The sequence below is a fragment of the Cannabis sativa genome, chromosome 7, assembly GCF_029168945.1.
Source record: "Cannabis sativa cultivar Pink pepper isolate KNU-18-1 chromosome 7, ASM2916894v1, whole genome shotgun sequence".
NCBI classification, from domain to species: Eukaryota; Viridiplantae; Streptophyta; class Magnoliopsida; order Rosales; family Cannabaceae; genus Cannabis; species Cannabis sativa.
In genome coordinates this window covers 40,118,089-40,190,177 of record NC_083607.1, presented here as the reverse complement: position 1 = coordinate 40,190,177, position 72,089 = coordinate 40,118,089, and the positions used below count along the sequence as shown (strand labels likewise).

Sequence of the window (72,089 nt, the reverse complement as noted above, 5' to 3'; positions counted from 1 at the left end):
CGAAAAATTCAATATATTAAATTGTGTCTGTAAACATGAAACACTAATCAAGTTTCTACCAAAATTAGGAATATATAAAACATTCTCTAAAAGTAAAAACTTCTTAGAATTAAACTTGATTCGGGCTGTTCCTCTTGCTTTAACTGATACCAACTCGCCATTTCCAACTTTAAGCTTTAACTCATCTGGGTGAAGATTCTCCCAAGTTTCAAGCAGCTGCAATGAAGAACATACATGGTTAGTAGATCCAGAATCAACAATCCAGGAGGATTTGTCGTTCTCTAAAACACATGATTCAAATACAAAAGCATCACCTTCGTTTGAATTGTCTAGAAGCCTGGGACATTGTTCTTCTTTATGTCCCTTTCCATTACAATTCGCACATAGAACATGATGTCTGATAATTGTACTTGAAGAAGCAGCTTTGTTAGAGCCCTCATGCTTAATCTTCTTCCTCTGATTAAAGCTTGGAATGCTAGGAGGTCTCATTGCAATTAGATCCCGCTCATGGGCCCTCAACTCAGACTCGAGTTTGTCCATGTCGGAGGAGTTAGGATTGTTCAATAAATAATATAGAACAAAACTGTTATACTCCTGAGGAAGACTATAAAGTATGAGTTTTACCCATTGTTCCTTTGATAAATCAATTCCTAGTAGATTTGCCTTTTGGAATTTCAGATTCATCAACAATAGGTGCGAGTTAATGCAACTACCAGGATGCATTTTCACACTATTGAGTTCTTTTGCAAAGATACTAACTAGGAGTGGATCGGGATGAGGGTTATTCATATTGGCACTACAACATATCAATAAACAGATGTAAGGTTTTGGTTCTATAAATTCATACACAGGTTCAGAAAACAAATAATCACTTATGTTATAAAAATACTAAATCTAACATAGTTTATTTTCCAAGGTTTCCAACGAACTGATACAGTGTCCCGTTTAGGCGAGAGTCAAAGCATCATCCATTGAATAGAGTTGTCAATTCATCTAAAATGTCAAACATTCTAGCAACCTTTTATTCGATCAAGATTGGAATTCAGCGTTGTCCCGTTTAGGCGAGAGTCAAGGCAATTCTATCTTATGAGCTTCTACCATTGTTTCGCATTCTTATAAGTCTTACATAGTCGCCACCATTAGGGTGGTCATGAACCATATAAATAAACCTATAAGAATACTTATCTTTCGAGATTAAATGGCGCTAACTTGCTAATGAACGTTCCTCCATTAGGGAGGATTACTCACTAAAACAATAGCTATGTAAAACCAACAATGGAGATCGAATTTCTCTTGATTAAAGCTCATTATTTAAACATGTATTTTGTTTAATCATTTATATTCCATATCTCAATAATGAAATATTACAAATTAAAGTTAAAACTTTAATTAAATTTCAAAAATGGAATAATTTTGAAAAATATCTTATTTAAGTTGTTTAGAAAATCTAAATACCCAACTTAAAAATATTCCTCAAACAATGACTTAATTAAATATTACCAATTAAGTAATAACCACTTAATTTTGAAGATATTCCATTTTAAGTTCCCATATTTAGAAAATATCAACTTAAAAAATATCTAAAGAATCTTAATAACCAATTTCCAAAATTCCTCAACTTAATTTATAATAGAAATTCAAAAATATTCAAATCTAAGTTGATTTGATAGATTTAACTAAATCTCAACTTAAATAGGAATATTTAATGAAATTATAAAATTATGATTCAGAAAGAATTTATAGGGTTATAATTCCATATTTAATTAAAAACAAGAAAAATACATATAGCTTTCCAGAATATAACTATTCAAACCATGTTTTTCTTAAATTAATTTCAAGGAAGAATGAAATTAATTATGTTGCTAATCAATTTTTTATTAGGTCAAACTAATATAATTAACCTAGCATAGTTATCCAAATCAGGCAAATGGGCCTTCACAATTGGGGTTGTTCATGTGAGGGGGGGTTGGGTCCAGTATGTCGCACCCACTTCTAAGGCTCCCAACTCTCACACAAGGCCCAAAAGAGAGGAATTTAACCTTAAAATGAATAACTGTTATTAATTGAATAGGCTCACAACTAAATAAGCCTAAATAAAATCTATCAGTTATGATATTTTATTTAGCAACAACCACCTATATGTATCTATAATAGAAATTAAACATATAGGCTCACACAGGCATACACACTTGGATGGATCCTATCATGTTGCTAGGTCATACACAGATGAAAGAAGTTTGTAAAAATTACCTGTTACAAATTATTTACTTGATCTATCGTCACTTGAACCTTTGGTTAAAACTAGATCATCAGATCTATCATCTAGTTAACCAAGGCAATTTAGATCAAGCAATAATAGGTTTTAGAAAACTTACAAACAATCTAAAACACATACTCCTGTAACAAGGTTAGATTTGGATAGTTGGATGTAGGATTTATGTAATTTTAAACATTTGTTTCGAAAATAAAATTAAAATTAAACCTACCATTTTGAAAAATTAGGTTTTGGGTAACCTAAATGTCATTTCAAAATAAATTGCTTTCCTTTCAAATTTCATGTTATTTAATAAATTAAATAATAAAATAGAAAATGGTAAATACATACCCTTTTCTTGTTTTACAATTTAATTTAATTCAAAAATAACAAAATTTAAAAGTTAACAAAAATACCTTATTTCCTCTTTTAAAATTATCATGATTATTATGATCTTATTTTAATTAAGGTCAAGTTACTAAAAAAAATTAATATCTGACCTTAAAAAAAAAAAAATAATCAAATTTTAAAGGAAATAAGAAAAAGGTAAGCAAAACTTGATTTTTTCCTATTTTCAAAATCAAATTACACTAATATCTAAAATTAATTTTTAAAAATAAAACTAATTTATTTCTGATAATTAGATTTGAAATTTAAAAAACAAAAATCAACATACAAAACTACACAAAAAATCGGAATTTAACTCCATGAAATAGCATGAAAAATCGAAAAAATTGAAAAATTGGATGAACTGTACGGATGGCATGCAGTGCATGGCTATCCGCGCGCGGATCCAGGGTGCTTGACCGAGAGATCACGCCGCAGGGAGGCTGCAAGCAGCCATTCCGCGCGCGTGATGAGTTGCTCGTCACCCTGATTTTTCCAATTTTCAAAAATTCATAACTAATTCAAGTTAAATCGAAATCGAGTTCTGTAAAAAGGTAAATTGCTTAGAATTTTCCAAAATATCCAACAAAAATAATTACAGAATAAGAACAGTAACCATTTTTCCCAGAATTCACAAACAACAATCAAACATCAATATGACATTCAAAGCAACATGATACCATCCAAAAAACAAGCAAATCGTTTTAAGTCCAAATTTCTTGCAAGCAAATCAATTACCATGGCTCTGGTGCCAGTTGTTGGAAGTTATTTTACCAGGAACTTAGATCTACTCACAAGTATGTTGATTTAACAACCTAAATATGAACTTCTAAAACGATATGAAATTAAACACATAAGAGTATCAGAAATCTTACAGTGATTGCAGCAGAATATATGTCTCCTCCCACTCAGATCTCTAACCCTTGATTCCTTTCTGTAGCAGAGTATAATGAGGATCTGAGCCCGATAGTCCTTCTTTGTTGTTTCTGAATTCTACACAGCCTTCCTCACTCTGATTGAGGTATTACTTGATGTGTGTGGGCACTACTCTAGCACTTATACATTTCGAAACAGTGAAGGAATAGAGAGAGAGAGGGTGGCGGCTCAGAGAGAATTTTCTGAGAGAAAATTCTTTCAGAATAATGCTGTGAAAAGCTTTTTCGGTTGTGTGCAACTCTGAAGCCTTTGCCTTCTATTTATAGAAGACCACCAAGGGCTATGATTGACATTTGGAATTGAAAAAAATCAAAGGGAAAAGGAAGCTAAGTGGCTGGCCTAGGCATTGTGGAAACAAGGCTTGCCACTTTTCCAACTTTCCTTTTCCTACACTGATAGTTTCCTGTTTTGTGAAAAACTGCCAATTCCATTGTTCAACCACATTAATGACAAATCTAATTATTTAATAATTAAAAAAAATAATTATCAAATAATATATTATCATTTATTTTATTAATAATGAAACTAATTAAAGTTTCCTAATTAATAAATATGCCCTTCAAAATCTCTATTTACTGTTTTGCCCTTAATAAGTGATAAATTCTCAAATAGACAAGTCCATCTTGAGAATTTTTAATTGATTAATTAAAATCAATTAAATGAGTCTTACAAGTAATATCATCTCAACTAGTGAGGGGACCATGGGTCTATATATCCGAGCTTCCAATAAGCAGATCTAGAATTTACCACTTAAATTCACTGACTTATTAATTCTTCGTTGAATCCACACTTAGAACTCAGAATTGCACTCTCAGTATATAGAATGCTCTATATGTTCCACCATATAGACACATTATTAGTTATCCATTGTTATAATCCTAATGTTATCAATGATCCTCTATATGGATGATCTACACTGTAAAGGGACTTAAATTACCGTAACACCCTACAATGTATTTTATCCTTAAAACACTTAACCCTGTATAAATGATATTTCAACTAGGTGAAATGAGTACTCAATCATTTATCTCGTTTGGTTAAGCTCGAAGGAAATCACCCTTTGCTTACTATTCGCCAGATAGAAGCTATAGATTCCATATTTATGTTAGCGCTCCCACTCAATCGCACTACCGTGTTCCCAAAATGTATGTATTGCCCAGACTAAAGATTTAGGCTTAACTAACAAATCAAAGAACACAAATAACACTCTTGAAATTAAGCCTAACCATATCAGGATTTAGATCATGTGATCTAGGATCAACTTATGATATTGAATTGATCAGATGCTTACGGTAAGTTTCAAAATCTAATTAAAAGTTCAATATCGGTCCATTCCAATGCATACTCCATGCATCCAACCTGAGCTTTACTTTAACCTATGTTCTGGAAAGTGTTGGGTTTTATGCCCTAAATAAAACTCATTTCAATATAATCAGATTTGTTTATTAATATAGATCAGAAATAACATTTAATGTTGCATGGTTCACATGATTTATTTCATGATTATATGTACATAATGTATAAATTCATCTGAAACCCTTTTCACATACTTGATCCTGTTTATTGTGCCGTCAACACATTGGAAAGTAAACATGACTATGTGAATAAAGTTTCCTAGATTTATCAGACACAGGGTTTTACTGATATGATAATCTACAACAAGAGTTTACTTGTATTTGGAGAAATACTATGTTCTTTCCAGAACATTGGTTAAAGTAAAGCTCAGGTTGGATGCATGGAGTATGCATCGGAAGGGACCGATATTGAACTTTGACTTAGATTTAATTAAACTTACCGTAAAATCTATTCAAGTCAATATCGCCTAGTTGATCCTATATCAAATGATCTTAATCCTGTTATGATTAGGCTTAATCTTGAAAGGCTATTCGTGTTCTTTGATTTGTTAGTTAAGCCTACTTTTAGGTCAGGGTGATACGTACATTTTGGGAACACGGTAGTTCAATTGAGTGGGAGCGCTATCATAAACATGGAATCTATAGCTTCTATCTGGCGAATAGTAAGCAAAGGATGATCTCCTTCGAGCTTGACCAAACGAACATAAATGGTGGAGTACTCATTTCACATTAGCTGAAATATCATTTATACGGGGTCAAGTGTTTTAAGGAATAAATACATTGTAGGGTGTAACGGTAATTTAATCCCTTTACAGTGTAGATCATTCATATAGAGGATCATTGATCACATTAGGATTATAACAATGGATAACTAATGATGTGTCTATATGGTGGAACATATAGAGCATTCTATATACTGAGAGTGCAATTCTAAGTTCTATGCGTGGATTCAACGAAGAATTAATAAGTTAGTGAATTTTAGTGTTAAATTCTTGATCTACTTATTGGAAGCTCGGTTATATAGACCCATGGTCCCCCCACTAGTTGAGATAATATTACTTGTAAGACTCATGTAATTGGTTTTGATTAATCAATTATAATTCTCAAATTAGACTATGTCTATTTGTGAATTTTTCACTAAGTAAGGGCGAAATTGTAAAGAAAGAGTTTATAGGGGCATATTTGTTAATTATGATACTTTGTATGGTTCAATTAATAAATATGATAAATGACAATATTATTTAATAATTATTTATAGTTATTAAATAGTTAGAATTGGCATTTAAATGGTTGAATTAGGAAATTGGCATTTTTGAGAAAATCAGATACAAAAGGTGTTAAAATTGCAAAATTGCAAAAAGCAAGGCCCAATCCACTAAGTTTAGGGCCAGCCACTTTTGTAGGAAATTTAAACTGATTTTTTCATTATTTTAATGCCATATAATTCAAATCTAACCCTAGTAGGAATGCTATAAATAGATAGTGAAGGCTTCAGGAAAATTACACTTTTCTTCTGACTTTTTCTATTCAGAAAAACTGAGCCTTCTCTCTCCCTATCTTTAGCTGACCACTCTCTCTCTTCTTCCTTAGAATTTCGAAATCCTTAGTGATTTGAGTAGTGCCCACACACATCAAGTGATACCTCAATCATAGTGAGGAAGATCGTGAAGAAAGATCATCAGCAAAGGAGCTTCAGCATCAAAGATTCAGAGAAAGAGATCCAGGTTCAGATATTGATAATGCTCTGCTACAGAAAGGAATCAAGGGCTAGATATCTGAACGGAAGGAGTCATTATATTCCGCTGCACCCAATGTAAGGTTTCTTAAACATTATATGTGTTTATTTCATCGTTTTAGAAAGTTCATATTTAGGGTGTTAAACAACATACTTGTGAGTAGATCTAAGATCCTGGTAAAATAATTTCCAACAGAAAGAACATAACATTTCTCCAAATGTAAGTAAACTTTGTTGTAGATTATCATATCAGTGAAACCCAGTGTTCTGATAAATCTAGGAATACTTTATTCACATAGTCATGTTTATTTTCCACTGTGTTGACAACACAATAAACATGATCAAGTATGTGAAAAGGGTTTGGATGAATTTATAAATCAAATAGATAAGCAATTGATTAAGTGAACCAAAACATACACAAGTGAATGAAAAGTTACTTCTGTTACTTTATTGATATTGAATAATCTGGATTACATTGAACAGAGTTTTATTTAGGGCATAAAACCCAACACAAACATGGTTCGGTTTTCCCTTCTCTACATACCCTTCTGGTTGGGTCATGTATATTTCTTCTTCCAATTCCCCGTGGAGAAAGGCAGTGGTTACATCCATCTGATCTATCTCCATGTCAAACTATGTTGCTAATCTTAGGACCACTCTAATCGTTTTATACTTCACCACCAGAGAGAAAATCTCATTGAAATGGATACCTTCTTTTTGTGTGAAGCCTTTAGCGACTAGCCTAGCCTTGTACCTTATAGGCTCATCTTTTGATCTTCTTTCCTTATGCTTGAACAACCACTTGCAAGACACAATACTTTTACCCTCTGGTCTTGGTACCACAATCCAGGTCTTATTCTTCTTGAGAGACCCCATCTCATCATCCATGGCTTTATTCCATTTCTTTGAGTTCTTTCCATTAGTTGCCTCGTTATAAGTCTATGGTTCCATATCATCCATTTCCAAATCTATTAGAAGAGGATAAGCGAATTCTTCACTCCAAATGTTGTAGTTGTATTTCTTATTAGGCTTCGGAGTCCTCTTAGTCCTATCCCTTGTCAACTGATTGTTTGTAAGGTCCTCTTCGGTGTCTTCATCCCTGATCTCTTGTTGAGCATCACTTCCTCCCCCTTGACCATTGTTCACGGGCTGCTGGTTTTTGTTTGGTTCCACCTAAACCATTCCTTGTGTGTCTCCATTTTGTTCCACCTATTTGAACATGTTTTAACTTCTAGGTTTGTACCTGCATGGTTAGTATCTTCCATTCCTGCACTAGACTTTTCATTAGGTAAACAAGGAAAAATATTTTCTTGGAATATAACATCTCTACTATTCATAGTTTTAAATCTCCCTTTTTCCTTTACCCAAAGTCTATAGCCTTTTACTCCTTCAGGGTACCCTAAGAAAACACACTTTAAAGCCCTAGGTTAAATGTTTCCTATACTCTGATGTGCATAAGCAGCACATCCAAAAACTTTTAAATGAGAAAGGTTTGGAGGTTTACCTGACAATTTCTCCTCGGGAGTTTTACCTTCAGTTGCTTTTGATGGGCTTCTATTGATTAGGTGAACTGTTGTCAAGGCAGCTTCTCCCCAAAATCCTTGAGATAATCCTGACTGAAGTAGCATACATCTCACTTTGTTTAGTATGGTGCGGTTCATTCTTTCAGCCACCCTGTTTTGCAGAGGTGTAATCCTCACTGTTCTATTTGAATTTTGTAACAGCATCATTTTTATTCTTAAGTAGATATATCCATACTTTTCTAGAATAGCCATCCACAATAGATAAAAAATAGGAACAACCACCATGTGTACTAATTTTCTCAGGACCCCATAGGTCAGAATGTACATACTGATCAAGTATTCTTTTAGAGTTGTGAGTACCTGTTGTGAACTTTAACCTGTGATGCTTTCCAAGTATGAAATGTTCACAAAAATCTAATTTACTGACTTTATCCTTACCCAACAGTTGTTGCTCACTCATGAGTTGTAAGCCTCGCTCACTTATATGCCCTAATCTTCTATGCCATAGAGTAGTTATTTCATCTTCTTTGTCGTTGTGAGTTGTAATGTTAGAGCTTGAAATAGGAGAGCCTTGTAGGTAGTAAGTCCACCATTTTTTATTCCTTTCATGATTGTTAGTGCTCCTCTACTAAGCTTCATATGACCTGCCTCTACCTTACTCACAACACCCAAATCATCAAGCACACTAATAGATATTAGGTTTCTAGAGAGATTAGGCACATACCTCACTTCTGTTAGGGTCCTTATTATCCCATCATACATTTTAAATCTGATTGATCCCGACCCTTTAATCTCACAGGTCTGATTGTTCCCTAGGACCACTTTTCCTCCTTTAGATTCCCTGTAATCAAACATATAACTTTTGTCATTAGTCATATGAAAAGTACAACCTGAATCTAAAATCCAATCATCTTTAGAAGATGATGTAGCAACATATACTTCACCACTATCAGTACTTTCATAACCATCACTATAATTGGCTTGGTTATTTTTAGAAAAATTAGGTATAGAGTTAGAATTTTCTCCCTGTCCTTTATATTTATTTGGTTTGCCTTTTTATTAGAAAATAGCAATCGCTCTTAAAATGCCCTGGCTTGCACAGTTGTAGCATCCCGTAGGATCAGGTGGTTCTTTTGTAGATTTAGAAGTATTTTCTGGTCATTCTATAGGTTCACTAAGAACCCTAAGTAATTTGTTATGAGCAAGAAGAGCTCTAATCTTCTTTCTCCAAATGACATAATCCCCCGATCCATCAAACTTGTCAACATCTACTCTAATATTACCCATGTTTAATTATTTGAACAAGATAATAAAAGCAAGAATGTAACAAGACAAAGTATAGGTTACAGTTTTCCTGTTTATAAATTTCTTAATAATTTTAGATTTGGCTTCTTCAATGTTTTGATGATCTTTCTTGTTTCTTAACTTTGTTTCCAGGTGTTGTTGAATCTTCTTGCTTCCCCGAGCTCTGATACCATTGTAAGAAATAAAGCATTCCAAAAATGCCCCTACACCTACCCCCAAAAGATCAAAAAACCAAGTTCAAAAAGGACCTTTACCAAGCTTGTGAGGATCAAGACTTGGTCCCTCAAAACACTGTCGTTCTGATGGCTTTAAAAACCCTCTTATTGTTGGCTGAAACCTTAGTAGCCACCACAATCACTTCTCCTTCTGTTCTAACCCTAGTAGCCGAGATACCCCCTTCAGCTTCTCTTCTTCTTCTCTTCTTCTTGCTTTGAAAACCTAGCAGTCGAAAACCTTGTTCCTCCTTCAACCTTCGAAATGCAGAAGCCCCTTAGTTCTTCTTCCTTCTTTCTTCTTGCTGCAAAATATAGCTGTCGAAACCTTCTTTCTCCAAGCTTTAAACCTGCAGAAAAAAACCAAAGAACAAAACTAGAGACAACCGAAAATAAAACCAGCAAAAGAAAAATCTATAGACACCACAACAATTGATTTCGGTGTTCCCTCTAAATCATAGGTACGTGTCCGTCAAGCGACCCTCAAAGTTGCTTGAGTCTCCACTATGAATTTCAAAAGTGAGTTACAAGATTATGGAGATTCCATGCCACAAATCACTAGGTAATTTCTAAGCTTTTCTCTTTTCTTTCACTCTTATTTTTGGTTTGATTACAATAGAACTCTCTAACTCTCTTTATTTTTCTCTCTTGTTTCTGAGGTGTTTTTCTTCATAGAAAAATGCTGCTGCCACTCGCTATGGTTGAGCCGAATATCCCCTTCAAATTGGCAGGTTGCTCCTTTATTTATAGTGTTTGTGGACTGTGATTTTGTTGTGTTTTTGAGCTGAGAAAATAGTTATAAAAACTGTTATTGATATTTCCTTATCTTGCTGAAAGTTGGTTAGAGTCTTGAGATATTGTTATTTACTTCTTTATTGTAAAGAGCTTAAAGATCTAAGCCTATGAAAACAGAATCGACTACTCCAAGAGTTATAATGGTCTGTTGAGGCTTGTAAAAGGTCTTATTTTATTTTTCCTTGTAACTTATTAATGAGGTTGTTAGTATGGAAATTTATCCAACACATATGTTCTGAACTTCTAATGCCATTAATTAATTATTTAATTCCTTAACAAAATCCACTTCCTTTTCACCTTTATGATTTTCAACAACGGTCAGCAAAGCAACTTCTCTTCTTCAAATTCACATCATTCAATTTGGTCCCAACCAAATTTTCTAGATAGATATATTAGACTAACCAAGCAAAGCATGAATGCCAAAACAAAATGTTGGCTTCATAATTATTCTTTTCAAAAAAATTGTATATGTATAGCCCGCTTAGTTTAATTTGGAAATTAGCAGTTAATCTTGATTAATTATGAAAATTATTTATAGCCATTTAAATAATTTATTATACTGTTATTTATGGAATTCAGAAATGCATTGCTATGTCATCCAACCTATGTTCTTTTGTAGATTTAGAAGTATTTTCTGGTCATTCTATAGGTTCACTAAGAACCCTAAGTAATTTGTTATGAGCAAGAAGAGCTCTAATCTTCTTCCTCCAAATGACATAATCCCCCGATCCATCAAACTTGTCAACATCTACTCTAATATTACCCATGTTTAATTATTTGAACAAGATAATAAAAGCAAGAATGTAACAAGACAAAGTATAGGTTACAGTTTTCCTGTTTATAAATTTCTTAATAATTTTAGATTTGGCTTCTTCAATGTTTTGATGATCTTTCTTGTTTCTTAACTTTGTTTCCAGGTGTTGTTGAATCTTCTTGCTTCCCCGAGCTCTGATACCATTGTAAGAAATAAAGCATTCCAAAAATGCCCCTACACCTACCCCCAAAAGATCAAAAAACCAAGTTCAAAAAGGACCTTTACCAAGCTTGTGAGGATCAAGACTTGGTCCCTCAAAACACTGTCGTTCTGATGGCTTTAAAAACCCTCTTATTGTTGGCTGAAACCTTAGTAGCCACCACAATCACTTCTCCTTCTGTTCTAACCCTAGTAGCCGAGATACCCCCCTTCAGCTTCTCTTCTTCTTCTCTTCTTCTTGCTTTGAAAACCTAGCAGTCGAAAACCTTGTTCCTCCTTCAACCTTCGAAATGCAGAAGCCCCTTAGTTCTTCTTCCTTCTTTCTTCTTGCTGCAAAATATAGCTGTCGAAACCTTCTTTCTCCAAGCTTTAAACCTGCAGAAAAAAACCAAAGAACAAAACTAGAGACAACCGAAAATAAAACCAGCAAAAGAAAAATCTATAGACACCACAACAATTGATTTCGGAGTTCCCTCTAAATCATAGGTACGTGTCCGTCAAGCGACCCTCAAAGTTGCTTGAGTCTTCACTATGAATTTCAAAAGTGAGTTACAAGATTATGGAGATTCCATGCCACAAATCACTAGGTAATTTCTAAGCTTTTCTCTTTTCTTTCACTCTTATTTTTGGTTTGATTACAATAGAACTCTCTAACTCTCTTTATTTTTCTCTCTTGTTTCTGAGGTGTTTTTCTTCATAGAAAAATGCTGCTGCCACTCGCTATGGTTGAGCCGAATATCCCCTTCAAATTGGCAGGTTGCTCCTTTATTTATAGTGTTTGTGGACTGTGATTTTGTTGTGTTTTTGAGCTGAGAAAATAGTTATAAAAACTGTTATTGATATTTCCTTATCTTGCTGAAAGTTGGTTAGAGTCTTGAGATATTGTTATTTACTTCTTTATTGTAAAGAGCTTAAAGATCTAAGCCTATGAAAACAGAATCGACTACTCCAAGAGTTATAATGGTCTGTTGAGGCTTGTAAAAGGTCTTATTTTATTTTTCCTTGTAACTTATTAATGAGGTTGTTAGTATGGAAATTTATCCAACACATATGTTCTGAACTTCTAATGCCATTAATTAATTATTTAATTCCTTAACAAAATCCACTTCCTTTTCACCTTTATGATTTTCAACAACGGTCAGCAAAGCAACTTCTCTTCTTCAAATTCACATCATTCAATTTGGTCCCAACCAAATTTTGTAGATAGATATATTAGACTAACCAAGCAAAGCATGAATGCCAAAACAAAATGTTGGCTTAATAATTATTCTTTTCAAAAAAATTGTATATGTAAAGCCCGCTTAGTTTAATTTGGAAATTAGCAGTTAATCTTGATTAATTATGAAAATTATTTATAGCCATTTAAATAATTTATTATACTGTTATTTATGGAATTCAGAAATGCATTGCTATGTCATTCAGTAGTTTTCATATTTTGCATTTTCGGTGCCCGGTATTTTGGAACCCGGCGTTTGGCTCAATAGAAATCACAACTTAGTATGTTAGTAGTTTGGGACGGTTTATTAGACATTGGGAATGTCGGGAATGGCCGGGAATTTAGAATTTCCCAAAAATACCCCTTTAGTGTGATTTATGTGGTTTTAGTGTGGAGGGGTAAAATGGTCTTTTTGCCTCATTAGTATTTTGTCTTCTAGTGAGTTTATTAATTAAAATTAAGTGTTTATTTTAATTATTTGTTGGCTGAATATATGGGGGGTAATGACTCTTATTTCCTTTTCATTCAAAAAATTCTAAGTTAAAGAAAAAAATAGAAATTTTCAAAAGCTCTCATTCTCTCTCTCTTTTCGGCCAAGACTTGGGCTGCTAGGGCTGTGTGTTTCTGCTCAAATCTTGTGATTTTCATCTCCTCTTTGTGTAATCCAAGTCAAGGTTTGATCACTTGTAACTTCCCTTTATGTTTTCTTGAGTTTTAAGAAAGTTTGGTGTAATGCATGCATGAATTTGTAATATTGTTGCTGCTGTGATTTTGTGGTTGTTTTCTGAGATGTAAGCATGTTGATTAGAGTTTAATTAAGCTTCTTGTAATGCTTGATTGTTAGATTATTTAAAGTTATGATTTTTCTATGCAAAAATATGATTTTCAAAGAGAAATGTTGTGAATCTGTTGCTGTGTTGTTATTAATGTTTTTAATTGTTTTCAGAGGTTTAGTTATGCTTGTTTAAGTAGATTCAAGCTAGTTTGAATGCATGCTAGCTAGGTTTGCTCAAGTTTGAGTTTAGAACTCAAAGCTTGAGCTCTCATGGTGGTTTTTGATTGGGTGCAATCTGGGTGGTTTTGTTGCTTTAGAAATGTTCTAGGGGTTGTATAGAACAGGTCTGGAAGGTTTCATGTGATTTGGGGTTGATTTGTGCAAGATATGAAAATTTGAGTTTCCTGCCTGCGAGGAACCGGAATTCCGGTTGTGCATCCGACTTCGGATGGGGTTCTGAATTTTCCCAGAACCGGAATTCCGGTTGGGCAACCGGTCTACCGGTTGGGAAAAATTCAGGGACCCTAGTTTTCCTCGTTTTTATGTTTTAGGGGGTATTGCCATGCTTTTTATCGATAGGGAAACTTTTAGTTCCTAGTTTAAGTCCCCGGGAAGTGATTTAGCGTGTCACTTATAGTGTTGTGATTTTTATGGTTTAGGAGCTTGTAATTCGCCGCGCAGTTAAAGTTCCAGTCAGGTTGACCGGGACACCTGAATTTGGAATCCAGGTAAGATTAGTATAACAGTATGCATATGTAGATTACATGTTTAGCGTGCATGTAGAAAGCCTGTTAGATTACATTAGTTATGTATGTTGGCTTCGAACCATCCAACCCTGTCACGTCTGAGACAGCCGGAGTATGACCAACGAATGAGTATGACCGGCTCGACCGATCAGCCGACACTTGGTTGGTGGTTCCGTACTATTGACGTATCCCGTCTGCAGACAGCCGGAGTATGACCAAGAATGAGTATGACCGGTTCGACCGATCAGGTGGATATAGTAACACGTCGGTACAGGCTGGAGTATGACCAGCAGCCGGAGTATGACCGGTTCGACCGATCAGGCTGTTACGTGTCAATAGTACTGTCCCTATGAACGTTCAGAACTTAGTACCGTCTTGGACACGGCAGTAGTGGCTCAGTACCGTGTTGGACACGGCAGTAGCGGGACTCAGTATCGTGTTGGACACGGCAATTAGGGTTATGATCAGGGGTATGGGCGTCTGATCATGACCGGAATTGTGTATGAATATTATTATGCTTTTCTTACTGAGTCTGTCGACTCACAGTTCTACGTTTATGTGTAGGTAAAGGCAAGGCTAAAGCTGATGGACCGTGAACGAGCTTGTGAAGATTGTACATGTCGGGGCGGTTAGGCCTGGAGAGTACGATCCTCGGGACAGCGAGGCTGATTTTGTAACTAGTCGCTAGGCGACATTATTTTGTATAAACAGTTAAACCTTTTTGTAAATAATTTTGTAATCGGGATCCCGAGTCTTTTGTAATATTATTTTATAAGTTTAATTAAAAAGCAAAAATTTTAATTAATCACGTTTTCCATAAACCTCGTTGATTAGCAACGAGCTGCACAGCATGTTTAAAAATCACGTAATACGCCTATGTTAGTTAGGGTGTTACATATAATAAATAACATAAGTTGAGTCCTGGCTGAGTACGTAAAAATAAAAGAAGTAATTAATGATAATCAGTTATACATATATATTATTGTAAAATTTCATTATGCACTTTTTTTTAAAAGAATGTGCAAATATATCCTTATTTATTTTAGTGTATATAAAATAACTTTTTAATCAAATATTTTTTGGAACACAACTTTTCTTATGGTGAATGCTAATCGAATCATTCCCACTTCTGCTTCTCTTTTCCAAACCCAGTATTGATCAAATAACAAGGAATCAAGTTGGTATTGGTATTAGAAAGAAGAGATGGATGATGAGTATTATAATAATAATCTTGGTAATTACGTTATATATTCACCTTACTACTTATATTTATTTATAGAAGCAATTAATTAAAATATTGTTTGTTTGTTACTTATATTACAGCTGTCATATTGATTTTAATGTTTATCTGACAATAAAATTACAATTACATTAGATAGACGAATCGCCCAAAGCAGGAACAAATCCCCCACTATAAAGAGCATAAAAGCAAGGTCGTGATGGTATGGCACAAGTTTGTACCTAGCTACCATTTTCTGAATGACTTGGTTTATGTTATGATGATAGTTTTCATTAAGAAATCTGTTGAAGTAAACTCCATATTAACCACACTGTAAAAACTACAATATTACACAGAGTATTACAAAGCAGTAAAATACTAGGTGGCCTTTGGCCTCTATTTACCTAGACAGGTTATTAAGTTAGTTTATAAAGTTTGTTAAAACTTTATAACTAACTATCCTGTATTCCACTACAACATATATAAAGCAGAAAATTACAACATCTATATACAACATCAAAAAACAGAATCACATCAACAAAAATACCAAGGGAAAAATAAAAAACTCATATCTAAATATTTTTCTCCAGATCAGTACTGAGAATCAGAACAAGAACAGGGTGAGTTTGTGGAAGAGGCTTACAATGGAGTAAGCTTTGGAACCCATGGTGTGGTTCGGAGATCCAGAACTCAGGAGAGATTGTTCAAGCACAAGGAAAAAGAACACAACATCAGTACAAATTTAGAGATAAAACAGAGAAGAAAATAGAGGAGTAAACACTGTATATATACATATATATTCGGATTACCTCTCAAAATGTTGTGAGTTCGAATCCAAGCTTTGTAATCTCTTGATCATTGAAGATCTATAGTGGAAGAGGCGAGCTCAAGAGGACGTACCCAGATTCTTTGGGGAACCTCTATAAATCTGGTGCTATCTATTCTCTTTACTTTTCTGCCTTATCTTTGTTGTTTGTGTTTATAAATTTTGGGTTATAATCGGTTTAGGAAGGGGTTATTTTTCTGGGGTTTAATTTCTATTTTCTGGGCTGTGTTCTTCGTGTTCTTCAGTGAAGAACTACGAAGAAGGTGAGTCGGCTTAGAGTGGTCTGGTGCGAACTGTGAAAATTCTGGGCAGTGGGTTTTGTGGCTGTTCTTCATGTTCTTCAGAGAAGAACATTGAAGAAGAAGGGCCTTCTATTTCTCTGCTAGGGTTTTGATAGTGGTGGCTGTGAGTGTTTGAAATAAAAAGGGATTTATATATGTGTGCAATTGTTATTTAGGGTTACTATTTGGGGTTAAACGATTTGTAGCTCATTAATAAAGAGCTGTGGTTTTTTGGTTTCTTATGCAGAAGGTCAAACACCTGGGTTTGACTGGGTTTAAAGGTCAATTTTGACCTTGCTTTGACTGGTTTATTTTGTTGTGGTGTAGGGTATTAATTCCTACAGTGGTATCAGAGCCAAACAAGGCACAATCTGCAGCAAAGATTAATCAAGAAAGCATAAAGAAATCATCAAGAAAGCATCAAGATTCACATTCATACCAGCAAGAATTCAAACACACAAAACCAAGATTGCAAAGAACAACACCAAGATTTTTCTAAACTCATTATCTGTATAATTTCTTTGAAATAACTTTATACATATACAATTATGAGTTCCATGAAGGTTTATATAGGTAAGTTTGATGGTTCAGGTGATTATCATATTTGGAGGAAGAAGATTAGGGCTCTATTGGCTCAACACAAGCTGTTGAAGGTTCTTAAAGATCCGGTGGAATGGTCAGCTGATACAACTAAAGACTACGAAGAAGAGTTGTTGGAAACAGTAACCGGATTGATCATTTTCAACCTCTCTGATGCTATAATCAGATTGGTTGACAAGGAAGATACACCCGCCAAGATTTGGAACAAGTTGGAAGAGCAATTTCAAAAGAAATCTTTGATCAACAAGATTTACTTGAAGGAGAGAATCTTTGGTTTTAAAATGAGTCCATCTAAATCTCTAGAACAAAACTTGGATGAGTTTTTGAGATTACACATTGAGTTAGCAAACTCGGGGGAAAATGAGGCCTTAAGTGATGAGAAACAAGCAATTATAATTCTCAATTCACTACCGGAATCCTACAAGGAGGTTAAGACAGCCATTAAGTATGGGAGAACTGAGATCACTCTTGAAGAAGTAATCTCAGCTTTGAAATCAAAAGATTTGGAAATGAAGGTTGAAAGACCAGGGCATACTAATGGGGATGTTAACCTAAGTAGGGGAAGGCCTGGACAAAAGAAACCATGGCATAATAAGGGTAGAAGCACTAGTAGAGGTTCAAGCACTAGTAGGGGTTCACACAAGGGCCCCAATCATCATCACAAAGGGAGGTCAAATTCAAAGGGTCCTAAAGATCCAAATGGGTGCTACCATTGGGGAAAGTTAGGGCATTTCAAGAGAGAATGCTACTTTTACAAGAAAAGCAATGGGAAACAAAATTCAGATCATCAAGAGGAATCAAACAAGGCTAAGAATGACTATCAAAATGCAAACCTAAGTGATGGTTATGATAGTGGAGATGTCTATGTGGCTGCATCATCTTATAAAGATGATTGGATTATTGATTTTGGTTGTACTTTTCACATGACTAACAATAAGTCTTATTTGTTTGATTACAGGGAATCTACATGGGGCAAAGTCATTCTTGGGAATGACCAAACATGCAACATTGAAGGTTCAGGTTCTATTAATTTTAAAATGTTTGATGGCATTATTAGAACCTTAACCAATGTTAGATATGTTCCTGATTTATCTAGAAATTTAATTTCTATTAGTGTACTTGATGATCTTGGTGTTGTTAGCGAAATTGAGGCAGGTACAATTAAATTGGCAAAGGGTTCTATGACTATCATCAAAGGACACAAAAATGGTGGTCTATACTACTTGCAAGGAAGCCCCGTAGCTTGCTACCACAACACCAAGGAGCATGTGACGAAAGACACTAAGGCTATCTTATGGCATAGAAGGTTGGGACACATTAGTGAAAGAGGGCTACAACTTATGAGTGAACAAAAGCTACTTGGTAAGGACAAGGTAACCAAGGTAGATTTTTGTGAATTTTGTGTACTAGGAAAGCATCATAGACTTAAATTTCAAACTGGCACACACAAATCACAAGGTATCTTAGATTATGTTCATTCGGATTTGTGGGGTCCTGAGAAAACCCTAACTTTTGGGGGTAGTGCCTATTTCTTGTATATTGTTGATGATTATTCTAGGAAGGTTTGGGTTTATCTGTTAAAGCATAAAAATGAGACTTTTCAAAAATTTGTACATTGGAAATTACTTGTTGAAAACCTAACTAACCGAAAATTGAAAACCCTAAGGGCAGATAATGGCTTAGAATTTTGTAATGATGAGTTTACAGGTTACTGTCAAGACAATGGAATCCAAAGGCATAGGACAATGAGGAAAACTCCTCAGCAAAACGGTGTTGCTGAAAGGATGAATAGAACCATATTGAACAAAGCAAGGTGCATGCTTTTCAATGCCGGGCTCGCAAATGGATTTTGGGGAGAAGCAGTTGTCACTGCTACATACCTAATCAATAGAAGTCCCTCTAGTGCAATTGAAGGTAAAACTCCTAAAGAAAGGTGGACTGGTAAACCACCTTACTTGTCTAATTTGAAAGTTTTTGGATGTGCAGCTTATGCACATCAAAGTGTAGGCAAGTTAGAGGCAAGGGCTCTAAAATGTGTGTTTCTGGGTTACCCCGAGGGTGTAAAGGACTATAGATTGTGGGTAAAAGGGAAATGAGGTTTCAAAACTCTCATTAGTAGAGATGTAATTTTTCAAGAAAATGATTTTCCTTGTAAAAATACTAATGAGCTTGAAGCAGGTTCCACAGAAACTAACCCTGCAGGTACATCTATTGGAGTCTCTCAAACCGGCCCAACTGAAGTGGAATCGAATCCAGATCAGGTGGAACAATTCAAATGGAACCTCAAGAAGCACCAAATCAGGTGGAACAAGTTCAGGTGGAACATGAAGTTCAAGATGAAGAAGACAGGAATAAGGAAGACCTCACAGAATATCAGCATACAAGAGATAGATCTAAAAGAGTCCCTAAACCGAACCAAAAGTACAGTTACAATGTGTGGGATGAGAGTATTGCCTATGCCTATATGTGCAAGCTTAAAGCTGAGATCTATGAGCCACAATCTTATGAAGAAGCACTCAAAGACCAAAACTACAAGGCTTGGTTGAAAGAAATGAAGGAGGAAATGTACTCTCTCATAAAGAATAAGACTTGGACAGTTGTACTTAGACCCGATGGCAAGAGTGTGGTATCTTGCAAATGGCCTTTCAAAGTCAAGGAAGGGAGAACCGAGGATGAACCGGTAAGGTTCAAAGCGAGATTGGTTGCTAAGGGGTTCACACAGAAGGAAGGAATAGACTTCACAGAAATATTCTCACCAGTGGTGAAATATAAGACAATAAGGTTGATGCTCGCACTAGCTACTCAGTTTGATATGGAGATTGACCAAATGGATGTGACCACGGCTTTTCTACATGGGGACCTAGAAGAAGACATCTATATGGAGCAGCCAAATGGGTTTGTGGTTAAAGGCAAGGAAGACCATGTTTGCAAGCTTGACAAGTCTCTTTATGGATTGAAGCAATCCCCAAGACAATGGAACAAACGTTTGACACCTTTATGACCAAACAAGGGTTCAATAGAAGCTATTATGACAAGTGTTTGTACTTTAAAGGTTCAGAAATTGCTAAAGTCACCTACTTGCTACTCTATGTGGATGACATGCTAATAATTAGCAAGGAGAGGTCAAATGTCAACAAGGTCAAGGATTTGCTCAAGTCGGAATATGAAATGAAAGACATAGGTGTGGCTACTAAGATTTTGGGGATCAACATTCTAAGGGATAGAGGCAAAGGGAAACTCATGCTACATCAGGAAGACTATATCAACAAGATCATAGAAAAGTTTTCTATGAAAGATTCAAAGGTTGTTTCACAGCCGATTACCAACCAATACCTTATGTTTAAATCTATGTGCCCTAAGACCAAGTTAAAGCAAGAAGAGATGGTGAATGTTCCCTACTCTAATGCAGTGGGGTCCATAATGTACTTGATGGTTAGTACTAAACCTGACCTTGCTTATGCAATCAGTGTGCGAAGCAGGTTCATGTATAGTCCTGGAAAGGAGCATTGGAAAGCCATGAAATGGCTTATGAGATACTTAAAAGGTACATCTAAGTTGGGATTGGTCTATCAGGGTCACCAAACACATCAGAACATCGAAGGGTTCACTGATGCAGATTATGCGGGGGACAGGGAAACTAGAAGATCTACTTCGACCTACTTCTTCTTAACGGGGGGGGGGGATTGTACTAGTTGGAAAGTACAATTACAGCCAGTAGTGGTGTTTTCCACTACTGAATCTGAATATATAGCTACTACAGAAGCTATTAAAGAGGCTCTATGGTTAAAAGGGCTTATGGAGGAGCTTAAGTTAATGAAAAAGGAGCCTATAATCTACTCCCATAGTCAGAGCAGCATCTATTTATGAAAAAACCCAATTTTTCATGATAGGACAAAACACATTGAGATAAAATATCACTTTATCAGGGATAAAGTTTCACAAGGACATATTGGGATAGACAAAGTGCCTACTGAAGTGAATCCAGCAGACATGGGCACAAAGGTTGTGTCCCTCAATAAGTTAAAGCTTTGCTTAAGCTTATTGGGGATTGACACAGGTTGGTAAAACCCTTAATGGGTTCGAGCTAAGACCCTCACATACACTCAAACAACATAGAGATTACAGTGAGCGGTTTATATGGGGTTTAGGTGGAAATTGTTGAAGTAAACCCCATATTAACCACACTGTAAAAACCAGAATATTACATAGAGTATTACAAAGCAGTAAAATACTAGGTGGCCTTTGGCCTCTCTTTACCTAGACAGGTTATTAAGTTAGTTTATAAAGTTTGTTAAAACTTTATAACTAACTATGTTATTAAGTTAGTTTATAAAGTTTGTTAAAACTTTATAACTAACTATCCTGTATTCCACTACAACATATATAAAGCAGAAAATTACAACATCTATATACAACATCAAAAAATAGAATCACATCAACAAAAATACCAAGGGAAAAATAAAAACTCAGATCTGAATATTTTTCTCCAGATCAGTACTGAGAATCAGAACAAGAACAGGGTGAGTTTGTGGAAGAGGCTTACAATGGAGTAAGCTTTGGAACCCATGGTGTGGTTCGGAGATCCACATCTCAGGAGAGATTGTTCAAGCTCAAGGAAAAAGAACACAACATCAGTACAAATTTAGAGAGAAAACAGAAAAAAAATAGAGGAGTAAACACTATATATATACATATATATTCGGATTACCTCTCAAAATGTTGTGAGTTGGAATCCAAGCTTTGTAATCTCTTGATCATTGAAGATCTATAGTGGAAGAGGCGAGCTCAAGGGGACGTACCCAGATTCTTTGGGGAACCTCTATAAATCCGGTGCTATCTATTCTCTTTACTTTTCTGCATTATCTTTGTTGTTTGTGTTTATAAATTCTGGGTTATAATCGGTTTAGGAAGGGGTTATTTTTCTGGGGTTTAATTTCTATTTTCTGGGCTGTGTTCTTCGTGTTCTTCAGTGAAGAACTACGAAGAAGGTGAGTCGACTTAGAGTGGTCTGGTGCGAACTGTGAAATTTCTGGGCAGTGGGTTTTGTGGCTGTTCTTCATGTTCTTCAGAGAAGAACATTGAAGAAGAAGGGCCTTTTATTTCTCTCCTAGGGTTTTGATAGTGGTGGCTGTGAGTGATTGAAAGAAAAAGGGATTTATATATGTGCAATTGTCATTTAGGGTTACTGTTTGGGGTTAAACGATTTGTAGCTCATTAATAAAGAGCTATCATTTTTTGGTTTCCTATGCAGAAGGTCAAACACGTGGGTTTGACTGGGTTTAAAGGTCAGTTTTGACCTTGCTTTGACTGGTTTATTTTGTTGTGGTGTAGGGTATTAATTCCTACAAAATCTAAACATTATTTACTATATATACTCTACATGTTGGTTCAGAAGTTTCATTGCAGATTATGGTGTTCCTTCCATGGTATTGGTGTGGACAGCCTTGTCTTTCAGTATACCAAGCAAAGTTCTCTCTGGAGTTCCTAGAAGGCTCCACAGCCCTCTCCTATGGGATTGTACATCTCTACGCCACGGAACTATTATCCAAGTAACAAAACATATGATTAAATTCATAGAACATCATATCAATATATTGCAGATAAGTTAGAAGAAAATATACCACATTGATAAATTGAGATAATACAAATTGGTAGCTCAATACTAACCTACTAAATCTTCTTCTTTAGGTTTTGAAGCACTTTTTTTAATTGTTAGAGAGTCTCACATTATTAATGTGTGGAAATTAATAGAATATATAAGAGGAATGAGCTACTCCTCTCATTGCCAATTGGTTTTGAGATGGAACCTCATTCATCTTATTCCCATATTCTAACATGCTATCAGAGCAAAAACAAAAAAAAAAATACTATCTAACAAAAAAATAATCAATCGAAGTAGAGCCAAGAAAAAGGAGCCATCAAAAATCTAAAAAAACTGATCCAAGAGCCAAGAAGTCAAGAAAATGTAACTTGTGATTCGGGAATAGTGAGCAAAAAAAAAAAGAGCCACCAAAAATCTAAAAATACCCATCCAAAAAGTAGAGCAAAAGAGGCACTTGTGATTAGGAATAGTGAGCCAAAAAAGAGCCGCTTATGATCGAGTTGTCCAAGATGGTGAACATATAAAATAACCACCATCTTGAGAGAATGTTAGAGAATCCCACATTACTAATGTGTAGAAATATAATAGAATATATAAGAGGAATGAGCTACTCTTCCAATTGCCAATTATTTTTGAGATGGAACTTCATTCATCTTATTCCCAAATTCTAACAGCAATAAAGAACTATTCATTAATTCATATTTCATAAGAAATTTAAACGTGTGAGCTTATAAATATTCTAAAATTATATTATCTTAACTACAGGATATGGGAAAGGTTTCTCCTGCATACATATTACCTGCAATTATTCCTGGTGTGATGGTAGCAGGGCTTTACTTTTTCGATCACAGCGTTGCTTCTCAGTTGGCACAGCAAAAGGAGTTCAATCTAAAGAAACCTTCAGCTTACCATTATGACATCTTGTTGCTTGGATTCATGGTATGTAAAATGATTGTAAAAATATTGTTACATCTTATTGTTATGATTTTAGTAAGCTAACAGGAATTGGTCCTAGACATTACTTTGCGGATGACTTGGTTTGCCTCCATCTAATGGAGTGTTGCCACAATCACCAATGCACACAAAAAGCCTAGCAGTTCTCAAGAGGCAATTGAAGAGAAGGAAAATGGTGGAGAGTGCCAAAGAAAGCATAAAGCTCAAGGCTACCAACTCTGAAATCTATGGGAAAATGCAGGGTGTGTTTGTCGAAATGGACAGAAATCCCGTTGTAAGTACTTAAACATGCTAATTCATGTGTTTAAATATGTAACATAAACCACTAAAATAGACATAATCTTCAGGTATTAGTTTTCCAAGAACACAAGGCAAGTTATCTCTATGATTTTCTCTCTCGATGGAAAAAGAGTTGAATTTAACGATGTTATGTTTCTTGGAGACCAATACCAATATTAGGACTGTCTGTAAGAGGCTTCCCAGTTCCAGACTCCTTTTCTTTTAAGATTTTGTGTTGTAACTAGTTGCAAGTGCAGAATTCAGTTGTTCAAGAGCTGGAAGATTTAAAAGAGCCAGTGATGAAAGGCAAAAGCGAATCGGAAAATCGAAAGGATACATTTGATCCCGAAAAGCATATAGATGCACACTTGCCAGTTCGAGTTAACAAGCAGAGACTAAGCAATCTACTACAGTCACTTCTTGTGGCAGCATCTGTATTTGTCGTACCTCTAATAAAATTGATACCAACTTCACTTCTTTGGGGATATTTTGCCTACATGGCCATTGATAATCTACCCGGAAACCAATTTTGGGAAAGAATTCTTCTTCTTTTTGTCACTCCTGGCTGAAGATACAAGTAATATATTAATATAAAGATATATGACATTAAATCTTTGAGAATTTCAATTGAACAAAACACTGATATATTGAATTTTTCTTTTGTGCAGTGTGTTGGAAAGAGTTCATGCTTCGTTTGTGGAATTGGTTCCACACAAATACATAGCCACATTTACTCTGTTTCAAGTTGTGTATTTACTTGTGTGTTTTGGTGTGACATGGATTCCAATAGCTGGAATACTATTCCCATTGCCATTCTTTCTTCTCATCAGCTTAATACAATTGTTCTTCCCAAGTTTTTTGGGTCAACTTATTTGAGAGAACTTGATGCAGCCGAGTATGAGGAAATCATTCCCGCCCCAAGATCTTTTAGCTTGTCTTTCAGGGTATGTTATGTACATAATGATTCCAATTCTTCATTTTCCATAATTTTTTGCAAAATGGATTCAAATTTTATAGACAAGTGGTCGAATGTTGGTCAAAACGAAATCAAAATGCAAAATAACTTAAAAAAGAGAGGTAATTCTACCTATCATTTTATTTCTAAGTACTCATTTATCATACATTTGTCTATTATTTGAAGTCAAAAGTAGTACCTATTATTTGAAGTCAACAGTAGTACACTTAAATTTAGAGGGTATTAGTTACCACTGATCTTCTTTAGCATTTCTCTGTTAGACTTTTATTTGGGCTTACATTAAATTTTATTGGTTTTATTAAAACTTGGGTTGATTGGATAGTTCTTTGCTGTGTTAGCCCATGTTGTTGGTGATCAATTGTTAATGGGCTTAGCATCTGTGAGTAAAGTCTAGGTGAAGCAGAAGTGTGGGCTTTTCTAGTTGACTGAAGCCTTTGATGAGCAGGCCCAGCCCAACTAGGGTTTTGTAGCTAAGTCCCCTCCCTAACTCTATAAATACATATTGTCTCATCACAATTGTATACCTTTTGATAATCAGAGAAAATAAACTGCTTCTGATTTAGAGATCTAGGGAGGAAGACTTAGTTGATAGTATTGCGCTATCGAATTAGAGTAACTGCTGTGGATCAATCAGAGATAATTGCTATGGATCAATCAGGTACACATACTCAATTATCATATACTACTATTGTGTTCTATGTTATATACAAATAGATCTTGGGTTAATTGTTAATTTATTTAACATGTGGTATCAGATTGCCTATTGTATATGATTTAGAATCTATAATTAGTATAATTAATTTGTATATGTTAATTATCCATAATTTCATATCAATTTCGTTATTATTTTATGTGCAATTTTTTGTTTTTAAATCTTAAAACTTTAGGGGTTTTGTTTATTATTAAATTCTCGTTCTATTGATATATTATATGCATGAAATCATTGTGTATATTAAGAGAATTTTAAATTTAAAGTTTTAGGGTTTATATGATTATAATATGAAATTATATTTTGTGTATTTTGATTTTATTGTTTTTGATCTAAAATTGATTATAGATAACTCATTATCAATTGTTTAAGATTGTTCCTACATAATTAATTTCGGATTTAAACTAAGATTAGCATTACAATTTTTTTTTATTGTGTTCTTCAATTTTCGGATTGGTATTGTCTTGAAATCTAGAAATTTAACCTTTAATACCCGAAATTAATAGTGTAAATCAACTAGAAATTGATTCCCGATCGAAACCCATCAATTTCCCCATGTTTTCGTCGATTTTTTGGCCGAAAAACGGGACAGACCCGACTGGAGGCCGAACCGGGTCGTCTGACCCGAATTGCAGGACCGGCTGGAGGAAGAAGACCCAGCCCAGCCGCGAAGCCCACTCGCACAGCCCGCGCGTGGGGGCGCGTGCGGCACCGTCGTGTGTCGTTTTTCGACGATTTTTTTTCCAGCGTGCTTAGAATTAAATTTCTGATTTTTCTATGATTTTTAATTAATTTTTTGACTCCGTTTAATAATTATTATTATTTTAATGATAATTATGTAGTTAAAAATTATTAAAAATATTTTTTGATAATTTTTCGAAATTTGTCAATCATAGAAAATTTTTTGAGTTTCTTCTCGTTCCATATGACATAGTCACTCTCTTGTTTCGTTTATCTTGACTATGTAATCTCCACCAATATTCTTTATTTCACATTTTTTTCCATTAATTGTTGTTCTAAAGTTATAAAACTTGGTTGTTTGATACAAAAATAATGTGTTATGGTGGACACTTTATTTTTTGCTTATCAATATAATAAAAGCAATTATATATCTCTTTTGGAAATTTGGTTGAAAATTATTAATTTTCAATGATTGTTTTATCACCAAATTTAACATGTTGAAGAAAATATTATATTTTTGGTTGACTATATGTGTAATTACTTGCCCAAAGGTAGTATTTACATATATTAGTTCACATTCCATGAAGTGAGTTAATATTAAATGTATATATTTTAATTATTTGCCCAAAGGTAATAATTTAAATATATAAATTTATTATTATTTTTTGCTTGAATTAATACATATTTTTAAGAAATTTATTTGCCCAAAGGTAATAAAATTCTTAAATGATATGTATTTTTTCTTTGTTGTTAACTTCATGAAGGTAGATCATGTGTGTGTTATATTCTCACCCCAAAGGGGAGTTTATAATGACCAGTTGATTCTACAATATTTTCTAATACATTGCTCATATTGCTTATTCAAGTTTTAATTTTTGAATTTTTCAGTCTCATTTTCTGTGAACAACAATAATGCTTCCATTCATATTTTGAATGCTTCCAACTACAAGACATGGAAACGAGATGTGGAATTTACTTTAGGCATAATGGATTTGGACTTGTGCCTACGAGAAGAAAAACTCGCCGATCTTATCGACTCAAAGACACCGCCGAGAGAACTCATCATGCACAATGGGAAAAGTCAAGTCGACTTAGTCTTCTTACTATGAAAAGATCCATTCCTGAACATCTATTGAGTGGTTTGCCAGACACTACAAATGCCAAAGAGTTTTTCAATGCTGTAGAAAAATTATACGACAACTTTGGAGAAAACGGCCGAAAATTTGGACATCTTATGGATGAAATGACAACCATTAAGTATGATGAAATAAAAGGAGTGCGAGATTTTATTACGAAATTGGTGAATGTTCAGTCAAGTTAAAAGATCATAATATTCCTCTTCCCGACTCTTTCATTATTCATCGAGCTCTTCATGCTCTTCCCGCCTCTTTCGGCCTAATCAAGACACCTACAACACTTACAATCAAACATGGACTATCGGCGACCTAATTTCTCGGTGTGTAGGCGAAGAAAGCAAGCTTAAAAGGGAGAAGAATGAATCTGCTAACTATGTTTCTCACCTCAAGCCCAACAAAGGAAAAGGAAAATTCAAGAATAAAAATGATGGTGCTACTAAACAGAATGGTAATGGTAAGGAGCATAAGAATAAACAGAAGAATAACAACGGCAAGTCCAAATACTCTAATGTGAAGTGTTACTTTTGTGAAAAATTGGGGCATCGGAGAACAGACTGTCACAAATTTAAGACTTGGTTAGAAAAGAAGCAAGCACAATCAGGTAATCCATTGGCATGTGTTTGTTTTGAATCTAATCTAGTTGATGTTCCTATTGATTCTTGGTGGTTAGACGGTGGTGCTACCGTTCATGTTTCGCTTCCTTACAGGGGCTAAGGGATCTCAGGAAGCCAAGTGAGAGGGAGTCCAAGCTTAAAGTGGGCAATGATGTTGGAGTTGACGTTATCTATGTTGGAACATTTATTCTTGAATTACAGTCTCGTGATAAGATTATTCTGAACAATACTTTTTATGTTCCTACTTTTAAAAGGAATTTAGTTTCGCTTCCGCTTTTGGTTAAACAAGGATATTCTTTTCATTTTGCAAAGGATAATGTTGACATTATGCTTGACTCTCGAATTATTGGAAATTGCTTTTATTCTGATGGTCTTTACAAGTTGTCATTGGCTCCTTTAGATTCCTCTTTTAATGTTGTGAATACTGTGGGTAAAAGACCTCATATTAAGGAAACATCCTTATTGTTATGGCACAAAAGATTGGGTCATATTTCCAGAGAAAGGGTTGATCGTTTAATTAAGTCTGAAATACTTCCTCCTCTTGATGCTTCTGATTGGGATACTTGTGTTGATTGTACTCGTGGAAAATTGACTAAAACAAGAAAGAAGACTGCAAATCGCAGTCAATCTTTATTGGAAATTATCCACACAGACATCAGTGGTCCTTATTCCACCACGTTGTGCAGAAACAAATATTTTATCACTTTTATCGATGATTTTTCTCGTTATGGATTCACCTATTTAATTAAAGAAAAATCTGACGCCCTTGATAAACTCAAAATTTTTCGAAATGAGGTTGAGAAACAATTAGGAAGAGTCATCAAAGTTGTTCATTCTGATCGTGGAGGAGAATATTATGGTCGTTATACAGAATCTGGACAACACATGGGGCTTTTTGCAGAGTACTTACAAGAAAATGGTATAGTTGCTCAATACACTATGCCTGGTTCACCAGAGCAAAATGGCGTTGCTGAAAGGAGAAATCGCACTCTCATGGATATGGTTAGAAATATGATGAGTAGAACAAATCTTCCAGAGTTTTTATGGGGTGAAGCACTTATGACTGCAACTTATATTTTAAATCGTGTTCCCAGTAAATCTGTTCGCAAGATACCTTTTGAGTTATGGACTGGGCGGAAGCCTAGTCTAAATCATCTTCGTGTATGGGGTTGTCCAGCTGAAGTAAAGATTTATGATCCTAATTTGAAAAAGTTAGATCCGAGAACAAATCGCTGTTATTTCATTGGTTATCCAATGCGCTCAAAAGGCTATCGCTTTTACTGTCCTACTCGTGGTACGCGAATTGTTGAATCTCGCATCGCTAAATTTACGGAATTTGATGTTGCTGAAAAAATTCCTTCAACATCTCTTGAAATGGGGGAGTCATCTAAAGGAATTTGTATTCCTATGTCATTTTCAAGAGATGATAATAGTAGTCTCCATCCTACTCCAGTTGGTAATGCTCCCATTGTTGATGAATATATTGCTCCCGATATCGAAGATGATGAAGGTCCTATTATTGATGAAGGGCTTATTAATGATGAAGCTCCTATTGTTAATGAGAATCCTGTTATTGAAGAAATTCCAGTTGTGGAAGATGTTATTCAAAACAATGATCAACAAAGAGAAGTTATTCCAGAAGTACCTCCTCTAAGAAGATCTCAGAGACAAAAGAAGTCAACAAAGTGTCATGATAATTTTGTTTATCTTGGAGAAGGAGAATATGATATTGATCATTTTGTGGATCCTGTCACTTTTAGTGAAGCACTTAATAGTCCACAATCTTCAAAATGGTTAGCAGCTACGGATGATGAGATCGACTCCATGAAGAAAAATGGTGTATGGGAGCTAGTGTTATTACCTGATGGTTTTAAACCAATAGGTTGTAAGTGGATTTTAAAGGCTAAAAGGGATAAAAAGGGACAGATTGAAAGGTTTAAAGCGCGTTTAGTGGCTAAAGGCTTTACTCAAAGAGAAGGTATTGATTACACTGAAACTTTCTCACCTGTTTCCACTAAAGATTCATTCAGAATTATTATGGCCTTAGTTGCGCATTTTGATTTAGAGTTGCATCAAATGGATGTTAAAACTGCTTTTCTGAATGGAGAATTGAATGAGGAAGTCTATATGTCTCAACCTGAAGGCTACAAGGAGAATGGAAAAGAACACTTAGTTTGCAAGTTGAAACGATCCATTTATGGTCTCAAACAGGCATCTCGCCAGTGGTACTTGAAGTTTGACAAGGTTGTGACATCGTTTGGTTTCGTAGAGAACAAGTTTGATCAGTGTATTTATATGAAGATCAGTGGGAGTCGTTATATTTTTCTTGTTCTTTATGTAGATGACATTTTACTTACCGGCGGTGATTTGTCACTACTAAATGAGACCAAAAATTTTCTCGTCTTCCAATTTTGATATGAAAGATCTTGGAGAGGCATCCTATGTTTTGGGGATTGAGATCCATCGTGACAGGAATCGAAAAGTTCTTGGCTTATCTCAAGAAGCTTACATTAATCGTGTGCTCAAAAGGTTCAACATGGATTTGTGTAAAGCCGGTTACGTTCCTATTCCGAAAGGGGACAAGTTCACTAAGCAGCAATGTCCTAAGAACGACTTGGAAAGAGGAGCAATGAAGAACATCCCTTATGCAAGTGTAGTAGGGAGTTTGATGTATGCTCAGGTTTGCACTCGACCTGACATAGCTTTCGTAGTAAATGTTCTTGGGAGATATTTATCTGATCCTGGTCTTGATCATTGGGTTGCAGCCAAGAAAGTTTTGAGATATTTGCAAAGAACGAAGAGTTTTATGCTTGTGTATAAGCAGGTTGACAATCTTCGAGTTGTTGGTTATTCAGATTCAGATTTTGGTGGTTGTGTAGATGATTTAAAGTCAACTTCTGGCTATATTTTCACCTTGGCAGGTGCTGCTATTTCTTGGAAGAGTGTCAAACAGACTTTGATCACATCATCTACTATGTATGCTGAGTTTGTTGCATGTTATGGGGCATCTTTGCAAGCTTTGTGGCTGAAGAATTTTATTTCGGAGATACGAGTGGTTGATTCTATTTCCACACCTATGCTAATCTATTGTGATAATAATCTTTGCTTTGTTTTCTTTTCAAAGAATAACAAGATTAGTAGTGCTTCTAAACACATGGAAATAAAGTATCTCACTGTCAGAGACTTGGTCAAGAAAGGAGACATTGTTATTGAAAATTGCAAGACCGAGTCGATGTTAACTGATCCTCTAACCAAAGGGTCAAGTGTCGTGCTATTTAATAAACATGTTGTTAATATGGGCATTTTAGAATCTTTTGATCTTTTGGGTTAGTGGGAGTTTTGTTTTCTGTTTGTTTTTAGAAATTATTATTTATAATTTTCTGAATAAAGTTATGAACTACATTTTATGTTTCAATATTTTTTATTATTGAATGGATATGTTTTCAATTATGTTTTGTTATATTCTCGAGAATGATTGAATTGAAAGCATGTGGTTCATATTGTTGTGATCATTGTCTTTTAAATCTATTTGCTTATTGACAATGATATGTTGTTGGCTTAATTCTTTAAGCAAGTTTAGTGACACTTACTTATTTTAAGTGGTGTATGTTTAATTTCACTGGCTTATTTATTAAGCATCACGGTATCAGTGAAATTGAGGACTGATAAGGATATTATGTTATTTTATATTGATCACATGTTGAACATAATTCCTTACCACACTACTAGACTTATTGACCATGTCGATTTAATACTTTGGTATTTGTGATTATGAATGTCTTTTGTTGAGCTAAAAACAATATGACTGTCATAGTTCATTATCAAAGGTTAAATTGGACCGGTATGTTGAGATGCTATCAGAGAACTATCAGTTTTTAAAGTGGCCACAAATGTTTTCTTGTTGTTCAACCCATGAGTCGTTTTCAAATAAAATTATTTTGATATATAATATATATGTATTAAAATCAATGTAGCCCAAGTGGGAGAATGTTAGACTTTTATTTGGGCTTACATTAAATTTTATTGGTTTTATTAAAACTTGGGTTGATTGGATAGTTCTTTGCTGTGTTAGCCCATGTTGTTGGTGATCAATTGTTAATGGGCTTAGCATCTGTGAGTAAAGTCTAGGTGAAGCAGAAGTGTGGGCTTTTCTAGTTGACTGAAGCCTTTGATGAGCAGGCCCAGCCCAACTAGGGTTTTGTAGCTAAGTCCCCTCCCTAACTCTATAAATACATATTGTCTCATCACAATTGTATACCTTTTGATAATCAGAGAAAATAAACTGCTTCTGATTTAGAGATCTAGGGAGGAAGACTTAGTTGATAGTATTGCACTATCGAATTGGAGTAACTGCTGTGGATCAATCAGAGATAATTGCTATGGATCAATCAGGTACACATACTCAATTATCATATACTACTATTGTGTTCTATGTTATATACAAATAGATCTTGGGTTAATTGTTAATTTATTTAACATTCTCTAGATTTAGTTTTGAATAACTTTTGCAAATTGACCTCCCACACTCAAGACAGGTGCTCAATTTTTTTTTCATGGTTGTTCAAATAGTTCAGCCAGTTAATTAAACTTTTAGCCAGGGGCTATTTTGCAATACAAAAATGACTTGTTTTGCCAATTATTTCTGTATTCTACATAAAACCTTATACAAATGTATGGACAGTCATGAGAAGTAGGTGGAGTTGAGGAGGAAGATGGAGTACTTGAGATGTGTGATGGTGAGATATTAGATGAGTTAACAACAAGCAGAGGAGAAATCAAGGTCAGAGCTATGAGTTTCACTGAAGACAGACGTGGTCAGGTGATATCATTATCCCACAATCGATCAATATATAAATTATACATAATGGCATGCATAATTTGATAATCTATCGGAACCTCTCAATATCTTAATATATTTCATGTTTTCGTTAAATTTTCTTTTATAGATTCATCCAGGAGATACTGTGTAAGGGATCATGTCGAGGAGGACCACGAATGAAATTGAGGAGTTGAACTAATATAATATAATATAATATAATATAAATAATAATAATGTCTACACTTCTTAATTATATATTTATATATAGTCTCACTTATTCTGCGGGTTGAGATGCACGAAACCATCAACAACCCGGAGTACCAGGATCTGTGGGACCTAAACTTGGACCCTCTGTCCGACTGGTTCCGTCGCTTCCTCGGGCCCACCTTGGCTCCTTTCGCCGCGGAGATGAGTGGTGAGTTTGCTTCTCAGCTTACCCGGTGCGCGCCCAAGCGGTTCGCAACTTGTGCCTCCCTGAACTCTATCTTCCAGGTCCAGGACCTCTGCCACTCCCTCACGGTGGTAAGTGTTTTACAAGTTTGCTTTTCCCTTTATTTTTCTTTTTTGGGGATTCTTTCTTACACTTGTATTGTTTTTCAGCTTGCTGCTGAGGCTGGCCGCCTCTCCAAGAACATCATTAATCATGGCTTCGTTCTGTCTGATTTTGGGGACATGAAGGACGTCAGGAAGGTCCTTCAGGACCTCACCGCGGAGAGGCAGCTCTACCAGGAGGCTGCTGAGCGCCGGGAGGCGGCTGCCAAGGCCAATGAGGAGGAGGCCAAACGGAGGGAAGCCCAAGCGGAGGCCATGATCCGGGACGAGGCCCAGCGGAGAGACAGGCTGGAGGCCCAGCATCAGGAGGAGCTGAAGGCACAAAGCGAGGCTGCTGATTAGGCTAAGCGGGAGCTCCGGGAGGCCAGGGAAACTTTGGACGAAATGGTTGCCAAGGTGAGATCCTTAGAGGAAACTCACCAGGCGAACTTAGAGTCCAAGGCCGCTCTAGCCGCGGAGTTGAAGGAGCTTAGGGACTTCAAGGAGCAGACCATCAAGAAGGCAAAAAGAGCCGAGCTCCTTTCTCCTGTTTCCTGCGGCCGGTGCCCGAAGCGCTTCGATGATGGGGTCTACATGGCTTGGTCTACGAGCGACCAAAATATCAAGCTTACCTTCTATCCCAAACCTGAGGAAATGATTGCCAAATTTCGGGAAAAGAAGAAGAAGCTTGATGCCATGGTAGAGGCACGTATTGGACCTCGCCTTCCTCCGCGCATTGACTGAGCTGCTTTGAGATTGACCCAGAACAACCAAGATTCCACCCGCTTCTTTTATTATTATTATCTTTTTTTTTTGTACATATTTGCTGCTGCCTTGGAACAATATATTTAGGTAGCAGTTTTTATTCGAAGGGGAGACAATTTTTTAAGGCCTATCCCCCGGCCGTTTGTATGTATATGACCTGCCCTTTGGGTCAGGATATTTTATATGTGATCTTTCTTTTGCCACATATTTCTCTTTTTTAACCTGTCCTTTGGATCAGGATTTTTTATACTTATGCTTTTTATTTTTGTGCATACTTTTTGACCTGCCCTTTGGGTCAGGATATTTTACTTAGTTTGTTTTTCTGTCTGTCTGTGCGGCATACCCTAGTACCCCCCTGAGTGGCATAGAAACTTTGTTTTTAAGGCACTCAGTTTTATTCAACATGCAGAGGAGGTATACATTTGGATGGTACAAACTCTTTGAACAAAATCTAAGTTATATTTTTGCTATTGGTAATATTTTCTGAGGTGATCGGCGTTCCAGGCTCTTGGCACAATGGTTCTATCCATTCTTTTTAGCTTGTAAGTGCCGGAGCCGATCTCGTCCTCGATTTCATATGGTCCTTCCCAATTTGGCCCAAGTACCCCCACTCCGGGTTCCTGGGTGGTTGGGAAGACTCTTCTTAGGACCATATCCCCAATAGCAAATTTTCTGTTTTTAGCCTTAGAGTTAAAATACTTGGTCACCTTCTTTTGATAAGCAGCCATCCGTATTTGAGACTCATCCCGGAGTTCTTCGACTTGATCCAAAGCCTCTTGAAGCAGAGCTTGATTCGTGGCAGAATCGTAAGTCGTCCTCCTGTGGGATGGGAATAATGTTTCTACCGGGACCATCGCTTCACAACCGTACGCCATTGAAAAAGGCGAGTGACCGGTCGTGGTTCTGGGGGTCGTCTGGTAGGCCCATAATACCCTTGGCAATTCTTCAGGCCAGTTGTTTTTGCAGGCCATCAGCTTCTTCTTCAAGGTGACCTTTAGGATTTTATTGACTGCTTCTGCCTGGCCGTTTGTTTGAGGCCTGGCTACCGCGGAGAAGCTTTTCACTACTCCGTGTTGGTTACAGAAGTCAGTAAATTCCTCGCAATCAAATTGCTTTCCATTGTCAGAGACTATTTTGTGAGGCAAGCCGTATCGACATACTATGTTTTTGATAACAAAGTCCAATGCTTTCTTGGTAGTTATTGTCTTCATAGGCTCAGCCTCTGTCCATTTGGTGAAGTAGTCTACTGCTACTATTGCATACTTTACCCCTCCTTTCCCTGTTGGCAGGGACCCGATCAGATCTATTCCCCAAACCGCGAAGGGCCAGGGACTGGTCATCAGGGTGATCTCATTTGGAGGGGCTCTCGGTATGTTCGCGTACCTTTGACACGAGTCACACTTTTGGACATAGTCTATACAATCTTTTTTCATTGTTGGCCAGAAGTACCCTTGCCTCAATATTTTCTTTGAGAAGCTGGGTCCTCCCGTATGATCTACACAGAACCCTTCGTGGACCTCTAGCATGATTTGTCTAGCTTCAGGGTCCGATACACACCTTAAATAAGGCATGCTGAGTCCTCTCCGGTAGAGAATTTGATCCATCATCACATAACGATGAGCCTGATACTGAATCTTCTGAGACAGTGCCCTTTCTTGGGGCAACTCACCTTGTGTTATGTATTTTATGATGGGGACCATCCAGCTGGGTTCTTGCCCAACCGTTAGTGTGGTCTCTTTTATTTTGATGCTTGGCTCTGCCAAGCGTTCCACTGGTACTACCCCCAGCTCTTCGATTTCGCTATCCGAGGCTAACTTAGCCAGACAGTCCGCGTGAGCGTTCTTTTCTCGGGGGATTCTTTCTATTTTGTAGTCCGCGAACTCGTGGAGCAGTTCTCAGACTATTGTTACGTACGCGGCCATCCGCTCGCCGCGGGTTTGGTATTCTCCGGATACCTGGTTTACGACCAGTTGGGAGTCACTGTAGACTTCCACTCTTTTGGCTCCTACCGCTTTTGCCAGTTTCAGCCCTGCTATCAGGGCTTCATATTCGGCCTCATTGTTTGAAGCTGTGAAGTCGAATCGGAGGGCCGCCTGGAGTCGCAGTCCAGTTGGTGATATCATAGCCACTCCGGCTCCGAAACCGTTCTCGTTAGAAGCTCCGTCTACAAATACCCTCCAGGTGGGGATTGGTGGTACCGGCGCATTTGCTGTTGCCTCGGCTTCGTCGTATTCAGTAATGAAGTCTGCCAAAGCTTGGCCTTTTATAGAAATCCGGGGGACGTAGTGCAAGTCGAATTGACTTAGTTCCATTGCCCACTTGAGGAGTCTCCCGGACGCTTCAGGCTTTTGGAGAACTTGCCGGAGCGGGTGATTGGTCAGGATTTTGATCGGATGGGCTTGGAAGTATGGCCTTAACTTCCTTGACGCCATCAGGAGGCAAAATACCAGTTTTTCAATGACCGGGTATCTTGTTTCGGCCCCTATCATGCGCTTACTGACATAGTACACGGGATGCTGAGTTTTTTCTTCTTCCCGGACCAGGGCAGCGCTGTCCGCGTGTTCAGAGACGGCCAAATAAAGAAATAAGTCTTCTCCGAGGATGGGTTTTGATAGGATAGGAGGCTTGGCCATGTGGTCTTTTAGCTTTCTGAATGCCTCCTCGCACTCGTCCGACCATTCGAACTTCTGGCATTTCTTTAGCACGTTGAAGAAGGGTATGCACTTGTCCGTGGACCGTGAGATAAAACGGCTCAATGCAGCTACCTTTCCGGTCAAGCTCTGCACATCTTTATGCTTCTTGGGGGATGGCATACTCAGGAGAGCCTGGATTTTCTCCGGGTTTGCTTCAATCCCCCTTTGGCTGACTATGAAACCCAGGAACTTTCCTGATTTGACCCCGAAGGTGCATTTCGTTAGGTTGAGTTTCATGCCGTATCTCCGGACCACTTCAAAGCATTCTTCTAAGTCGCTTGCATGGCTGTTGCATGCTTAGGATTTGACGAGCATGTCGTCCACGTACACCTCCATGTTTCGCCCCAGGAGGCCTTTAAACATCCGGTTAACCATTCTTTGATAGGTTGCTCCAGCGTTTTTCAGTCCGAAAGGCATGACTAGGTAGCAGTATACCCCCTTATCGGTCCTGAAGCTAGTGCACTCCTGGTCCGCCGTATGCATTTTTATTTGATTGTACCCAGCATAGGCATCCATGAAGGATAACAGCTTGAATCCGGAACTGGCGTCTACCATTTGGTCGATCCTGGGCAGCGGGAAACAGTCCTTTGGACAAGCTTTGTTTAGGTCGGTGAAGTCTATACAAACTCGCCAAGTTCCGTTCGGCTTGGGCACAAGGACCGGATTGGCCAGCCACTCCGGATAGTACACGTCGCGGATCATGCCGTTAGTCAAAAGTTTGTCCACCTCTTTCTCTAGAGCTTCGGCTTTCACCGAGTCGAGCGGGCGTCTCTTTTGCTGTACAGGGGGCATGTCCGGATTGACATTGAGTACATGTGTGATGACATGAGGGCTTATGCAAGTCATGTCTTCTTGGCGCCATGCAAAGATGTCGATGGCGCCCTTCAGCGTTTTTATTATTTTGTCCTTTTCCTCCAAATCTAGGTTTTTCCCCAACCGGAGTACTTTGGTGGAGTCGACGTCGCACACTGGTATTTCTTCGACGTCCTCCATTGGTTCCACGATTCTCTCGGACCCTACACGAGGGTCCAACTCGTCCTCTTCAGCCATCTCTGGTTCAGCGGACTCCCGGACCATAAGTACGGGCAGGTGGGTCACGACATTATAACATTGCCTTGCTTCCCCCTGATTTCCCCTCACAGTCCCGACTCCGGCCTCCTGGGTAGGGAACTTTAGGCACAGATGTCGGATTGAAGTGACTGCGCCAAAGTCTACTAGGGCCGATCGGCCGAGGATCGCGTTGTAGGCTGTCGGACAGTCCACCACCACGAAGGTGCAGTATTTAAACGTGCTCTGGGGAGTGTCCGGGCACAGGGTAACAGGGAGCCTCACTTTTCCCATCAGGATAAGTGTCGTCCCGTTAAACCCTGTGAGCTGGGATCCACTAGGCGAGAGGTCACGATCTGTCAAGCCTATCGCGGTGAAGGCTTCTTTGAAGAGCAGGTTCACAGAACTCCCATTGTCAATTAAGACTCTCGCCACCACTTTATTCGCGATGGGGGTCTCTATGACCAGCGGGTCGTGATGGGGAAAATGCACTGTCTTCGCGTCTTCTTCCGTGAACGTGATGGGTTGGTCCATCAGCCTAGGCCTTTGAGCTGGGAGTTGAGTAACTTCCCATATCTCATTGTGTTTTGCGGCCTCGGCGTATCGCTTTCGCTCCTTGCGAGTATTCCCTCCGATATGGGGACCTCCGAAGATCATGGCTACCCGTCCATTAGGCCGGGGCGGCAGTCCGGGGATATGCTGGGCGTCACCTGCGGGAGCGGCTGGAGCCAATACTCCTGCTATACCCCCTGGTGTTCCCGGAGGCATACCCCCAGCCACCTGATCCGGATTAAGGTGGGGCAACCTATTCTTGATCCACTCATAGAGGTGGCCCAATCGGATTAGATTTTCGATCACGTCCTTGAGATTCTTACATTCATTGGTGCTATGACCAATGTCGTTGTGGTACTCGCATCTTTTGCTCAGATCTCTCTGGGAGCTGTCTTTGTACAACAGCTGCGGTCTCCGGTAGTGTGTATTTTGCCTAGTGGCGAAGTACACACGTTCCTGGGAGTCCGATAGCTCCGTGTATTGAGTATACTGGGGGGTGTACCCCTTTTTCTGGCGCTTCTCTCCCGTCCGGGTGCTGCCTTTGGAGGACCTTTTACTCCTTGATCCTTGGGAAGGGCCTGATAAGCTAGCAGCCGGGACAGCATGTGAAGGAGCTTGCCCATTTACTCCGGACGGGTTGCCAAAATGAGAGGATGCTGGTGCCAAAGCTTGGCCTTGGCTATACCCGGGGGTAGCAGAGAATTGTATGCCACTTGCTTGCGGGGTCGCAGTCGGGGCAGTACCCGAGGGCGATACTCCGGGCATAAACCCTGCTATTCCGGTAGGGTAGTAGCCCCCATAAGCCACGATTTGGGCTTCTTCGAGGTTGATATAATTTTGGACTCTCTTCTGGAAGTCTTGGAGGCTAGCAGCCCCCTCTTGTTGCAACTCATTCCAGAAGGGAGTTCCAGTACGGATTCCTTCTTGGAGAAGTACAAGCTGTTGTCCGTCATCAACCTTCTTGGTTTTCGAGGCTTCCTCTCGGAACCTCTTGATGTAATTTTTCAAGGTCTCGGTGGGCAGTTGCTTGATATTAGTCAAGGCACTGACCTCCAGGTTGACCTTTCTTGCGGCGACAAACTGTCTCCGGAAGTTGGTCCGTAGCTTGTTCCAACAGCCCACAGATCCTGGTTCCAGTTTTTTGAACCATTCCTCCGCGGACCCACTTAAAGTGAGTGGGAAGCACAGACACTTGGCGTCATTGCTGACCCTCAAGACCGTCATGACATGGTTGAACCGTGACAGGTGGTCGCTGGGATCGGAGTTCCCGGTATATGCCACCATTTCGGGCATCTTGAAGTTTTTAGGGAGCTCCGCCTCCAGGATGTGCTTGGCACATGGCTCTCGATCCTCGTTGTCCGAATCGGAGTCGTCTCCCTTCTGTCTCCGGGAGACTCGGGCAATGTCTTTTCGGAGTATGGCAAGTTCCGCCATAATTCCCTCATTCAACGTACCCGAGGAAACCACGGGTCCGTATCTTTTTTGGTCAAGGTGATCCCGAAGGTCACCTTGGTTCCCATTGATTTGATTTCTCAGATCAACGGGAGGACATCTCTGTCCTCTTCTCCCTCTACCCCCGGGTTCCTGGTGCACAGAAACACTTTTCCGGTCCCCTCGATCTTGAGGGCCAAGACTCCCTTTTCGGGGCTTGCCCCTCTGCGGACCCTTCCCTTTAGGGAAATCTGAGCGGACCTTTCGCGGATCCCGCACCTTTTTCTTTCGCCCAGGGGTAGAAGTAGGGTTTTTTGTTTGATTCCCCTCAGCAGGATATCTTATAGGGCTAGGCTCCCTAGATTTCTGCTGCTGGGAATTAGGCGAAGATGTCGCTGGCTCCTTGTCGAGTCCAGCGGTCATTGCCTTGGGGTGCACGTGAATACCAGCTGCTTCCATGGCTTTTTGCATGGCCAGCATCACTTCCTCCATTTTCTGGTTTTGCGCTTTCTGAGCTTCGATCTCGGCTTCGTGATCGATAGCTTTTTGTCTAAGAAGCACCAGTTCTGAGTAACTACCTTCGTCATAGGCGTACTCATCGAGGTTTCCCTCGTAGTCATCGTCGGGGACTATTTCTTCTTCCTCGGACTCCTCTGCTGCTCTTGAGGCTACATCTTCCTCGTTTGGGTCTTGAGCGTCTTCCAGAGGGCGAGGCTGACGAGTATTTCTTCTTGTCTCCACCATTTTTGTGAAGTCAAATGCTTGTTTTGTAGCAGCTTTCTTCAGCTCTCAATGAAAGCACCAAAATGTTGACCGAGGTTTTCGGCAACTAATAAAATATGATTATACTATTGAGCTGTAAGAAAGTGAGAGAAGGATTTTTACGTGGTTGGGGCGTTAATGAGCCTTAGTCCACGAGTCTTTGTTATTAATGGATGTATTTAATACAGATTCTACACTTGAGAGAATGTCACCCTTATAAATACAGAGAATGTTCTTGGTGAGTATTTACTCTTCTTGCTCATATGCAACCCAAGATTCTCGATCCCATTTAATGAGCTTTGAGGGGGTATTTATAGTGCTTTGGTGGGGTAATCCCTAGGATTGTTCTTACAAGTGTATCTGTAAGTATCCATAAAGTTGGGTATTCCCAATGAATATACCATGGGTAATGCATGGTCAAATCCCTAGGTGCTGTAGGGTTTTTATGAAGAATGTCCTTTTTGCCTTGTGATTGATGTGACTCTTCGCAGTGTAGCCGTCGCTAGACTTAAATGATCATTACTGTGGCGCTGCTGGTTGGAGGTTGTGCCGTCAGACTTTATTGCGTGTTGCAGTCCCAACACGCTTCCTCCCATGCAGCATTAAATGCGACTTGATTGCTCAGGAGAAGCCTGACACCTCACGGAGAGGCTTTATGCTATGCGAACGTCCGGGAGCACCTTGCACTCCGGGTGCCTCCTCCGGGACCTGTGCCCAGGGTGTTTCCTTGTGGCGTACAAAGACTTAGCAAATATTCATAAGTTATCTGATCCACGTGTCCCTGTTTGGTTGGTCCACGTATATTGGGTGAAATCAGGGGCAACAATAACTTGAACCAATCTTAGACTGACACACTAATTTGGCATTTAAAGGTGTTAAAAAATAAGATTGAGCGTAAAATTACTTCTAATTAGGGGTCATTCATACTATTTTTTATTAATTAAGGTTATGTGTGTAATAATTTTAAATTATAAGGAGTTTTGTTACAATTATTTCAATTAATTAAGTTAAAAAAAATAGCTAAAAGATCTTTACTTATTAACAAATTGCAAAAATTAATTAATAATTCTTAGTAATTTAATTTTTAATTAATTTTAATTAAGTTTTTACAAGAAAATAAAGTATCAAGTTACAATTTTTCCTTAATTTTTTTTAATTTTTAAATTAATTACAATCATTCAACAATTATCTAATGGTTAAAAATAAATGTAACCATGATAATTACGTATTTGATGTAATCATTAAAATATCCACCATATATATATAAAAAGGAAAGCATCAAAAGGTTGATGTGACAATCTATATGAATTTTCTCTTCTATTCTTTATTTTTTTTTTCATTTATATAATTTTTTAATTACTGTTTCAGCTACATATTTACATATCTTACTATTATAAAAGTATGGTAATGGTGTCTTGGTATACCAATTTTACTCTTAACAACTTTGTAAAATTACAATAATAAAAATAAAAATCAAAAATCAACAAAAACTTTTAGACTTTTGTAATTACTATATTAAAAATATCTTATTAGTATTTATATTAAATTTGGACTATTTTACCCTTATCATCTAATTTTATGACAAACTTAATTATTTTACCATTATCATCTAATTTTATTACAAATAATTTATTTTGTCTTTATTATTATAATTTTTATCTAATCTTATGATTATAAAAATCTCTTAATTGGATGATGTTTACAAATGCAAATATAGCCTTTAATTTAACAGTGTGTTATTTTTTAAGACAAATATATCCCCACTTACACTTAAATCCTTACATATTATTTCTTATGTCATCAATCATTTATTACTTGTTTAAAAAATCAACATATTAAAGATTTTTAGACAATTTTACAATTATCTTATAGTGTTAATATTTATAGACATTTATATTCTTACATAATAATCCACACACTGTTATTATTACTTATATTTATCTTTTTGTTTACAATTTTTTTTAATTTTTTTACTCCTTTTGGACTACTTTGCCCTTTTTATTTCTTTGAGTTTTCAAGTTTTTATCCACTTTTTTTTATCTCAGTCATAAAAATACATTAAGGAGAAATGAGTGGTTCATCCAACTACGTATTAATATCACTATTAGTATAATTAAGTATTGAGTTCCATATAATTTAATGTAATAAGTTTTAGAAAGTATCGCTAACTAATTGTAAAATGAGACGTCTAGAAAGTGATAGGCACCACTGGCGACCAATGACAATACTCTACATTAAAAAAAAAGATCATTTTTATTGAGAACCGGTGGTGCTCAACACCTTTTAGAGGTCACATCCTATGATTGGTTAACAATATTCTCTAAAAGTTATTACATTAAATTATATTAGACACAATAATTAATTACACTAATAGCGATATGACACCTAGGAGAGTGCTAGGTACCAACAATATCTTTTAGCATTTCTCTAATGAAAGTATGATGTGGTCATCATTATCTTTTGCTCATGTGATATTTTATGTGCGTAATTAATTAAATATATATTTTTAAATGAATTAATTAAATAGTTAAGTTCTTTTTAAATAAATAAATAAATTTATGAATAGAGTTAACACCAGCCATTACATGTTGACATGAGCACTCCCATCAATTTCTCTACTCTATTCTTCAAAATACCTCACTGAAACTTCACTTTTTTTATTTTACATCACACTTTTACAATACGACATACATCAACTTCTTTACTTTTTTCTTTACATCATTTAAATATTAATTTTTAATATATTTCATTTATTTTTATAAAAGAAAAATACAATAATATAACACACACATATATAAAAATGTTAAATAATAATAAAATATTTTTAGCTCAATGAATAGTAATCTTTACATTTAGCTAAACACTTGATGGAAGCTCAAAATTGAAATTTTTTCTTTATAATTTGAAGATTGAGCTATTTTAGCTCATCTATAAGGAGTGCTCAGTATTATTGGACTAAAAAATTCATGGATGCTAAATAGATACGAAGATTTACTATAACACTCTTTCAAGAGATGTACTAGAAATTTTCTCTAAGTTTTGAATTTTGCTTAATATATATATATATTTTTTTTTTTTGAAGTGATTACAGGTTGAAAATTTGATAGTAGCATATATCGTAGGAAAATTTTATAGTGCACCCCTAAAAAGGGTGCACCGATGCACCTTCTACTATTTTGAAATTAGAAGAACTTTTTAGTCTATTTTTTTATGGTGCGTATGTTGTAGTTATTTAAAACATTTTACAAAATTTTGATAAATTTAGAATAATTAACAGTATAAAAAGTGGTGTTTAAACAATCTATAATGCCCACTCTTAGAGTTTGTCCTTACTCTTGTATCTTTAATATATTAATAAAATATATTTTTTAATATGTATTATAATTAAGATATAAAAATTAAATTATAGAAATTTTTGATACAATTATCTATGAAAATAAATATAAAATAAAAAAAAATATAAATAAAATGGAGCAAAAGAGCTAGGCACGTGCAAATGCACGTGCCAGCCTCACCTAGTATTATAAAAACTATAAGGTTATGTTAGAGAGTGTTACATTACTAATATGTGAAAAGATAATAAAATATATAAGATCCATGAGTTACTTTTCTTATTGCTAATTAATTTTGAGATAAAATGTATGCAACTTACAATTCTAATATGGCGTTAGAACAATAAAAAAAAAATCTTCTAACAACTATCTCATCTTAAAAAAAAGAATTGATCAAAAAAATAAAGCCACCAAAAATGAAAAAAAAAAAAAAAAAAAAATCCGAAAAATAGAACTAAAAGAATCACTTATAATCACTTATGATTCAGGAATATTGAATCTAAAAGGAACAAATAACCCATTCACAAATGCATTAAAAACGATATGATTTTTTTAAAATGAAGCTTGACATATAAGAAAAAAGAGAAGACATACTTATTACTGCTATATACATTTTACACTGAAACTTTGCTTGAAGCATGATTATTAAGAGTCAAACTCTTCCTCTCGCAAGGAGAGAAATTGTTTGCATTTGAAAAGAAAATTATTTTGTTAAATATTAAAATATTACATATATAAAAGTATAAAGTTAATTAAATTTTAAATTATATTTTTACAAAATTAAAATTATTTATTTTTAATTAAAAATATTTTATTTAAGATTAATTTTATCTTTCTTTATAAATAATAATTAATATTTATGGTATAATTAAGAAATTTTTTTTAAAAAAAAAAAGTTAAAAAAATATATTATTTTTATTAAAAGAATTATAAATTAATCAAATTTTCAAATAAATATTTTTATTGAAATTTTTGTAATGTATTTTATGTTGAAAATATCTTGTTTGGATTTAATATTTTTTGTATTTAAATAAAAAATAACATTTGTGAAAAAAAAAAAAAATAGTGAAGATGTTACCCAAAGCAAATACTTAAAATATAGCATTCTTGAAGAATAAAGATGAAATTACACTATATACCCTTTTTACATTGTCCTCTTTTATTTTTACCCTATTTTTTAAAGTCTATTATTTTTATCTCTTTTTTTAAATTTGTACCAATTTTACTTCTCTTATGTGGGGGTATTTTAGGTACAATATATATAAAAAGAGGTATGATTCAAATAAATATAAAATTAGAAGTAAATTTGATTAATTGATTAATAAAAGTGGTATTTATCAACTTACCCCAAGAATAAAAACAAAACAAAGCCCATGAAAGAGAGCAAATTTTCGACCAAGAACCACTAGCCTCCTCTCTCTCTCCCCGCTGCCACGTGTCAATGCCAGGAAACTTCTGCACCCACGGGCCCCACACGCAAAGAGCATGTCCCTCACTTGTCTTCTTCACTTTCCTCATGCCCAACTGAGTGTCACTCTCCACTCCCAGCAATGTGTGTGTCTCACACACCAGCCCGAGCGTGGGGTTCTCTCTCCGCGTGGACTACTTGCAACAAAAGAAAATATTTTCGCCCCCTGAACTTTGACATGTACTAAATCATGCCCCTTGAACTTTTAAGGTCGTTAAAGATGTCCCCTGAACTATTGAGATTGTTGGATTTAAGAATTTTTTTTCCAATTTTAGTAAAAAAGTCTAACATGGATAAAAATTCAAGGGCCATAATTTAGTACATATCATAATTAATTTGAGGGCCATGATTTGGTATATATCAAAGTCAGGGGATCATGGTTTGGCCGGTTTGGGCTGCAACTTGACAAGTGTTGGGCTCTCATTTGGTTTTCCCGACGTTTTTAAATAGTTGTTTAAAGTATTCCCATCGGTTTCTATAACCGTCGCCTATACGACTATCGTAAAACGGGCATAATAGGCGACGGTTCAAAGCCGTCGCTAATGAGGGTTTCCCGACGGTTTAAAACCGTCGCCTATAACTGGGTATAGGCGACAATTTATAACCGTGCCTTATACTATAGGCGACGGTTTAAAATCGTCGCCTATAGTATAGGGCACGGTTTAAAATCGTCGCCTGTACCCTGTTATAGGAGACAATTTTAAACTGTCGGGAATGTAAAAAAAAAAGAAAAAAAAATACATTAATGGCAGAAAAATTTATATTTTCCCCCATTTTTTTCCTCCATTAGCTTTATAATTTTACCTAAATTAAAATAAAATAACTAATTAATTTTGTTACAATAACAACTAACTTTAAAACACATTAAATTTATACAACAAAAAAATAAATATATATAATAAATAAAAAAAAGTATATAAACAAATAAATGTATTTATACCGAGCTTGGAGAGAGAGAAAGAGAGAGAGAGGGAGACAGACAGGAGGTGGTGGTAGTCCGACGTAAGAGACGAAGATGAGAGGGACACCAACCGGAGGTGGTAATGGTCCGACGTATGCGACGAAGAGTAGAGGGAGATTGACGGGAGGAGGGGTGGGTGGAGATCGATGGACGTGAGAGACAAGAAGAAATGGTGATCGAGAGAGGGAGGAAGACGGCGAGAGAGGAGGGGCGATGGTGCGGAGGCGTGGGTGGGATTTTGGAGAGTTAAGATTTTCGTTTTAGGGTGTGGGAAATGGAGAAGAAATAGGTGAGAAGATATAGGTGGGCATGTGGGAAATAGAAAAAAAGTAGGTGGGCACGTGAGAAATGTGGCAAGAAGTAGGTGATGATTTTTTAATGGACCCTTATAGGCGACGGTTTAAAACCGTCGCCTATAAAGGTCCATTACAAAATTGCATTTTATTGAAAAAACGTCGCCTATTTTATTTACTACAATTTTAAACCGTCGAGAATACTAAATTTTTTCCGACGGTTTTAAATAGTTACTTAATTTTTTTAGCGACGATCCCCGAAAAAAATCGTTTTTAGGACCGTCGCGAATTCTGATATTTGTAGTAGTGACGTGTTCTCCGATTTTAACTGTTGTGTAATTACATTGTTATCTATGTGTAATTTATAATAAATTTAATTACCCATTAATTTTTTTTCTTCTTATATATAAATAAAAGATTAGATTTTTAAAATTAAACTCAATTTTTAACAGAAAAAGTTAGAGAAAATACTCGCGAAGTGCTTAATGTCAGTTTATGACTTTTCTTAGTGAATTTTTTTATGAGATTCTAAGTTCCCTTATTATTAAGGCACACACTGAAACCTAGTGTATTTAATTCATTTCAATTTAAATTCTCAGTATATGCTTATAATTTTTGTTTCTTAAAATAGTTTATTCATCTTTAATATGACATATTTTCGATAGTTAAAAATGATTAATGCTCGGTTCTATATTTTATTTAAAATAATATTTTTTGACTTTTTGTATTTAAATTAAATTATTTCATATTTAATGTGTAGAAGTTATAATTTTAATGTGAAGGAAAAACTATTTTTTGTTAAAAAATTATTAGTTTGATTACTAACTAAATTATGAGAATCACTATAAATATAAATATTTTTATACTTAAGTGGATTCTGAAGCCTTAAAAATTCTCTAAAATATCTTTCAACGGTAAAAAAGATTTTATTTTATTTTGTTACAAAAAATCTCACCATTTTCAGAACTAGGTTAGAGTTTTAATATCTTATATTAAATAAGTATTTTTTTTCAATCTCACGCAATTTTCATGGTTCGACCTCGTTCTTCATGATGTTTACACTATAATAAAGATTCGTGCACTTACGAGTTAATTAATGCAAAACGTACCGTTTTGGTCACAACACCTTTTAAAAGAAAGATAAATTATGAAAATTAAAAAAAAAAAAACATACCCCATAAAATGAAGAGAAAGAGTTCCATGGACCTACAAAAAGGGGAAAAAAGAGTTAGTATAAAAAGAAATAATTAAACAAAGAAAAAAAAAAGGGTTTGCAAACGAAATAGAAGGAGATATGGTTGGTTAGTACTCCGTTCATAGAGAAGTAGGTAGAGAGATTAATATATGGACATAAAGAGATCAATGGATGATTAGAGAGTGAGCCCAACTCGATTTGCCAATGAGAGTTTATAGGGTTGAAACTTATTTCACAGGGTTTACAGATTTGAAACTGAATTTTACGGGTTTTGTAAAAGGGTTACTTCACTTTATGATGTTATTATATATTTTTGAGTTTAAGTTTCTTTTATTATTTTATTTTTAGGTTTAAAACTGTTTTCACACTTATATTTTATTTTTAGATTATTATTGTGTTATTTTGATTATATTTGTGGTTTTTTATATTCTTGGGTGTATGTGTTTTTTTTTTCTCCCATTTAGTTGACTGATGAAACCAATTTCAGTTATCTTTATTGTTGTTGTACGACGAAATTAGTTTTTTTGGTCTTCATGATAGTTATTGTTGTTGTATGATGAAATTGATTTCAATTTATTTTTTGTATTTTTGTTCAGATGGAATCTGATTCCTCCAGTATGAATGCATGGAAGATGTTCCTAAAATTCAAGTGCTGATTGTGAAAAAACTTCTTCCAGTTAAAGTTAAAATTCATAAGAAGGTTATTCACAAGGAAAAAAAATCTCATGCAAGTTCTAAGGATTTATCTTAGGTATGATTTTTTTTTTTTTTGTGAAGTATATTAATTTGTTTTAATTTATCTTCTTATAGTTTTATATATTTATTTGTAGTTTTTGGACCTCGTTTTTTTAAGTGTCTTATGTGTATTCAATTTCTTAGTTTGCTGTATTATATAATTAGTTTTCGTGTCTAATTATTGGTTCGTTGTTTGCGTAACTGAGGCTTAAGTTTCATTTTTATTTTGTTATTTTAAGAAACCGATTTCACTGTGTTAGATTTTTAATTAGTTGATAAATGTAATTGGTTTCTGTGAGTTAGATTCCAACGCCTAACTCTAGTGACGACTCCAATATCAAACTCCAGCAACAACGACAACTCTGACAATTTTTTCGATAATGCAATTGTCGACGATTTTTTCAGCACTGGCAACAACTCCGACAACTTTTCGGACACCAACAGTAACTCCGGTGACTTTTCACTATACCTATGTATAGTAATTTTAATTAATTATTATTTAATAATTTTTCTAGCTTGTTGTGGTTGTCTACTAACCTTGTCTCAGTTAAAAGGTAGGCACGTGGATGTTTCTGTTACTTGTCTCGTATGTAATGACAGGGCTGAATCAATTCTTCACATTTTGGTTGATTGCCAATTAACAAAGGCATGTTGGCAGAAGGTTGATGAGGCATTATGAATTTTCTCAGCATCTAATTTCTTAAGTTAGTTTCATCAAGTTTTCGGAAGTTTTTCTAAGTCGATAGTGTGTCATGTTGCCTTGATTTGTTAGTTTCTTTGGCGGGCTCATAATGGGCTAGTGGGGCATAGTAAAAGCTCTGTTGCAAATGGCGTGGTGGGTGTAACGTTGTTTTACTTTAATTAATAGAAGGATGCTCATGAACGGTCAACTAACACTTTAGCTTCTACCGCTTGTGTTAGTGTAGGGCATTGGTTGACTCCGAGTGTTGATACGATTAAAGTCAATGTACGTAGATGCCTCTGTTATTTCTGGAGTGAAATTTTTTGGGATTCGATGGCTTACTCGTGACCATCATAGTATTGTGTTATTTCTATTCTTCGAAGTAGATGCTTGGCCGAGTTCAGGTGGTTGTGGCTGAGGCAATTGGCTTGAAGGAAGCTAAGTTTGATCAAACAACAAGGATTCTCACGTGTTATGGACTATGAAAATAAGAATTATGAAAATTAATTAATCTAATATATGAAGCCAATTTTTTGTTTTTCCATTCATACTTTGCTTGGTAGTTTAATCATGTTGACAAATGAATGTCTATCCATCTAAAAAATTTGATTGGGACCAAATTGAGTGATGTTAATTTGAAGATGAGAATTAGTTGCTTTGTTGACTGTTGTTGAAAATCATACAGGTGAAAAGGAAGTGGATTTTTGTTAAGGAATTAAACAATTAATTAATGGCATTAGAAGTTCATAACATATGAAACAAACTTGACCTTTAATGAGTACTACTCATAAAGATGTGAGTTAGTAAAGTTTGTTTGTTTGTTTGTATAATCAATTTTATTCAAGATTGTATTTGTCTTTGATTTTTCCTCTCTATTAGAATCCTTTGATAATGTTTGTTGTTGAGTAGAAATGAGGGTTCAATTTAGAGTTGTAGTTTACACAATATCATACTGATTCATTCGTAGTGTTTTTTTTAGAAAGGGATTCATTCATTCAAAGTTTGTTAAATAAGATTTATAATTAAAGTGTAATTAATTATTTTTTTCTCAACAAATCCCAAAGTGATTTAAGTACGTCAGCATATGACATAATGACTCTAACCATATATAACAGAAATAAATTCCTCTTATTCTTGCAATGGATTTAGCATGGAAAACTCAGAATATTCTCAATACATTTCCAAATTAACCCGCTGATGAGTTTCAGGACAAACACTTTAAGTACAACATTCTATATCTTTTGATCATCGTTACAAGGATTACTTGGAAGATTTACAAGAGTTGATGACAATTTGGAGTTAAGAAATTAAAAAAGAGAAGAAGAAAAGGCAAAGAGAGTTTGATTGAGTGGATGCAAAGCTTGATCAATCTAAAAAAAGACTACTTTTGAGGCAATGAAGAAAGATGTGATTAATAATCTTGGCACAAAACAAACATATATATACCCAATAATAAACCCTTGAGCTTAATTGGCTTCTAACAAAATCTTCAAGGATGAGAGATTGAGGTCAAATTGCAGAATGGTGAAGACTGAAGAATAGTGAAGAAGAATCAATTTGAAAAAGATAATTAGGGTTAAAGAAAAGAATAATGTATAATTGATTTGAAAAGTTTCTGTTCAAAAAAAAAAAAATTGATTTGAAAAAGTTAGTGGAATCAGAAATTTAAAAAAGAAAAAGTATAATTGTAAAAAAGATAGTAAATATAATTATCCCAAGATATTTTTATAAAATATCTATTACGTTTGAATTTTATATTCATCGAGTTATAATTTTAAATTTTAGAATATAATTTGTGATGATATATTTTTTTCGTTATTTATTTTTCTAAGGGTTTGAATTTAAATTATAAAATATTATTTTTTATTTTAAAAAATAATCATTTGAAATTTATATATATATATATATATATATTGGTTTCAACTAAATTAAGCTAGCTACCACGTACAATGCATATTCCAAACCTAGCTAGCACCGAAGTCTTTGAGCTGATCATTGTGAACAACTAATTAACTTTCGTTAATTTGTTTCCTAATACTCAATACAGGTTTTCTTTTTTTCCTTTTTACTTTTTTTTTCTTGTAGATATATATACACATGTATATATATGTACGTATGGGTTTGCATATATATTGACATATATTATGTTTTTGTCATCAGTGTTACAGCTACTATTTCAATAAGTATGGTGTTGAATAATCTTCCACCTCGAGTTAGATTTTGCCCTAATGATGAAGAAATAGTTAGATTTTATGTATATAACAAGGGTTATTTGCGACGTAACCTCTTACCCCTAATTCTAAAATTTTTGTGGTAAAACTCCCTAAACTTGTGTTCTGTTAGCAGTTTAATATTTTTATCCATTTTTAGCTGTTAACTGCCATGGTAGAATGTCTACGTGTGCACAATGTACATGTGACACAATTTTATTGATCATTGTAATAAATATTTAAATTTATAATAAAATTAATTATTTTAAAAATAATTTTTTTTTAAAAAAAAAAACCTAAATTCCCTAATTCCCTCTTTCTCTTTCGCCCTCCTTCTTCTTCCTCTATCTTCATTTGCACCACCACCACCACCCATGGCAACTCACTACAAGCTCTACATTTTCCAGAATGAAAAAGCCTACAATCTCTGTAATTTCACTCAAACCACGCTTCTAAGCAAACCCAATGCCACTTTTCACACGGTATTTTACTCTTTCTTTCTTTCAGACAAAATAACAAACCCCTTATATGCATTATTTAACTTCTCTTAATCACTTCAATAAATGACCTCAAACTATGGATTCCCAACATGGGTTTTTCTCATAAATGCATAAATTCAAATAGCCATAATCTAATTTTCTGATTTCTAACATAAAAATTAAACTTTTATCTTGCCCTAAAAATATACAATGGTACCTATCTTGCTCCGGTTTCTTATACTTCACTTCCAACAATAGCTCTCTCAGTAGTACCTGCCAAGGCTCCAAAAAGCTCGCCGTGAAAGTGACTTCTTCACCAGAAAGAGACTGATCTAAGGAGAGGGGTGCAGAGAGACTGATTCAGGGTTTTTGGGTCTTCGTTGGTGTTCATGTGGTGGTGGTGCTGGGTTGAGATGGTGGTATTGGGTTGCGATGGTGGTGAGTTGCCATGGGTGGTGGTGGTGGTCAGGTCTACAAATGAAGATAGAGGAAGAAGAAGAAGAAGAAGGAGGGCAAAAGAGAAAGAGGGAACTAGGGAATTTAGGTTTTTTTTTTTAAATTTTATTTTTTTTTAAATTGTTTTTTTAATTTTAATTTTTTTAAAAAAAGATTTTTTTAAATATTTATTACGTGGACCAATCAAATTGTGCCACGTGTACACTGTGTACGCGTAGACATTTTACCATGGCAGTTAACAGCTAAAAATAGATGGAAATATTAAACTGCTAAACATGAGTTTAGAGGGTTTTACTACAAAAATTTTAGAATTGGGGGTTAGTTGTAAAAACCTGACCACTTAAGGAAGTTATGCCGCAAATAACCCTATATAACAAAAATTTCAACGCTAATTTGCTTCAACCCAATCACATTCCTCATGTGAATATTTGTGATTTTCATCCTTAAGAGCTCACTCGTAAGAATTCAATACAAAAATGTTTATTTTCTTTTCTTGATTAGTTTTTCTTTAATTTTATTACTCACATAATGTTTATCTTATCAATAATTTTACAGATCTATACCCGTCGATGACTGAAAATGAGTGGTATTTTTATTATAAAAAAGATTCTTTTTCCACAACGAAGAATAATAAGAGATTAAATCGAAAAATAAAAAAATGGAACTTGGCATGGTAATGCAACGAAGAAGTCAATCTTGAATCAACAAAAGATCGAGATAGGTTTTAAAAAGAATATAGATTTTATGGAGCCAGATAAAAAACTAACTCTATGGAAGATGACCGAGTATCATTTGCTTGAATCCAATGATACACAGGTACTACCAAATATTCTAATGATCATCATTAGCATTCACTTTTGATATTTAATGCATGCATATGTACGTAACAATAAAGTGTAACTTAATTTTAAGGGATAATTAGATGAGACACTATTTTTTGTAAACAAATTATATTTTTAAGTTTACTGATTTTTTTTTTTTTTACATTTTTATGGTTTTCTATACAAACAACATGAAAACAACAAGAAAACTACATAAAAGTAACATGAAAATAACATCTAAATAACATCAAAACAACAACAAAAATAACAAAAAATAACAAAAAATCAACAACAAAATAACAAGAGTACGACATAAAAAGATCGTATTTTCTATAAATAAAATCAAAAAAATCGTAAAAATATTTAAAATTCTGTGAAACTGTATTTTTATATATATATATTTTTTTTTTGTCTTTGTGTATTTATGAAATAATCCCTAATTTTAATTTATCTTTTTTGCAACAATGTAAATGGATGTTATGCAAAATTTATAAAATGAAATCAAAAGAAAAGATGACGTTTACAAATAATGAGAATAAAGAACCAAACACAAAAAGACAAAAAATAGTACACGAAAATATTACGGTAGCAGAACAAGAGCCAACTGAAGTATTTATAATTAATGAGAAGAATATCACAGTAGAGCAAGAACCAACAAATAATGCATCAACAGAATTAATGAGTAATGAGCTCAAGAGCATAACTGCCAATCTCGATAACTTGTTAGAAGATCTAAATTTACTGGCAGATTTAGATCAAATATTTCAAAATTAATAGAAGCGCTCATAAGCAGAATAACTTTCATATTGCCATTAACAACCTCACAACCTGTCATTTACCGAAAATATTAAACCAAAATCACAAACCATATATAATAGAATTAAGTGCCTTTTCTCTCTTTTTATATTTCAATCCTTAATTAAACCACCAAGAAAAGATAGTGATGCAATAAACCATGAACTAGGTATGGAGATTCGGAGAAGAAGAATTTCATTGTCATCAAACAATTCATATTGTACGTTGAATGAGATCGAGGACCATGGTGACTACCCATCGTATTAGGCCAGGCCCAATATTAATTGACCCAAACAAAGCCCAGAACAGCATAAAAGGCTGGTTAGAGGAGGGAATAACCGAAGAGGAGAACCAGCAACATAACGAACGGGTTGAAGGGAACAAAGGGAAAGAAACTGGGCAAACCAACATTGCAGAGAGAGTGGGAACGCGTGGAACTCGCAAGCGCGTGAAGCCTCGATGGATGCAAGAGTTTGTTAGAATGGAGAGGAGCTGAGGAACTCGCGGGAGCACTAGCAATCTGTTATTTTCTCTGTTTTTTATTCCTTAGTATAAATAGCAGAAGAATGAATTCCAAAAGGTTTATCCTGAATGTAAAAGCTTATTGGCTTGTGGAGTTTTGTATTGACTCGAACAATACTCATTTTATTATTGAGCTATCACTGGTGCTTTCATTGGTTCTTCACCTCCAGCATGAAGAACGAAGAGCTGGCCGCCATGATTCAGAATTTTTAGAAAAATTCAGAGGAACAATTTGCTCGGTTTTCAGCGAGATTGGAAGAGCAGGTATCTCGCCTGGATGAACGAGTGGACCAATTGCAGTCACCATTATCGAAATCGCCTGGCGGTCACGAACAAGCTAGCAGTGGAATCGGATCTCCGTCGGGGCATCAACCAACAACTACTCTTGATTCTCGAGAGGTCAACTCTCTACTGAAGGTGTTGCGTGTGAAGGTTCATCGCTTCGATGGTACAAATGTGGAAGACTGGATTTATAAAATCAACAAATTCTTCGATTTACACGGGGTCTTACCGGAAGTACGATTGGCCATGGTCGCATTTCACCTTGAGGGAGCTCCTTCGACTTGGTTTCAGTGGATGGAGAAAGGAGGAGGGTTCTCAAATTGGGAATCATTTATACGGGCACTGAGGATGCGTTTCGGAGTCTCTATTTATGATGATCCTTTAGGGAGAATTTCAAAGCTGGTCCAGACCGGGAGCGTCTCATCCTTTCAAATAGAATTTGAGTCACTGATGACTCAAATCAAAGGAGTTTCAGAACAGTATTTTCTGAATTTTTTTGTATGGGGCTTGAAGAATGAAATTCGTAGAGAATTACTATTGGCTAAACCCATTGATTTAGCCGACGCTATGGCGAAGGCACAATTGTTTGAGGATCGTAATGATGAGCTCGTGGGTCGGGTTAGAGGGGAAACCGGACGTTCGAATTGGTCACCTAAGTTTATGCATCCACCAACTCCGGTAACTCAGAAGGGAATAGGTGTGGGTTCCAGCGGCTCCAACACAAGTACACCGACAACTACGAAGTTTTCAATGCCGAGCGCCCCTTCCTTGCCAGTTAAAAGGTTATCACCAGCTGAGATTAAAGAGAAAAGGGAGAAGGGCTTATGCTTTACTTGCGACGAGAAATACAGCTTCGGTCATAAGTGTAAAAACCGAGTGCTAATTCTCTGCACACAGGGAGACGAAGAGGAGGACGAGGATGACGAGACGGGGAAAGTTTTAATGGACAGTGATGATTCTCAAACTGAAGAAGTTAGCCTGAACTCTCTCGCTAACTCAACGGATCCCAAGATATTTCGGATTCAAGCCTTTCATGGCAAGGAGCAGTTGGAGGTATTAATCGATACAGGGAGTAATAATAATTTCATCCAAGAAGCTTTGGCAGCCAGGTTGGGTTTGACTTGTGTGGAAACGAAGAGGTTCAAAGTATATATGGGCAATGGCAATTCCTTATGGTGTTCACAGTTATGCCGAGGGGTTGAGCTACTCTTACAGGGCCATCAGTTCACGGTGGATTTATATATTCTGCCTATTTGGGGAATTGATGTAGTTTTGGGGATGCAATGGCTACAGACACTTGGCCCATGCATTCATGATCACAAGGAGCTTACAATGGAATTTCAATGGCAGGGGTCTAACATAAAACTCGCTGGAACGTCGAAGTCCGATGCTCCTCAATTATCTATTACTCAGCTACGTTCTATGGTACGGGAAGGAGACGTGACTGAAATGTTTATGTTGGCAGCAGGCCGTGACAACCATCAGCAAGCAGTTGGGGAGATACAGGAGATCGAGGCCACCTTACCCGAGTTAGCCAAGGGTATTCTCACAGAATTTACTGATGTTTTTGCAGAGCCCACTCAACTACCACCATATAGGGGTACAGACCACCGCATCTGCTTACAACCAGGTACTCAGCCTGTCAAAGTTAGACCCTATCGTTACCCATATTTTCAGAAGGATGTGATTGAGAAGTTAGTAGGCGAAATGACGAGCTATGGGTTTGTTCGGACAAGTAACAGCCCATATTCTTCACCTGTGTTGTTAGTAAAGAAAAAGGACGGGTCATGGCGTTTTTGTGTGGATTATCGAGCGCTAAATAATATAACCATTAAGGATCGATTTCCTATACCCACTATTGACGAATTGTTGGATGAGTTGGGGGGTGCACAGGTATTTTCCAAATTGGACTTGAGAGCGGGTTATCACCAAATTCGTATGGCTCCGCAAGATATCCATAAAACAGCGTTTCGCACGCATGAAGGTCACTACGAATTCACCGTCATGCCATTTGGACTTACAAATGCGCCATCCACCTTCCAAGCAACCATGAATCGGGTGTTCAAGCCTCTTTTGCGCCGTTGTGTGATAGTTTTCTTCGATGACATTCTGGTCTACAGCCGCACATGGGAGGACCACTGCCAACATTTGAGAATGGTATTACAAATACTGCGTGATCATTGTTTGTTTGCTAAAGCTAACAAATGTAAATTTTTTCAGCCAACCATTGATTATTTGGGCCATTTAGTGTCGGCTAAAGGGGTGCAGGCAGATCCTTCCAAAATTTCAGCCATGTTGGAATGGCCACAACCACGTAACATCAAACAATTGAGGGGATTTCTGGGGCTTACCGGTTATTACCGCAGATTTGTTGCACATTATGCCTCTATTGCAGCTCCTTTAACGGAATTATTGAAGAAGGATAGTTTTCATTGGACCATTCAAGCAAACACTGCTTTTCATCATCTCAAGCAAACAATGACGGAGACTCCCGTTCTCTCGCTGCCCGATTTTTCCAAAGAGTTCATTATAGAGGCTGATGCCTCAAGTGTGGGAAAAGGGGCTGTACTCATGCAACAAGGTCATCCCATCGCCTTTTTCAGTAGGAAATTGGGACCCAAGTTCGCTGGTACTTCAGCGTATTTTAGGGAACTACGGGCAATTGTAGAAGCTGTTACAAAGTGGAGACAATATTTGTTGGGTAGACATTTCACCATTCGCACGGATCATAAGAGTCTTAAAGAGCTCCTTACACAGGTCATTCAAACACCCGAGCAGCAACAAGTCCTTCGGAAACTCATCGGATTTCACTTTTCAATTGAATATAAGGCGGGCAAAGAAAACTCAGTAGCTGATGCTCTTTCTCGGCAACATGAAGGTTCTTTTTCTCTGTTGGCAGCAGCTGTGTCATCAGCTTGTTTCGAATTTTAAGAAGAATTAAAGAGAGAAAACATCACTTGCCCTGACATGCGGGACTTACACAACCAGCTTCTAGTGGAACCTAATGGAGTTACTGAATTTTCAGCACGTGATGGCCTATTATACTTTAAACAGAAGCTTTATATCAGCCCTCACTCTAATCTGAAACAACAAATTATGCAGGAATTTCATTCATCACCAGTTGCTGGACATGCAGGAGTTGACAGGACTTTGTTGCGCTTAAGTGCAAATTTTCACTGGCCCAATATGAAGGCAGAGGTGCGGAAATTTGTCCAATCTTGTATTGTTTGTCAAACAGTGAAATACTCGCCAACGCCCCCTCTTGGATTGCTGCAGCCTTTGGAAATACCAGAAAGAGTTTGGGAAGATCTCGCTATGGATTTTATTGCTGGGATGCCAAACTCAGGTGGTGTTACTAATATTCTAGTTGTGGTCGATAGATTTACGAAATATGCTCATTTTGGAGCATTGGCGAATCACTATACAGCCACCAAAGTAGCAGAATTATTTGCTAACATGGTCATACGCCTACATGGTCTACCTAGATCGATTGTATCCGACCGCGACCCAATTTTCACCAGCATGTTTTGGAAGAAATTATTTGAGCTGATGGGCACTACCCTGAAGATGAGTTCGGCATATCACCCACAAATAGATGGTCAAACAGAGGTCACTAATAGATATTTGGAGCAGTATTTGCGGGCTTTTAGAACAGATAATCCTCGCCAGTGGAGTAAGTTCCTTGCTTGGGCCGAATACCATTATAACACAAGTCACCATTCAGCAATCGGTATGACTCCGTTCAGAGCAGTTTATGGCCAAGATCCTCCTTCAATTCCAGCATATACAAGAGGCTCCACCAGTATCCAAGCAGTAGAGGAAGATTTACTTGCTAGAGATCGCATTTTACAGCAACTAAAACAGAATCTTCTACAAGCACAGCACCGAATGAGGCAACATGCGAATAAAAAAAGGCAAGATTGGGAATTTAATCTTGGCGAGTTGGTTTTGGTTAAACTACAACCTTACCGCCAGTCCACAGTGGCAAAACGTCTCAACTCCAAACTCTGCAGAAGGTATTTTGGCCCATTCAAAGTGAAGGCGCGAGCGGGTCCAGTGGCTACCATGTATACTCTGACTGTTAATATATATATTTTTTATAATGGCTTTACATATATAACCTGTTACGATGCGTTTCTTGCGGTTGACTGCAAGGTTCGTATATATGCATTTATAAAATTGTATTATATGCTCTACTAATTAATACATGTATACATATATTTTTTTATTGGTGTTTTTTTTGTTTTTTGAAATTTTGGAAACAATAAAATTTAAAATTTGGTGTTGGTTTATGATTAATATTTTGAGTAAATTAATTGAAACAATATGCCACCAAAGTGACCTCTTTTGTGTAGATTAATTTATTTAAATATTACGATGGTTGTGTGTTTGTAATTGATGCTTATATTGACTAGCTCAAAGGTAAGTGAATATTTTGCTAGATTTCAAACATACCTGTGGCGATAAATGTGTGACAATTATAAGGTATTTTGTGTGAGCAATACATTAGTCCAAAGATTGACCTATTGTTTTGGCACAGTTTTATTGTCAATATTTGATTGCTACACCAAGAGTACCGCTTACAGTTAATATTACTGTCCAAAGACTTGATATTAATGTGCGTTTGGTATCTTAAGATGGGATTAACCAATTTTTGAATGTATTGTTTAATTATGCATATTAATGTGAGCTTGTTTTCTTTGTTCTATATTCATCTAGTTCATCTTCTGCTGCCTCAATATCTGCTAACATTAATTCTACTCCTATGCTTAATGGGACCAATTTCAAGGATTGGAAAAGGAACGTACTTATAGTTCTGGGATGTATGGATTTAGATCATGCACTAAGGAATGAACAACTTGCACCTCTCACAAAGGAAAGTTCCCATGATGATAAAATAGAATTTGAGAGGTGGGATCGTTCAAATCGCACGAGTCTAATGATTATGAAACACAGCATTCCAGAAACCTTTTGGAGCACAGAATCCGAAGGGGTTACTATGGCCAAGAATTTCCTTGAACAAATTGAGGAACGTTTTGCTAAAAACAATAAGGTTGAAATGACAACACTTCTTGGTTCTTTAATGAACATGAAGTATAAGGGTCAAGGAAATGTAAGGGAGTACATTATGGAAATGCATCATATTGTCTCAAGATTAAGGACACTTAAGATTGAGCTTTCGGATGATGTACTTGTACTCATGGTTCTGTTAACGCTTCCTCCATAGTTTAACAAATTTAAAATTAGTGTTACAACTGTCAAAAGGAGAAATGGACTCTCAACGAGCTCATTTCCCATTGTGTGCAAGAGGAAGAAAGGTTGGAAAAGGACAAAACTGAAAGTACTCACTTGGCCACTACCCCTAAGGATAAGGGCAAGAAAAGAAAATTTGAGAATGAAGCTGCTAAGGGTCCAGTTCAAAAGAAACAACAACAGGATTCTAAGGGTTGTTTCTTTTGTAACCAACCTGGACATGTGAAGAAAGATTGTGCCAAATATCACGCATGGCATGTAATGAAAGGTATTAATCTTTCTTTGGTCTATTGTGAGGTTAATTTAGTTTCAGTACTTGGAAACACTTGGTGGATAGATTCTGGTGCTACTACTCACATAAGTGTTTCTATGCAGGGTTGCCTGAGCTACCGAAAGCCAAGTGATGGTGAAAGATACATCTTTGTGGGGGATGGACAATCGGTGGAAGTGAAAGCAATTAGGCATTTCAGATTGTTATTAGGAACTCATTTTTATTTGGATTTGAAAGACACTTTTGTTGTGCCGTCTTTTAGACGGAATTTAGTTCCTGTTTCTTTGTTGGACAAATTTGGATATTGTTGTTCATTTGGAAACAATCAGTTCACTTTGTCTTTAAATTCAAATATTATTGAAACTGGTTATTTGAATACTTATGACAATCTTTATTTGCTAGAAATAATTGTACCCTATAATGAAACCTTGCATGTGCAATCACAAGGTCCTAAACGCAAATTAAATAAAGAAAATTCAGTGTCATTATGGCATAAACGCTTAGGTCATATCTCAATAGGTAGAATTAAGCGTCTTGTGGCTGATGACATTTTAGAGTCTCTTGACTTCACAGATAGGTGCCAATAGAGCTTCAGAAGTGTTAGAATTGATTCACATAGATATTTGTGGGCCATTCCCTACGGCATCTTGGAATGGTCAACAATATTTTATATCATTCATAGACGATTACTCACGTTATGGGTACCTAAATCTCATTCATGAAAAATCTCAGTCTGTGGACGTGTTCAAAGCTTACAAAGCTGAAGTTGAGAATCAACTCAACAAAAGGATTTAGAATCTCAAATTTGATCGTGGTGGTGAGTACTACGGTAGATATGATGGCTCAAGTGAACAACGTCCATGACCATTTGCTAAATTCCTAAAGGAATGTGGTATTGTCTCACATTACACCATGTGAGGATCACCTAGCATGAATGGTGTTGCTGAGAGACGAAATAGGACTCTTAAGGATATGGTAAGGAGCATGATCACTCATTCTACCTTACCTGAGTCCCTCTGGGGAGAAGCATTAAAGACAGCAGCTTACATTCTGAATAGAGTACCAACTAAAGAAGTTGCAAAAACACCTTATGAATTTTGGACAGGTCGAAAGCCTAGTCTAAAGCATTTCCACATTTGGAGATGTCCAGCTGAGGCAAGGCCTTACAGGCCACATGAAAATTAATTGGACTCAAAAACAGTTAGCAGTTTATTGGTTATTCTGAGCGATCTATGGGCTATAAGTTTTATGATTCCACTGTGAGAAATATTTTTGAGACGTGAACTGCAATATTTTTTGAGGATGTTGAATTTGGGGGGGGAGAAATAAGGTTAGAGACATTGCTTTTGAGGAGGAATTGAGTTCAAACTCAATTCCTACTATCATTTTAGACAATATTCTGGCTTCCACACCTTTCATTGATCGAGAAATGAATTTGGAACCTCAACAAGACAATGTTGAACAACTCCCAAATCAAGATGAGACTATTCTGCCAGAAAAACAAATTCAAAACCCTCAAGAACAAGAGCCATTAAGGAGGTCCACAAGAGAGAGAAGAAATGCTATTTCAGATGACTATTTTGTATTTCTTCAAGAACATGAGGATGAAAATAGAATGATGGAAGATGATCCAATCAACTTGCATCAGGCCATGAAAAGTTCTAACTTTCAAAAGTGGATTGATGCCATAAATGAAGAGAATAAGTCTATGTAACACAATAAGGTTTGGGAAGTTGTCCCATTACCAGAAGGTGTAAAACAAATTGGTTGTAAGTGGATACTTAAAACCAAGAAGGATGAATATGGTAATGTGGTGAGATTTAAGGCACGTCTTGTAGCAAAAGGCTATACTCAGAAACAAGGCATTGATTATACAGAGACTTTCTCTCCAGTTTCATCGAAAGACTCTTTTAGGATAATATTGGCACTTGTTGCTCATTTTGACGTTGAGTTACATCATATGGATGTTTAAATAGCGTTTCTCAATGGCGACATTGATCAGACAATTTATATGGAGCAACCAGAAAACTTTGTGGTTGGTGACCCAAAGAATATGGTTTGCAAATTAAAGAAATCCATCTATGGACTCAAGCAAGCTTCTCGTCAATGGTATCACAAGTTTCATCAAGTAATTATCTCATTTGGTTTTGAGATGAATATTATTGATGATTGCGTATATCACAAGTTCAGTGGGAGTAAATACATATTTCTTATGTCGATGACATATTGCTTGCCACTAATGATATAGGCTTATTGCATGAAACTAGGAGATTTTTATCTAAGCAATTTGAGATGAAAGATCTTGGTGACACCTCTTTTGTATTAGAAATTCAAATACGTCGAGATCGTTCTCGGGGTATTCTTGGATTATCACAAAAGAGCTATCTCGATAAGGTACTCAAAAGATTTGGTATGCAAGATTTTACACAAGGTGCTACCCCTGTTGCTAAAGGAGATATATTTTGTCTTAGTCAATGCCCTAAAAGCAGCCTTGAAATTCAGGAAATGAAAAAGATTCCGTATGCGTCAGTTGTAGGGAGTCTAATGTATCCTCAGGTATGTACGCGTCCAGATATTGCATACATTGTTGGGATGTTAGGCAGATATTTAAGCAACCCTTGTATGGACCATTTGATAGCAGCCAAGAGGGTTATGAGGTATCTTCAGAGAAAAAAAGATTACATGCTCACATACAGGAAGTGAGATCATTTGGAGGTCGTAGGGTATTCTGATTCTGATTTTGCTGGATGCCAAGATAGCTGAAGGTCTACATCAGGCTACATTTTCCTGTTAGTTGGAGGAGCTATATCCTGGAAATGTGTCAAACAGACACTTATAGCTTCTTCCACTATGGCAGCTGAATTCGTAGCGTGTTATGAGGCATCAAATTTGTAAAGCCCGCTTAGTTAATTTGGAAATTAGCAGTTGTTTAAGTTTAATCATGAAATTATTTATAGCTATTTAAATAATTTATTACTGTTATTTATGGAATTCAGAAATGCATAAATATGTCATCAGTAGCTTTATATTTCGCATTTCCGGTGTCCGGTATTTTGGAACTCGGCGTTTGGCTCAGTAGAAATCACAACTTAGTATGTTAGTATTTTGGGGACGGGTTTTAGACATTGGGAATGTCGGGATTGGCCGGGAATTTAGAATGTCCCAAAAATACCCCTTTAGTATGATTTTCATGGTTTTATGGTGGAGGGGAAAAATGGTCTTTTTGCCCCATTAGTGTTTTGTCTTATGTGATTTATTAAATGGAAAAATAAATGTTTATTTTATTATTACTTGGCTGAAATAAAATGAGTAATGTGTTTTATATTCCTTTTCCACAAATTTCAACACTTAGAGAAAAATTAGAAATTTCAAAACTCACACACAAAGCTCTCTCTTTTCCTCTCTTGTTCGGCCAAGCTTGGGGAGCAGCTAGGGCTGGATTTTCCTTGTTGATTTCAAGTTATTTTAGCAAGATCAAAGTGATTTTAATTGAGGTATTTCTTGGCTTTAGTTCTTACTTGGTTTTTTCTTGAAAAAATGGTGAAAATGAGAAAATGCATGTTAATTTTGAATGTTGTTGCTGCTGCTTGTGATTGTTGCTATTTTTAAGTTCAAATGCTGGATTAATTATGTTTAGTTAGGTTGGAATGCATGCTAGATAGGTTGTGCAAAGCTTGGAAATTTTCTATGCAAAATGTGTGATTTTGATGAAAATAGTGTGTAATCTGTACTATGTTGTTGCTGTTGTTCTTATATGTTTTCAGAAGCTTATTCATGCTTATTTGAGTAGAATTAAATAGGTTTGGATGCATGTTAGAGGTTTTTAATCAAGTTTGAGTTTTGGAACTCAAAGCTTGGTCTTTAATGGCATTTTGTGATTCTGTGAGTTCTGGGTGAATTTGTTGCCTTTGAATGGTTATTTGGGGTATATAGATCAGGTCTGGAAGGTCTTGCATGATTTGGGTTAGATTTGATCGAGTTATGAATTTTTGAAAATTTCCTGCGAGGAACCGGAATTCCGGTTGGGCAACCGGAATTCCGGATGGGTGTCCAGTAATTCCCAGAACCGGAATTCCGGTTGGGCAACCGGTCTACCGGTTGGGGAATTTTTCCGAACCCTAGTTTTCCTCGTTTTTAGGTTTTTAGGGGTATTGCCATGCCTTTTATCGATAGGGAAACTTTTAGTTCCAAGTTTTAGTCCCCGGGAAGTGATTTAGCGTGTCACTTATAGCGTTGTGATTTTTATGGTTTAGGAGCCGATGTCCGCCGTTCAGCTTCAGTTCCAGTCAGGTTGACCGGCACACCTGAAATCGGAATCCAGGTAAGATTAGTATAACAGTATGCATATGTAGATTACATGTTTAGCGTGCATGTAGGAAGCCTGCTAGATTACATTAGTCATGTATTTAGGCTTCGAACCATCCAACCCTGTCACGTCGGTACAGGCTGGAGTATGACCAGCAGCCGGAGTATGACCGGTTCGACCGATCAGGCTGACACTTGGTTGGTGGTTCAGTGCTATTGACCTATCCCGTCGGTACGGGCTGGAGTATGACCAGCGGCGGAGTATGACCGGTTCGACCGATCAGGAGGATACTTGTCAATAGTACCGTCCCCTGAACGTTCAAAACTCAGTACCATGTTGGACATGGCAGTAGTGCTCAGTACCATGTTGGACATGGCAGTAGCGGGACTCAGTATCGTGTTGGACACGGCAGTCAGTTTTATGTATGATATTATTATGCTTTTCTTACTGAGTCTGTCGACTCACAGTTTATGTTCATGTGTAGGTAAAGGCAAGGCTGTAGCTGATGGACCGTGAGCGAGCTTATGAGATTGTACATGTCGAGGCGGTTAGGCCTGGAGCGTACGATCCTCGGGACAGCAAGGCTGAGATTTTTGTAACTGTCGTTAGACGACTTTCATTTTGAAGTATTAGTTAATCAGTTAAAACTTTTGTAAATATTTTTATAAATCGGGATCCCGAGACTTTTGTAAAATGGTTTATAAGTTTAATGAAAAAGCAAAATTTTAATTAATCACGTTTTTCCATAAACCTCGTTGATTAGCAACGAGTTGCACAGTACGTTTAAAAATCACGTAATACGCCTAAGATAGTTAGGGTGTTACAATTTGGTATTAGAGCCGCCAGGTTGTCTTCCGAAGATCGTCACGACATGTACAATCATCATCAGCAGTTAGCTCGGTTCACGGTTCAGTAAGCCTTTATTGCTTTAGTAGTTTATTTTATTCAGTTATGAAAAAGAAAAGCCTGTTAGGAAGCATGTTAGTAGCCTGATAGTAGAATAGGCGCATGTTTCATTTCTAATTTCCAAATTAAGCGGCATTAGTAAGCTCGCCTTGAATACGACCTGATATGCCAACTCTTGGTTTCGCAGGCGGTTCTAGCTAGATGGACGCCAGGCGGACTACCAGGACTCAGGGCATCTCCGTAGGGTCGAATCAGGGACAGGGAGCTCAGTTTCCCCCACCTGCTAGGGGCCGAGGCAGAGGTCCCCGAGGCAGGGCTCGTGGCCGGGGTGATGAGAACCCGCCACAGGCTGCCCAGGCTCCCCCAGCCGATCAGGGAGCCCCGAATTGGGAGTTGCGGTTTGCGGAGATGCAAGCCCGGATCGAAGAGCAAGACCTCGAGATCCGAGAGGTTGAGACGACGGGGTGCTCCCGCAGCCCAAAGGCTCCGTAGTTCCAGTGGCACCTGCCCCTGCTGCCCAGGCCGAGATAGTGGTGGCGGCCCATAGATTGGAACCATTGTATGAGCGGTTCCGGAAGCAAGCACCTCCGGTTTTCCTGGGAGGTCTGGATGTATCGAAAGCCGAGCAGTGGCTGACGGTGATTACCAGAATTCTGAATTTCATGGGTGTCACCGGTAATGACAGAGTGGTGTGCGCCACGTTTCAGTTTCAGGAGGACGCGTTGGTATGGTGGGACATGGTGTCTCAGATTCACGATGTCACCACCATGACCTGGGAAAGGTTTCAGGAACTCTTCAACGCGAAATACTATAATGAGGCGGTCAGAAGCGCCAAGAGGAAAGAGTTCGTTCACTTGACCCAGCGGGAGAACATGAGCGTCACTGAGTATACTACTCAGTTTGACCGGTTGGCGAGATTAGCCTCGGGAATTGTGCCGACCGACTTCAGCAGGAAGGAGAAGTATCTGGACGGGTTGAATCCCAAGATCAGGCATGACCTGATGATTACCACCGACGACAGCACCACCTATGCTCAGATGGTGGAGAAGGCACTGCGAGCTGATGGCGCAGTGGGGTGCATGTCAGACTCAGTCAGTACTCCGGTTGGTGGCGGGGCTCCTACCCCTCCTGCATCAGGCTATAGCAGGGGGAGTAGCGGTTCGGCCATTGATCAGAGGAAGAGGGCACCCACTGCTTCCGGCGGTTCGAGTCAGAACAAGAGGTTCCAGGGGAACCAGAACAGAGGGAGTCGTCCTGGTGGTAATGAGACCCGATTCTCCTATCCCGAGTGCCCTAGCTGCAAGAGGCATCATCGGGGTGAGTGCAAGGGGCAGGGATGCTTTCATTGTGGCATGCCCGGACACTTCAAGAGGGAATGTCCCCAGCTCCGGCCAGAGGCACCGAGAGCTCCAGCGATACCCACTCCAGCCAGGGTGTTCGCTATCACGCAGGCTGATGCAGATGCCAGCCCATCAGTTGTTACAGGTCAGCTTTTTATTAACAACTCGCTTTATTCGATCTTTGTTTGATTACGGGGCTACACATTCTTATGTGGCAGCCAGAGTCTTTAGTAAGTTGGGTAGACCCTTTGATAGATATGAATCAGGGTTTGGAACCCCGTGTTACACAGCGGAGAATTGGTTATCTCCAATAGGTGGATTAGGTCTATGCCGATCGGGATAGATGGTAGAGAGTTAAGCGGCCGATACGATAGAGATGAGCTTAGTCGAATTTGATATTATTTTAGGAATGGATTTCCTATCTAAATATTCGGCGAGCATTGACTGTAAGAGGAAGATGGTGGTCTTCCAACCGGAAAGTGAAGAACCGTTTGTATTTGTGGGTTCGGTTCAGGGATCTCGGATCCCGGTGATCTCGGCTATGTCAGCGAGAGAATTATTGCACGGTGGGTGCTTAGGGTTTCTGGCCGTGGTGGTGGACACCACTCGGCCAGACACCATTCGGCCAGAGGACATCAGAGTGGTTCGGGAATTTTTGGACGTTTTTCTCGAAGAACTTCCAGGGTTACCACCTCAGCGGGAGATTGACTTCGTGATTGACTTGGCACCAGGGGTGGATCCGGTTTCCAAAGCCCCGTATAGGATGGCTCCAGCTGAACTTAAGGAATTAAAGATTCAGCTCCAAGGGTTGCTTGACATAGGGTTCATTCGACCCGAGTGTGTCACCACAGGGAGCCCCGGTTTTGTTCGTCAAGAAGAAGGATGGATCTATGAGGATGTGCATCGACTACAGAGAGTTGAACAAGCTGACGGTGAAGAATAAATATCCATTACCTAGGATCGATGACTTGTTCGATCAGCTTCAAGGGAAGACGGTCTTTTCTAAGATTGATCTCCGTTCGGGTTATCATCAGTTGAGAATCCGAGAGGAGGACATTCCAAAGACGGCTTTCCGCACTAGGTATGGACACTACGAGTTTCTGGTTATGTCATTCGGACTAACCAACGCTCTGCGGCATTCATGGACACCGATGAATAGAGTATTCAAGGATTTCCTCGATATCTGTGTGATTGTGTTTATCGACGACATCCTCGTGTACTCTCAATCAGAAGAGGAGCACGAGTTACATCTTCAGATGGTACTGCAACGACTTCGAGAACATAAGCTCTACGCCAAGTTCAAGAAATGTGAGTTCTGGTTGTCCCAGGTGTCCTTCCTAGGGCACATTGTGAGTAAAGATGGGATCAAGGTGGATCCCGGGAAGATTGAATCCGTCAGGGATTGGCCGAGACCGAAGACAGTGACAGAGATCAGAAGCTTTTTGGGATTAGCTGGGTACTACCGTAGGTTCGTGGAGGGGTTCTCCAAAATTTCAATGCCCCTAACCGAGCTTACAAAGAAGAATCAGCGATTTATCTGGTCAGATAAATGCGAAGCTAGTTTTCAGGAGCTGAAGCAGAGATTGATTACTGCACCGGTACTAGCTTTGCCTTCGGACAAGGAGAAGTTCGTAGTCTACTGTGACGCATCCAAACAGGGTTTGGGGTGCGTATTGATGCAAGCCGATCGGGTTATCGCTTACGCCTCCCGTCAGTTAAAGGATTATGAACAGCGATACCCGACTCATGATTTAGAATTGGCCGCAGTGGTTTTTGCGCTGAAGATTTGGCGGCATTACCTGTATGGGGAGAAGTGCGAGATCTACACCGACCATAAAAGTCTCAAGTATTTCTTTACTCAGAAAGATTTGAACATGAGACAAAGGCGTTGGTTGGAATTAGTGAAGGATTATGATTGCGAGATCCTCTATCATCCCGGAAAAGCCAATGTAGTGGGCGATGCCCCGACGAGAAAGGGTCCCGGGCAAGTAGCTAGCATGGTTCAGATCTCACCCCAGCTAGCAGAGGATATGGTTAGATCCAGCATTGAGTTTGTGGTAGGTCAGCTTCACAACTTAACGCTGCAATCTGATCTGTTGGAAAGAATAAAGGTCGCTCAGATGACAGATCCGGAGTTAGTGAAAATCCGAGATGAGGTATTGGCTGGTCAAGCCAAAGACTTTTCAGTGACAGACAGTGGGATGCTTTTGTATAAAGCCAGGGTTTGTGTTCCGAGCAGTGTGTAACTGAGAAATGAGATCTTTGAGGAGGCTCATTCTACTCCATATTCTCTGCATCCCGGCACCACCAAGATGTGCCAAGATTTGAAACCGTACTTCTGGTGGAGCGGTATGAAGAAGAATTTGGTAGAATTCGTATCGAGATGCCTCACTTGTCAGCAGATCAAGGCTGAACATCAGAGACCAGCAGGGTTGTTGCAGCCTCTAACCCTACCAGAATGGAAATGGGAGGATATTACGATGGATTTTGTGGTCGGGTTACCTAGGACCACGGGTATGTATGATTCCATCTGGGTAGTGGTGGACCGATTTACGAAATCTGCTCATTTTCTGCCGGTCAGAACAACATTTACAGTGGATCAGTTAGCAGAGTTATATGTCAGGGAGATAGTGAGACTTCACGGGGTACCGAAGTCTATAGTTTCGGACAGGGATCCGAAATTCACCTCCAAATTTTGGCAAAGTTTGCAACGGGCAATGGGTACAAAGCTAAAATTCAGTACAACATTCCATCCTCAGACAGATGGTCAGTCCGAAAGGACAATTCAGATATTGGAGGATATGTTGAGAGCCTGTGTTATGGACTTTGAGGGTTCATGGAGCAAATACCTACCGTTAATAGAATTTTCTTATAACAACAGTTATCAGAGTACGATAGGGATGGCACCCTATGAACTGTTGTACGGTAGGAAATGTAGATCCCCTATCCACTGGGATGAGACAGGGGAGAGGAAATACCTAGGTCCAGAGTCAGTTCAGCGGACCAATGAGGCAATAGAAAAGATAAAAGCTAGAATGCTTGCCTCACAGAGCAGACAAAAGAGTTACGCAGATCCGAAACGTAGAGATGTTGAGTTCCGAGTAGGGGACCATGTGTTTTTGCGAGTATCTCCGATGAAGGGGATTAAACGTTTCGGGAAAAGAGGCAAGTTATGCCCTAGATTTACAGGACCTTTTGAGATTCTCGAGAAGATAGGTCAAGTGGCATATCGGGTAGCATTGCCTCCAGCCTTATCAGCAGTGCACAACGTATTCCATGTCTCAATGTTGAGAAAATACGTTTCAGACCCCTCTCATATACTCAGTTATGAGAGTCTTCAGCTTCAGCCAGACATGTCATATGAGGAACAACCAAAGGCAGTGCATCCCGGATAGAAAGGATAAAGTCCTTCGGAATAAGACCATAGCATTGGTCAAGGTTCTCTGGAGAAACAGTAAGGTGGAAGAAGCCACCTGGGAGCTAGAGTCAGATATGCGAGCTCAATATCCAGAGTTATTCAGGTTAGATTTCGGGGACGAAATCCTTTTAAGGGGGGAATAGTTGTAAAGCACGCTTAGTTAATTTAGAAATTAGCAGTTGTTTATGTTTAATCATGAAATTATTTATAGCTATTTAAATAATTTATTATTGTTATTTATGGAATTCAGAAATGCATAAATATGTCATCAGTAGCTTTATATTTCGCATTTCCGGTGTCCGGTATTTTGGAACTCGGCGTTTGGCTCAGTAGAAATCACAACTTAGTATGTTAGTATTTTGGGGACGGGTTTTAGACATTGGGAATGTCGGGATTGGCCGAGAATTTAGAATGTCCCAAAAATACCCCTTTAGTATGATTTTCATAGTTTTATGGTGGAGGGGCAAAATGGTCTTTTTGCCCCATTAGTGTTTTGTCTTATGTGATTTATTAAATGGAAAAATAAATGTTTATTTTATTATTACTTGGCTGAAATAAAATGAGTAATGTGTTTTATATTCCTTTTCCACAAATTTCAACACTTAGAGAAAAATTAGAAATTTCAAAACTCACACACAAAGCTCTCTCTTTTCCTCTCTTGTTCGGCCAAGCTTGGGGAGCAGCTAGGGCTGGATTTTCCTTGTTGATTTCAAGTTATTTTAGCAAGATCAAAGTGATTTTAATTGAGGTATTTCTTGGCTTTAGTTCTTACTTGGTTTTTTCTTGAAAAAATGGTGAAAATGAGAAAATGCATGTTAATTTTGAATGTTGTTGCTGCTGCTTGTGATTGTTGCTATTTTTAAGTTCAAATGCTGGATTAATTATGTTTAGTTAGGTTGGAATGCATGCTAGATAGGTTGTGCAAAGCTTGGAAATTTTCTATGCAAAATGTGTGATTTTGATGAAAATAGTGTGTAATCTGTACTATGTTGTTGCTGTTGTTCTTATATGTTTTCAGAAGCTTATTCATGCTTATTTGAGTAGAATTAAATAGGTTTGGATGCATGTTAGAGGTTTTTAATCAAGTTTGAGTTTTGGAACTCAAAGCTTGGTCTTTAATGGCATTTTGTGATTCTGTGAGTTCTGGGTGAATTTGTTGCCTTTGAATGGTTATTTGGGGTATATAGATCAGGTCTGCAAGGTCTTGCATGATTTGGGTTAGATTTGATCGAGTTATGAATTTTTGAAAATTTCTGAGGAGCCGGAATTCCGGTTGGGCAACCGGAATTCGGATGGGTGTCCGATAATTCCCGAACCGGAATTCCGGTTGGGCAACCGGTCTACCGGTTGGGGAATTTTTCCGAACCCTAGTTTTCCTCGTTTTTAGGTTTTTAGGGGTATTGCCATGCTTTTTATCGATAGGGAAACTTTTAGTTCCAAGTTTTAGTCCCCGGGAAGTGATTTAGCGTGTCACTTATAGCGTTGTGATTTTTATGGTTTAGGAGCCGTGTCCGCCGTTCAGCTTCAGTTCCAGTCAGGTTGACCGGCACACCTGAAATCGGAATCCAGGTAAGATTAGTATAACAGTATGCATATGTAGATTACATGTTTAGCGTGCATGTAGGAAGCCTGCTAGATTACATTAGTCATGTATTTAGGCTTCGAACCATCCAAC

At 37.2% G+C, this 72,089-nt stretch overlaps 1 protein-coding gene, 1 long non-coding RNA gene and 1 pseudogene across 2 annotated transcripts; 2 read left to right on the top strand and 1 right to left on the bottom strand.

Annotated features, from left to right (window-relative positions):
• The first annotated feature begins 23,356 nt into the window (after positions 1–23,356).
• LOC115697155 (putative boron transporter 5) lies at positions 23,357–33,088 on the top strand (annotated as a pseudogene).
• Positions 24,415–52,583, bottom strand: LOC115697153 (uncharacterized). The gene is made up of 3 exons (XR_009688774.1): positions 52,262–52,583; positions 47,918–47,949; positions 24,415–24,538 (listed from the first exon to the last, which is right to left on the bottom strand). It is a non-coding gene; the product is annotated as an uncharacterized LOC115697153 (long non-coding RNA).
• A 1,777-nt stretch (positions 52,584–54,360) lies between these two features.
• On the top strand, positions 54,361–57,851 carry LOC115696659 (uncharacterized). The gene is made up of 3 exons (XM_030623549.2): positions 54,361–54,587; positions 54,667–54,793; positions 54,903–57,851. Exons 1-3 carry the CDS (start codon positions 54,361–54,363, stop codon positions 57,849–57,851), a joined length of 3,303 nt encoding a protein of 1,100 aa, XP_030479409.2.
• The last annotated feature ends 14,238 nt before the right edge of the window (positions 57,852–72,089 follow it).

Bases quoted from the DNA above. Each gene is read 5' to 3' on its own strand.
- LOC115696659 (XM_030623549.2), top strand. From the start codon at position 54,361: ATGGTGACTACCCATCGTATTAGGCCAGGCCCAATATTAATTGACCCA. The intron at 54,588-54,666 runs GTTTGTTAGAAT...TTTATTCCTTAG, and splicing joins AAGCCTCGATGGATGCAAGA to TATAAATAGCAGAAGAATGA. The intron at 54,794-54,902 runs GTTCTTCACCTC...TTGGAAGAGCAG, and splicing joins TATCACTGGTGCTTTCATTG to GTATCTCGCCTGGATGAACG.